General features: G+C 35.5%; 8 protein-coding genes across 10 annotated transcripts in view; 4 read left to right on the forward strand and 4 right to left on the reverse strand.

Annotated features, from left to right (window-relative positions):
* Positions 1 to 425: 425 nt before the first annotated feature.
* LOC140827711 (uncharacterized) lies at positions 426 to 4,363 on the reverse strand. The gene is made up of 5 exons (XM_073190493.1): positions 4,193 to 4,363; positions 1,911 to 2,052; positions 1,342 to 1,435; positions 792 to 872; positions 426 to 678 (listed from the first exon to the last, which is right to left on the reverse strand). Exons 1-5 carry the CDS (start codon positions 4,233 to 4,235, stop codon positions 544 to 546), a joined length of 495 nt encoding a protein of 164 aa, XP_073046594.1. The 5' UTR covers positions 4,236 to 4,363; the 3' UTR covers positions 426 to 543.
* Positions 4,364 to 18,371: 14,008 nt separating this feature from the next.
* Positions 18,372 to 26,257, reverse strand: LOC140827712 (uncharacterized). Of its 3 annotated transcripts, none has more exons than XM_073190496.1 (9): positions 26,165 to 26,257; positions 25,398 to 25,486; positions 24,511 to 24,563; positions 24,336 to 24,430; positions 23,682 to 23,790; positions 20,226 to 20,239; positions 19,067 to 19,168; positions 18,766 to 18,989; positions 18,372 to 18,634 (listed from the first exon to the last, which is right to left on the reverse strand). In XM_073190496.1, exons 1-8 carry the CDS (start codon positions 26,213 to 26,215, stop codon positions 18,834 to 18,836), a joined length of 669 nt encoding a protein of 222 aa, XP_073046597.1. In that variant the 5' UTR covers positions 26,216 to 26,257; the 3' UTR covers positions 18,372 to 18,634; positions 18,766 to 18,833. The 3 variants fall into 3 exon arrangements, with proteins under 3 accessions (XP_073046597.1, XP_073046596.1, XP_073046595.1); XM_073190495.1 differs by having other exon boundaries at positions 24,511 to 24,581; XM_073190494.1 differs by having other exon boundaries at positions 24,511 to 24,587.
* A 5,286-nt stretch (positions 26,258 to 31,543) lies between these two features.
* Positions 31,544 to 36,727, forward strand: LOC140827713 (probable transcription factor PosF21). Its single transcript, XM_073190497.1, has 5 exons — positions 31,544 to 31,749; positions 32,115 to 32,825; positions 35,361 to 35,493; positions 35,925 to 36,009; positions 36,158 to 36,727. Exons 2-5 carry the CDS (start codon positions 32,134 to 32,136, stop codon positions 36,505 to 36,507), a joined length of 1,260 nt encoding a protein of 419 aa, XP_073046598.1. The 5' UTR covers positions 31,544 to 31,749; positions 32,115 to 32,133; the 3' UTR covers positions 36,508 to 36,727.
* A 1,125-nt stretch (positions 36,728 to 37,852) lies between these two features.
* Positions 37,853 to 39,460, forward strand: LOC140827714 (F-box protein At2g35280-like). The gene is made up of 3 exons (XM_073190498.1): positions 37,853 to 38,304; positions 38,729 to 38,894; positions 39,027 to 39,460. The coding sequence occupies exons 1-3, from the start codon at positions 38,147 to 38,149 to the stop codon at positions 39,417 to 39,419; spliced, it is 717 nt and encodes a 238-aa protein (XP_073046599.1). The 5' UTR covers positions 37,853 to 38,146; the 3' UTR covers positions 39,420 to 39,460.
* Positions 39,461 to 42,466: 3,006 nt separating this feature from the next.
* On the forward strand, positions 42,467 to 43,865 carry LOC140827404 (probable transcription factor PosF21; the record flags this gene model as incomplete). The annotated part of the gene is made up of 3 exons (XM_073190066.1): positions 42,467 to 42,631; positions 43,063 to 43,147; positions 43,296 to 43,865. Coding segments are annotated over 3 exons (600 nt in total), but the record flags the coding sequence as incomplete, so codon positions are not given.
* A 1,118-nt stretch (positions 43,866 to 44,983) lies between these two features.
* LOC140827715 (F-box protein At2g35280-like) lies at positions 44,984 to 46,558 on the forward strand. The gene is made up of 3 exons (XM_073190499.1): positions 44,984 to 45,440; positions 45,868 to 46,033; positions 46,166 to 46,558. The coding sequence occupies exons 1-3, from the start codon at positions 45,283 to 45,285 to the stop codon at positions 46,556 to 46,558; spliced, it is 717 nt and encodes a 238-aa protein (XP_073046600.1). The 5' UTR covers positions 44,984 to 45,282.
* A 2,407-nt stretch (positions 46,559 to 48,965) lies between these two features.
* On the reverse strand, positions 48,966 to 52,708 carry LOC140827716 (probable aldo-keto reductase 2). Its single transcript, XM_073190500.1, has 5 exons — positions 52,393 to 52,708; positions 51,651 to 51,851; positions 50,964 to 51,136; positions 50,773 to 50,875; positions 48,966 to 49,584 (listed from the first exon to the last, which is right to left on the reverse strand). The coding sequence occupies exons 1-5, from the start codon at positions 52,606 to 52,608 to the stop codon at positions 49,246 to 49,248; spliced, it is 1,032 nt and encodes a 343-aa protein (XP_073046601.1). The 5' UTR covers positions 52,609 to 52,708; the 3' UTR covers positions 48,966 to 49,245.
* A 17,764-nt stretch (positions 52,709 to 70,472) lies between these two features.
* LOC140827717 (putative late blight resistance protein homolog R1A-3) overlaps positions 70,473 to 71,219 on the reverse strand; it is a 3,284-nt gene continuing 2,537 nt past the window's right edge. Inside the window, exon 2 of the mRNA XM_073190501.1 lies at positions 70,473 to 71,219. This exon is cut by the window's right edge and continues 1,054 nt beyond it. Coding sequence (XP_073046602.1) covers positions 70,862 to 71,219 — 358 coding nt within the window. The 3' untranslated portion in view covers positions 70,473 to 70,861.

Raw genomic sequence — 71,219 nt, forward strand, 5'->3', positions numbered from 1 at the left:
TTGGAATCCGAAGTTTGATTACTCAGATTCTGGTTATTATTGCTTTTCATGGATACAAATGTAAAAAAAAAAAAAGAACAGAAAAAATCTTGGAATCCAGGAGTGTTTTTTAAATAAATTTTTGGTCGACTTTTAAAATAAATTCATGCAAAAGATTTTTTTTCTTCATATTTATGTTTTTAGTTTATGTTTTTAGTACTTTAACATTACAATTTTGAATCTTGTAGATATAAGTATTGCAAGAATCAGAATTTAACCTAAATGGTCTCTGGAGTCATCAACTTAGATATATAATATGGTCGGATAGAGAAATCTCAAGCAGGAGTTCATAAATTACTGTAAACAAAGGCATTTGAGTTCAGAAGGAGAGTAATTTTGTTATTTGTCGAATAAAGCAGATCAACAAGACAGACAGAAAACACAGATTTGTTTCAAGCATTTCATTTATGCAAGTAACTTTATATTCCATCACCCAACCAACTGGTAAAAACTGGAAAATTATACATCTCGCAACCATTTAGATTTAACAAAAAAGAAGAGTTTTTACAAGGCTGCTTCTTCAGCGTCAGTCTCAGCCGGCACTGGAGGTAAATTATTGCCACCTCTCAAACGGGTAGAAACATTGTCGATTGCAGAGTTGAGCTGACTTATTTTTTCATTCAAGGTCTGCCTGGTTTTCTGAAGGACCATAGTAAGGACAGTCAATGAAGGGGTGAAGAAAAAAGAGACAAAAGTGAAAAACTTCTTATTTGGTCAAAAGAAGCACAAAACTTTGACGTGTCATAACCAACCTCTAAGCCTTCATCATAGTAAACTGGTCGCTTGGCCCTCTTAAAGCCATACTCATCTTCATTTAGCAGTGATCGTCGTATCTAACAATACAAAAAGGGAAAAAAGAGAGTGTATAAATACCGCAGAAAACTGAAACAATGGAAAAACTGCGGCCATAAGCATTTCTTGGATACGTCAGCACCATCTAATCTGTTCTCTCTTAACCACTGTGCCTGCCATGGTAACTCTCTGAAATGATAAGATAATCTGGTACATTTGGTAGGCAATCAGCGATCAGACTTCCCTAGTTTAACATTATCCACGTCATGTTATGTTCGTAATATAGCACATGACGTCAGGCTTCCTATTCTGCTAGTCAGGTTACCCTCAGTTTAACATCGCAGGTTATCAGCAGACCTTGTAATGCGATCTGATGCCTCAGAATAACTGAATTACGCCAATCACTTTATCCAATAAATGTAGACGAAACATCAACCAGAGCATGAGGGAGCATCTAACATAAATATTGACATAAGACAGAAATTGAAGTATAAAGTGAACATATATTACCTGTGGAGCAAAAATATAAGCAAGTGTTCCAAAGACTGCACCTCCAAGAAGAAAACCAGCAACAAAATCAGCATCACTACCACCCTTACGATCACTGCAGGAGGAACAAAAGTGACAAAAAATCTATCACAGAGAAGCATACAACTTGTAATAAATGATTATTTTCAGAATGATCCCCGGATATGGTACACACTCCACTAGCACAACAGCGTACACAAAATTCATTTGTGATAACAATGGAACGAAAATAAATAAAAGAAGTCACGACATGCAAATAAAAGATGAAATCACAATAATTCTTTAACAAAATGTGACCAACTGCGTAAATGATTGGCAAAAACGATCACCAGAAAACCCAAACACACATGCCATCTCAGACTTACTTTCCAATTCTTTTTAACAGCATCATGCATCACTTTAGCAAGACAGATAAATTTTACAAAAATTTTGTCCCCATGTTGATGTCAATCCAATATGTGCAGATCGGAAAACTTGTCACGCTTGTTAAGATGTAAAAAAACAAACAAATAATCCAATAATGATAAAAAAATAAATAAATAACTGCTTACTTGTACTCCGCTCGAACAGACAAGTTGCGCTTGGTCGGGAAATGAAACATCTTTTTCTCTGTTGTAAATACTGGCAGCGCTGTCTTAGTAAAGACACCTGATTTTGATGATAAACGATTGCAGGTCTTACGATAATTCCCTCCTGCAATACAGCTCAAACAATCTAGAATAACCCAACGGAATCAACTATATTGCCACAATTGAGCTGAAAAATCTAGCAATGGACATGAAACTGAAAGCTTAAAGCCATAAATTCTCAACAGCCCAGCTTTCTTGACGTGCAATCGAGTTCAAAGATTTTAGCTTGAAAAGTATCATCGCATAAATTCACTCAACTTGTTATGATGATATTGAGGCAATGTTAATTTACATTTCATAAAATAATTTCCTACCTTTGGAAACAAAAAAATCTACATTATCAATTTTTATTTCCTTTACCAAAAACTCATTTCTACATCTCCAAACATAATAATTTCATATAATCCGAATTTGCACCCATCCCGAAAGCACTAAACTGTTCCAACACAGTACACTACATCTAATTTTTTTAAATACCCCACGTTGTCTTATGATATTAATCACCAAAGAAAAACTTAAACTATTAGCGCTACATTAAATTCTGTGTTTTTCCTAAAACAAAAAAAGTAAATTCATTCCCCAAAACATTTTCATTCAAAACAAACGTCAGGAAACACCTTAAACAGAAACAAACCCTCCCTTCTTAGGGCAACTCCAACGCTGCGCCAAAATAGTGTAAAACACCATTTTGGCGCAGCTTTTGGAGCTCCAACGGGGCTGCGCTATTTTGGTGAAATAGCGCAGCCCCTCTCTCCCTGCGCCAAATTTGGCGCAAGGAGAGACCCCTGCGCCAAATTGGCGCAGGGGTCATTTTTTTTTTAATTTTTTTAATTTTTTTAATGTGTATTTATTCTTAATTTTGTGTTTTAAAAATTGTAAATGTTATATTAAAAATTGTAAATATTATAAAATAAAAGTATAATATTTATTTTAATAATTAGATATTTAATCTTAAAAAAATTAAAAAATATAATTGTTGATTTTTAAAATATTTATTTATTTATATTAATTATTAATATTTAAAAACTAATTTGATTTAATGATTTTTAATTAAAATAATTTAATACAAATACAAAAAATTAATATAACAAGAATTTCTCGCTCGATATAAAAAGATAAAAGACAAAGATGCTCACTAGGCACTACGAAATGCTTTAATTGATCATTTGTGGGAGGAATATAGTTGTTCAGATGTTTGAATTTGGATTCATATTAAGTTCTAAAAATAAATTATCTGTATTAAAATTATGTCAATTTTAATAATGAAGCATTTATATTAATTTGTATTATAAATATTAGAGTTAATATATATAAGAATCAAATAAATTAATTTAACTATTAATAAAAAAATATTATAATTATAATACTAATATTAACATTAATTATAATTATATTGTTAAATTTATAATTAAATAGTAAACAAAAAGAATATTCTAGGAATATACTTTTTAGTTTAAGATTTGAAGTAAATGGGTTGGAGATGAATGTTATATTTGGTGCAGAAACTGCACTATTTTGGTGCAGTAAATAGATTTATGGGTTGGAGATGGCCTTATGATATTAATCACCAAAGAAAAACTTAAACGATTAGCGCTACATTAAATTCTGTGTTTTTCCTAAAACAAAAAAAGTAAATTCATTCCCCAAAACATTTTCATTCAAAACAAACGTCAGGAAACACCTTAAACAGAAACAAACCCTCCCTGACTTTCTACGTATACCAAAATCTTTAGCTACATTTTTAAGCCACTTCTCCAGTCATGCGTAATACACAAAATTGGAGTATTTTGAAATTCAAATCTCCAAATCTATTTTTCAAACCAAACTCTTTCCTCCAAATACAATCTTGAAAATCAACATGTTAGGAGGTTAAGTGATTCATCCCTTCTGATTCGCTGCAAACTCGCGATACTTCCTATTAACTTAAAATAATAGATTTTAAAGGATGGGAACTCAAATGCTTAACCAAAACCTTCCATCCAAACACCAATCAAGATTCACCAAACCGAAGTAGATTGAAGACTAAAATCAAATATTCAAACTATTCACATGAGCATCAGAGTATGAAAACTGCTAGATTTCATCAATTACGCAGAAAAATAAACACGAGAATCACAACTTCAGTTAACTTTATCATTTTTTGTTGATTTTTATAATTACTAGTATTATACAATATCTGATTGAACGGGAGTGCGAATCATTACCGGAAACCGCAGCAAGAATTACGCCGGTGGCAGCCATCGCCATGGGGTTGAGATTTTGAGAAACTTGTAGGGTTTGCGGATGGTTAAATGAACGAGTTTGTGAGGAGCCGGCGTGCGCACCCCAGCGGCTCAATTTAGCGACAAAATTCACGTGTTTTCCTGGAAAATATTGGAACAGACGGAATAAATTAAATTGTTTTGTTTTATATAATTTATATTAGGCAAAAATTTGTATGGGACGATCTTATCGGTCGTATTTTTCGAGACAGATATTTTATTTGGGTTATCTATAGAAAAGAATTACTTTTTATGCTAAGAGTATTACTTTTTTATTTTAAATATCGATAAGATTGACTCGTCTCATCGAATATTTTAAAAAACTCGTCTCATAAAGTAGATATGTGAAATAATTTTATCTAAGTTTTTGTGTAAAATATAATATTATTTTTGGTTATTCCTTACAAAAGCTTACATATTTTCCATCTTAGAAATATTTAAAAACATATTTATTTATTTTTATCCATATTTTTAAATTTTTAAGATGATTATATCACTTTTTTTTAAAAAAATTATGAAATAGTTATCTAAATATATTTATTTAGTTTTTTTCTTTGTAAAAACAAAATTTTTTCTTCAATATCTCAAATTTTTTAATTATATTTTAGCTTACGCAGGTGAAACTGAGTTTATTTAAGGGGGACTTGTCAAAAAATCCCTATATCAATTCTTAACTTTCTCTTTACTCCCTACCTCACTAAAACTTTGATGTAATGTCCGAGAATTAATCACTGTTAATCAAGGATTATTGACTTATAATTTAACGTGATTACAAAAGGACCAACTGAGACACGATTTAAGAGAATGTGCGGCTATTTATTTTGAATTTCAGCATGTGTTGCCGAAGCAACACCGCACCCGCGCTCAGGAAGACACTGCACCCGCGGTGCATGTCCAGTAGGGTAGCAATTTTTGAAAAACTGATACCGCACCCGCGGTGAGAACAAGACCACACCCGCGGTGCGAACAAGACCGCACCCGCGGTCGTGCAATTTCAGCAAATAGATAAGAATGCTGAAGCATGAGCGCACCCGCGGTCTTACATCTACCGCACCCGCGGTGCGACGTGTTGTGCGAAAAATGAAGACACCTCTTAGCATGCATGCACGAGTATATATATGTACGAAATCCTTCGAAAATCAGTAAGGAAAGTCGAGAAAAGGGTCTGAGAAATTGTATCGAAAATCCTTACGCCTTTTGTGAGAAATCCATCCGTCTGATTTTGAATCCGACTTCGGTACTGTGTTCCTATCAACGCAGGCTACAACTGGACGTAAGTTTTACTAAGTTTTGACATGCTTTGAAATTATGATATTGTCAGAATTGAATGTAACTCATATATGTTGTTCTTGACATGTTAGACATCATAGAGATTAAGAAACGGACTGATTATGGAATTGTTGTGATTTTCTGAAGTTAATTGATTGAGATATGATATCAGATTGTGTTGGTATCGATTATGAATTGAGAGAGTTGTTATCTGGTGACGTGGTATTGACGGGGATACTGAGTTGTACCGTTGATTTTGAATTAAATCCAGACTGATCAGATTGTTATTGATTAGAATATTGATACAAAATATTGATATTGTCATTGCCAGATTGAACAGTGACAGACTTTGAATCAAGACTTTGATTGTATCAGATCGACAGCAAGAAAGGTATAAATAAATGTTGATTCGGGATTGTACAACTCGAGTTAGGTTTGACTTGAGTTTCCCTAAATCACATACTTTATTTTATTGCATTGATATTTGCAGATTATCAGATTGATATGTTAATCTATTGACTTAGAACAAAGTCAGAGTCCGAGTCTAGGGCAGATCAGCTTAGCTAGGGCAGAACCGCCGAGTCTTTCTCAGAACCGATAAGACTCTAGACTTACGGTGTATCGAAGAGCCTTAGATGTAGATCGACGTCTATCTCAGACACTCGATACAGCATACCAAAGTCTAAATTAGATTGGGATCCCTAGATTTGAGATAAGATAAGATTAGATCACGAGTCATTGATTCATGTAGTCAGACTAGATACATGTTTTGATGTTTGTTTATGCTTTTATATATGTTTTATATGATTGCATTTAATACATTGTTTATACTGGGATATTTATATCTCACCGGAGTTATCCGGCTATTGTCTTGTTTGTATGTGTGCATGACAACAGGTGGGACAGGTACAGGGTCACAGAGGTGAAGACGGATCGAGATTAGAGTGGTGATTCCGGACTTGGACTAGAGATAGGGTTTAAACACTTGATAGTTAGGTGTTGAACCTGAGATGTAAATTATTGTATGATGTTTGAGATTTATACTTTTATACCGATATGTATAGGAGTTTGATTCCATTACCTTCCGTATTTTAAAAAAAAAATTTAGACCCTGTTTATTATAATTGATTAATTAGTCCCAATTATGATTAAGAACTTGATTAGCGTCCGGGTCCCCACAGTTTCAACTCCCCATTTCTTTTAAATTTCCAAATTTACCCTTATATCTTTATTTTGAATAATTGATTTTTCTTTTGTAAATAATGGCCCATCATGCTTCCGAAAAATGAATTAAATCTTTTACTTCTTTGACCGGAGTACCACCGGGTTATATCCACTGTATTTTACGAACTGCTCCTCACAGTCCAACCACACGATCGCAACCGATGGTTACTGATGCAGATTCCTTCAGCAGCACTTGGCACAACCCTAATTCGTTTCCTACCTTAGGGTGTACGATAAAAGATAAAATTTTGAAAATAATACATGAGAGGGGCTAGAGCAAAGATTTCTTTGATTCAAACACAAATATTTTATTATTACATAGTAACCTCCTGTAGAGGAAGAGAGACTTGTTTAGCTATTAATAGTAGCTGAACTTACTACACACATAAACTTGAAATAGAAAACATTACAAATGTTTTGAAGAAAAATGAAGAGGTTGATCGATGCCTTCATCTTCCTTCTGCTTCTTTATTTATAGAAGGCTCCTTCGGATTTGAAACTCGGACTTCAAATCTTCATAAGCCTTTACAACTTGCTTGCGGACCCTATAGTGGTTGAGTGGTCCCTCCATGACCTGTCTTTTTCTAGATTATTAATCTAGAAATTAACTTCTCATCTTCTTTTATCTCCCTGAGATACCATTGACGATGAGTATACAAGATATCTGCGGTAATTTCGTCTCCTTTTTCCTGGAAACGTAGGACTACACATTTAAGCGCTGTAATGCCCGAGAATTATAGAAGTGATCAACCAAGATTATTAATCTTCGTTAACGTGAGACTCGGAAGATATAAGAATGCATGACATGCATTGAGAGAAGAAAAGACAAGATTATAAAGTGTTGCAAAGATCAAAAATTAGAAATTTAGAAGTTTGCAAGACCGCACCCGCGGTGCCAGCACGACCGCACCCGCGGTGCATGTGAAGAAAATGAAGTGCAATTTCCGTAGCCACACCGCACCCGCGGTAATGATAACACCGCACCCGCGGTCTCAGCTTTTGCAAAATGGATAGGGATCAGAGCACGGAGCGCACCCGCGGTGCAGCAAGGACCGCACCCGCGGTGCGACGTGCCGTGCAAGAACTATGCCACGTTTTCAATTATGCATGTAGTATATATATATAGGTGTCAAACGAAATCCCCTTCATTCTTCAGAAAGAAATCGAGAGATTGGGGAGGAACTTGATATTCTTGAGCTTAGAATTTAAGTTGCGAAGAATCCGTGTATCAGAATTTAAATCTGAACGCAGCATCGTATTCCTCTCGACTAGAGCTACACAAGGACGTAAGTTTTATTACGTTGTGAGATATTTTGGAAATATCATATTGTCAGAACTGTATGTGATTCAGATATGGCGTTTATACTACCGTAGATGTTGTAAAATCGAAGTCAGATTTCAGAATAGACTATTTCTGTGATTGTTATGAATTGTGAAAGATATTGATTGAGATTTTGATATCAGAATTGTGTATTACTGATTTTGAATATACCGATATTCAGATTATGAGTTCTGGTAGTATATATGTGATGTTCAGATTGATGGGGTATTCAGATTGTATGGTTATACCGTCGAAACATCAGTTGATTTAGATTGATCAGATTCAGTATTGATTGAAATTGATCAGACTCCGTAATTATTTCGATTATATCGTGATATCATTGATATGAATCAGATTGTAGTTTTTCAGATATTGATCAGATTATGTAATGGGTTGTGTATTGATCAGAACAGATTGTAACTTGAGCTACACATTGATACAGGGTATTTGAGATTGTCATTTCAGATTGGAGATGGACAGACAGGACTTCGAGACTTCGTCTTCCTCAGACGGGACGACAAATGTATAATTCATGTGATATTCGGGAAGCATAACTCAAATTAGATTAATTTGAGTTTCCCAATAAAATCACATACTAGATTATTGTTATATTGTTATCTGATTATGCATTGATTATAGAATTGTATTCAAGCATGTAAGATAATTGTGATATTCAGTTATGAATATGATTATGCTTTGTTTACAGATGGTTATTCATTGCATCTAAGATAGGAAAGTCTTGATAGTCATTGTCAGACTTCTAGACGTTCGGTGTATCTCAACTTAGGAGTAGCCATTACTCCTATTGTCAGCCGTCGATACAGCTCGGACCGAAGTCTAGGAATAAGACGTACAGTCGCCCCGAGTGGTTGGGTAGGTGACAGCCAGTGACGTCTTATTTACACCGGGATCACTAGAGGTATAGTGGAGTCGAGTCTAGACATGATTTGACTAGAACTGCATGTGTTTAGAGATGTGGTTTCATAGACTATGAAACCCATGTTTATTGCTTTCAGTCATGACAGCATGTTTCATGATTTAGATTGTTTTATGCATGCTTATCTGATTTGAGTTGCATGTTCAGTTAGATTAGATTTCATAGATGATGAACTCTATTACTATTGTTATCGCTTTTATTCATGACAGCATGTTTCATGAAGTATTATGTGTATATGCATATTTACCATGTCTTATACTGGGATTTATTCTCACCGGAGTTATCCGGCTGTTGTCTTGTTTTGTATGTGTGCATGACAACAGGTGGGGCAAGATCAGGGTCAAGAAAACGACGAGAGAAGACGAGTTTAGCGTGGTGATTCCGGACTTACTGTAGATTTGATTTTAATACTTGAAATTAGTATTTGAACCTTAGATTTAGGTTGTACAGTGTTGTACCTTTATACTGAAATGTAGTTTTATACCGACATGTATATTATTTAAATTCCATTACCTTCCGCATTTACATTTTAAAAAGAAAAATTTTTAGACCCTGTTTATCAGAACCGATAATTAAATCCCAACGATGATTAAGAAACAGATCAGCGTCCGGGTCCCCACAAAGCGCATCCGCCTGCTTTCTCTTGTAATTGATCCTTCTTTTCAAAACTTTCAGATATACACGGTACATTTTTAAGTTTTGATTTCGGTGTGTTTAACTGGTTCCATTTACCCTTATTTATAGTGTAAAGTTTAGGTCCAGTTTATTTGTTTTTCTTTATTGGATTCGTTTTTAAATAAAGTATCCAATGTTCTTTCGTCTTTTACCACTCATTAGTGGTTTTCTGTGTCATCTACCACCTATTATTGGTGGTCATTGTCCTTCCACTCACATTATTTTTCACATGGTGGTCCTTCTTTTCTTGGTGGGATGCTCACATGTTCCTTTTAACTTTGTCGAGGAATCTTTGGCTTTCGGTTTCCTCGAGGAAAACGTGAATGTGGTCCATCCCCACTTGTACTTGTATCGGTAAAGTGTTTTCGATCAGATATCGGCTTGAATCCTTTACCGAATTCCGGTTCCTTCTGGTTTTGGCATTCTGGACAGATGTTTTCAGACCATCTTCCTACATGTGCCATGTTACAGAATTTCCGACGAGTTTCTTTACTTGCCGATAGCTTGCTATTCCACAAAAAATTTCTCTTTTTCTCAAATAAATCTTCTGCAAAACTTGTTGTTTTTCCTGTCATGGTATTTAACAGGAATGATCCGTTCACTGAATGATTATAAAATTTGAACGGGAACTTGACTTTGTCCATTTCAGTGAGACAGACCCAAAAACCCCATGCTCTTCGTGTAGAAATATCGTCTTCAGTAATTGAAGCAACCAGGAGTGTTTCTTCTGTTGGAGGATCCTTGATAAATTTTTGAATATTTGAATCTGGCCTCCGTAACTTGATAAAATGAAAGGCTTCGTGAGAACCCTTCCCTGCTGGTTCTGGTGCTGTACTGAAAAAGTATAGCTCCAAAACATCTTCTCTGGACAAATAATCATTATTCGCCCAAGTCTCGTGAACAGCTTCCTGGATCCACTTTGGTAGACCTGAGATTTCCGGAAAGCTAGCTGATGTAGTATAAACTGAGGCAAGAGCCCCGAATTCATACCATGATTTAACCTCCTTTGGATATGAATTTGGTTTCATCCATACCCTTGGATATTTCCCTGAGACATCAACCCTATGGGTGGCTGGATTAATGCCAATTCTTGTTTTTAATTTCTCCCAGTTCTGTTGGTAAACCTGAAATGGAGAAATTGTTGCTTCGTTAGTACCAACCTTAGTTTTGCCTTTGTCAATACGAGGCCTAAGGTTGATCTCTCCCTCTTCAATCCCCGAGGTGAAGGGTTGACTTGAAGACTCAAGATAAGGATCAGGAGTCTCAATTTTTGTTTCAGCCGACTCATCTGGTGATGATCCCGACTTAACACTTGTGCAAGGGGTATTTGAATCCCTCGCTACAGGTATAGAGTCCTGTACTCGAAAACTCTCCATTTGGGAAACCAATGACTTCTCAATGCCCTGGAGGATATGCCTTTGTGTTACAGACCATAACTGAGTATATGCCTGTAAGCATCCTTTAATGCGATCAGAGACAACTCTCTTATCTGCTTGTTGTAGTCTTCCCGCAACTTCTGCGTTTAAGACCAACCTGTTGAACTCGTTTTGAAGCATTTCAAGGTGTTCTCTCAAATGCCTCTGCATCTTGATAATAGCATCAATGTCAATGTTTTTCATCTCTTGTTAAAAAATCTGCAAGAATATTTTCATGAGATTTTATTATCATAATATCAAAAATATAATTCTGACATAATGCTTGCCACCGTAATAATCTAGCCTTCTCAGGTTTAGACTCAATTCTATTCCGTAAAAAAGCTTTAACTTGTGTGTTATCAATTTTTAAAGTGAATTTCTTTGCAAGTAGAAACAATGGCCATTTTTCAAAAACCTTTTTTACTGCATAAAATTCTTTTTCGTTGATATGCCATCTTATGGTTTCTGCATCTCAGAATAACCCACTACAATATCTGCATGATTGTTGTCCATCTGATGTGAGCTTTGTAAGAACTGCTGCCCACCAATGATCACTGGCATTGGTATATAATACCAGATCATCTTCGTCTTGAGGAATAGCCATTTTCGGAAGATTTTTACAAACCTCCTTTAAATGGATAAGTCCTTCTGTGTGTTCTTTTGTCCATATAAATCTTGCATCTTTTTTCAATAATGGACTGAAAACCTTTCTGTGTTTTGCTAGGTTTTTGATAAACATCCCGGCAAAATTTACAACTCCTAAGAAACTTTGAAGTTGCTTCTTGTCTTTGAGATTTTCTGGAAAATTCTGTACCTTTTCTACTATGTGTTCTTGCAGAATTATTCATGACTCATCGATTTCAATTCCGAGGAATTCAATCTTCCTTGTGGCAATGACTGCTTTCTTTTCAGACAAAACCATTCCTTCTTTCTTACAAACATTAGAGAAAATCTCCAAATGTTTAACATGTTCATTCATATCTTTGGATGCTATTAAAACATCATCAACATAAACAAACATAAACTTAAAATAATCTTTAAAAAGATTATCCATTTTTTTTTGAAATATCTGGGGTGAATTAGCCAATCTCATTGGTAATACTTCCCAAATATAATGTCCTTGAGGTGTAGAGAAAGCTGTGAATTTCTTGCTTTCTTCCTGCATCCGAATCTGATAAAATCCAGACTTGCAATCAAACTTAGAGAATATCTTGGCATTGCGTATGCAACTAATCAAGTGTTTTCTACTAGGTATAAAGTACTCATCAAACTCCAGAATCTTATTAATTTCTTGATAATTAATAACTAATCTGGGTTTATCTCGTTTAATTTCACCATGATTTCTTACCAGAAAACCTGGACTGCTATATGGTGACATACCTGCTTTGATCAAACCAAGGTCCAAATGTTCCTTGGTTATACTCTGCATATCCCTTTGATCAATGATGTTCATTGGGATGGGTTTGCAACGGACAAATTCATACTCTTTTCCTTCCTTAATCTTAAGGCAAGCCCTGAGTTGATTTCTGTCCCACCATGCCAAGGGATCCTCATTATAATTTTCTCTGATCCTTTCTTGACATCTTCCAATGATACCTTAGCTTCAAACTCTACTTCATATGTATGTAGAGTTATCTTAAGGCATTCTATATCTTCTGGTTGGAGTTATTTATCAGCTCTCAACTGGAGCATTGTTTCTCCAAACCGTCTTGAATCCTTCATTTTTGGGTTCAGTAGTTTTCCTGAATCACCACGCTTGCTGCGAAACTGGATTGGCGGTTTTCTGTAAAATGCCTCTCGTAGTCTCTGGACTATGATTTTGTGATCACAGGGTGTTGTGAACACTAATTTTCTAGTCTCATTTTCTTGAGTATAGGACTTGAACATTTGTAGGAAATTATTTCCTAACAATATATCAGCTCCTGTATCATGAAAATAAATTGGTGGTGTTTTTACCTTATACCAAGGTGTTTGTCCCGCCCCGCCAATCATAATTTCAGTCATCTTAATCCCTTTACATAAGATTAAGATTCTTCTGAAAAAATCTCTTCCAGAAATATTTGGTAACTCTTCTTCCAAATTATTTGGAAAAATTCCTCTTTTTGTTGTGCAGATTCCAGCACCTGAATCAATATATGCAGCAAAGTATTCTGCCTTATATTGTTCATACAACATTCCTACTGGAATGTATATGGAGAATGGACTTGTGGTCATTGGATTTTCCACATTTTATCCTCTGCCATAAACTTCATTCCATACTCTAGACGTTTCCAAGGTTTGTGTTCCTCAAGAAACTCTAGTCCAAGAATCAGTCGATCTGATTCTTTCCCTGGAATTCCTTGAATGTGAATCTCCAATTCTCCGATATTAATCAGTCCTTGATAAGTTCCTATCATCGGTTGTTCTAAATAGTATATTGAATTACAAGGAAATTGATTCCTTTGTTTTGTAATATCAAATACAATTTCTACTTTCTTCCAGCCTTCTGGGAATCTAAGTTTTCCCATTGTAGAAAAACTTTTTGGCTCATGTTGGGTTTCTATGACAGGCGTTTTTCCCCACCTGTAACTTGTTATTCTATCTCCCCGAAAAGATAGTCTTCTTGATTCCAATCTAAGACTTTGATTCCTTTGTAGAATCGGTTTGTCTTGTATTTGGATATCTGTTTCCTGTATTAATGGAAACTCTACTCGTTCTGGATAAACTGCCTGAGCAACTTTTCCGAATATTTCAGGGATTTCAATAAACTCATTTCTAATAAACAGTTCAGAATGATGTGTATTAGACAGAGCATATGAAATTCGATAGGTAATAGAATATGGCCTATTACATTCTTTCATCAGCCTTTTTTCCTTGAAGTTCTGATGCAATGTCAAGGCTCGGCTGAAATCTCGATCTGCCAGGTTGTAGGCTATCCTTGGATAGATTGTTCCCAGTACTGAATCTTGTAGATTTCCATTCTTTTATCGCATATAGCAATATCAATTGGTGAATCTATCCCTTCTTTGAAAGTAGCCTTTATCATAATTTGGATTGCTCCGATATGAATCCAGGACATAGTCCTTGCTACTTATATCTTAAGTTTTTGTAATTCCTCCTTAATTTCTTCGGAAAGAATTAACTGCATCTCCATTCTATTTCCTGTAAGTTCCATCGGAATTTCCATTTCCCTTCTAGAAACTTTATAGATTAGATGATGCTTTCTGTTTCTTAGGCCAAGATTTCCTAAGAACTTTTCTACATGTCCTCCAGAGAAACCTTGATATCTCCGTAGACTCGGATTTTCTCTCATGATTCTTTGAACCATGTTATGAGATATTGTTGTCTGGCTGAAGAACCCAGACTGATCTTCATGTGTTTCGTGTCGAAACACCTCGTCTTCAGTCAGATTCCGATTTTGTTCCATCAGATTCTTCCTGACTTAAGACTTCTTCTTCATATATACTTTCACCTGAGGCGATGTTCTCAAATCGGTATACTTGAATAAGATCTTGGTAATAAACTGCTTCTTCAATATCTGGGGTAGGATCAAAGCATTTAATACCTTTTTTTTCATTCTCTGGACAGTTGGTCGAGATATGACCTCTTGCTCCACATGTCCAGCAATTACAGTCCTTGAAACTTTCATTGGCCCGAGTATGAGCTCTTCTAAAAGTTTTCTTGGTAGGTGTTCTTCCTGTGCTTCGAGATGTACTCGATGCTTGGGATGATATCCTACTTCTCGATGGTCCACTTCTTTGTCCAGATTTATAAGATCTGGATTTCTGTCTAGACCATACAGTTTTTGGTTTCCAAGAACTTCTTCCACTTCGTGCATAAGGATGAGTCCTAAAAATTTTCCTTTTATGCTTCTGTGGTTTACTTCCAATAATTGTTGGAAGATCATTTTCCTTACAACACAAAGGAGTTCTTTTGTTGATATCCCTTAAGCGTTTATAATTCTTTTGTAATGCTGTCATATGGCACCATTCTGCCAACTTTCCTTTGAGGAAAGAGGCTCTTCGTGCCAACGTATCTGAATTTCCAGGTACGTATTCTCTAATGAGCATTTCTCTCCAGGGACTCGGCATTTTTGCGAAGAAAAGCTGCATAGCTATATCTTCTTCAACTCCTGAATTCTATCTATATTTAGTGAATAACATAATGTATTCATCCACCAAACATATATCATGTAATTCCAGACTATACAGAGCTTGAGTATATTTCTTCTTCTTCTCTGTATCTTGACTATTGAAATAGTCTACCCCTATAAAGTGTGCTTTAAATATGGTAGCCATTTTTCCATCGATCTCACTAAGAGATTCACCAGCTAGGACTGACTCCTTCATGTCTAATGAGGTCATGTCCCAGGCAATTTTCACTGATCCCATAAGACTCATTTCCAAAATTTTAATGAATCCTTCTTTGTTGAGATCGAGTGTACCTGCTGCAATTCTCATAGCAGATGTCCAATCATCTACGAGATCTTCTCTATTTTTGAAGTCTAATACATCAAGGTTAAGCATAACCCCGTAAGGATGTATAGGATCCAAAACAGTTTTCCCATAGGGTGTTTGGTGCAAAAGAATTTGATTTCTCCTTGCCCTTGTCCCTGCTGGGTGTGATCCTCCACCAGTATGGAAATCAGATTGAGATTCTCTCATGTTTACATTTTGAGATCCCACACTTTCCCTAGGTTGCTCTTGAGAAGATGACCAGGTTATAGCAGGTGGTGTTTCACCTACTGATGTGTTCATCTTTAGATCTACTACTTTGAGATTTGCGAAGGATTCCGCAAGCTCTTGTAGATCCTCTAAACCAATCCTTTCTAAAGTTGTCATTAGATAAATTTCTTTTCTGAGACAGACTTGATTAGATTGATCATCTTTTCTTCTTCAGTCAAAGGTTTTGACACCACTCTGGCCTTCCCTTGTTGATGTGACAAATGTTCAGTACCAAAGGATGTTGGTAACCAACCTCCTGAAGTTCGTCTACTGGAATTAGGTTGTTGTTCCAGTTTCTGAATTTTTGTTTGAATATCCTTTAATATTCCAAGAATTTCTTCCTGGGTTTCAATAATTTTCTCAACTCGTTGTGGTACAAAATATAGCATATTGCCATAATTTTGTACTGTCTTCTGAATTTCTCTAAGATCTGAAGAGAGCTTAGAGGAATCTGGAACTATCTCTAGAAACTTATTTGTTTGAATCATAAGTTTACCTGAGGTTTTACCTAAGGGTATTGATGCTTCCCTTCTGGCTTATGAGCTCTAACAATAGTCAGATGCACTTGTTTATATTCCAAAATATTGAAATATTCCTTGTAAATTATTTTTCTCGAACAGAAGTTCGAATTCATAATTTTTTCAAAATTCTCCTTCTCATACAATTAGTTACTAGTAATAATAAAATTTGTGTTTGAAATAAATCCACCTAAAGCTCTGATACCATTTTTAAAACGTGAGGATCAATTAAACTTAAAATAGGAATAAGTGTATTTTTGTCCATTTCAAGGTATTAGGGAGTTAGAAGAAAGGTTTTGAGGTGTAGGAAATTTGGGTAAAGATGAGTTTGGGTTTGGAGATTTATGAGCAATTTACCCTTTATTTAATGTTGATAAATTAAATATTTTATTAATTACTTGAACTAAATTATTTATTTTATTTAATTCATAAATTTAATTTTAGTAACTTGTTTTGAATTAATAAATTTATTAGATTAAATTAATTTCTAATTAAATGCTCCCAAAAATAAAATAATTTTAATTAAAATTTAATTGTTAGATTTTCTTCAATCTAATTAATTTATAAATAAATAATTTATAGATTAAAATAATTATTTTAAATAAAATTACAAGAGATATTTTAAGAATATTCTTTTTAGAGTTGATGGTATATTATCGAACATTTGTTGATTTATCAAAAGTTATCATTTATCAATGCAACTCTCATCTTTTAAGTCATACAATAATTCAAGAGTCACGTTTTGATTGATTTACCAACCAGATACAATTGTTGTATCTCAACATTCTCTATTTCAATAATCGCATTCATGCACATCAATAGAAATCGAACTCGTGACATTGACTCTGATAACAATTGTAGAATCGAACATTTGTCGTTTTACCAAAAAGTTATAGCTTGTCTAATATTTTAAATCGTGCAAGTTAATAATCATGTTTCGATTGATATACCAAATAGAGATAATTATTGCACAGGTATATATGGGTTGGAGAACAACTTTACATTTTATGTAGAAATTGTGTTATTTTGAAGTTAAAACTGTAACAAAATAATGGAATGAGTTGAAGATGACATATGTAACATATTGAAAATGGACACCGAAATCAACTCGAAACAAAGTTTTAAACATAAATTAAATGTTTTGGATACCATTAATGCTTTGATTCAATAGTAGGTCTCTTGCGATTTTAGTGAAACGAATATATTGTCTGAGCAAACCTTATAAACTATCCGACAGGTTTTGTGACAGAATTTTTCAAATAGATCATTTTGACTACAACTACCCCATTAAGGCTTTGATTCAATAGTAGGTCTCTTGCGATACTAGTGGAACGAATATATTGTCTGAGCAAACCTTATAAATTATCTGACAGGTTTTGTGACAGAATTTTTCAAATAGATCATTTTGACTACAACTACCCCATTTTTTATTTTAGTTTTCTAGTTGAATTTGATTCTTTTGATTTTCGAATCAAAGTTTTTGAATTTGCAATGAAAATATTGAATACTAGTTCACAGTCTAATCAATTAATAGTAAATTTGATGGTTTTTTCTATTACATATTAGTAACGCACAATTAAATAATTTTGAGCACCAATCAAATTACACGTCAAAATTAAATTACACATTTCGAACAATTTTAGCTCTAATATGTTGGAATATAACAATTCTGAGAGCAAGTTTCAAATAAAATATTGATAATACCAATTAAAACATTTTTATTGATAAATAGATTAAGTTAGGAAAAAGTTTTTTGGGTTATTCCAAAAAAAAAAAACATTTGGACTTTTCTTTAATATGAAACTTAATCTCATTCAACTATATTTTTTTCAACACTCATCATAATATTTGATTTCTATATGTGTATAAGTATGTAGGGTATATCAAAACAAATTATTTTCCCATTAGATATCCCTAGTTAGGCCAACACTTAAAAAGAGAAAAGTAAAATTTTTTGGAAAAAATAATATTTCTCATGAATCAAATAGGATTGAAGATTCGTTATGCAAAATTAATCAATCGAACCGTTCCACATGAGTTTTTGTGTTGATTAAATACAAAAAAATTAAAACCTCGAACAGATTTAGTACAATTGAGTATAACAATGATGAATCATACAATACCCATATAATCAACCTAAATATCACGTGAAACATATCGATTGTAGCATAGCATAGAATGAATTTCACAACAGCTAAATTCAAATTGAGTAATACCTACTTTCTTCATAAGAGATGCTTTAATAAAACTTCACCTTTGGATGTTATGGATGAAAAAGCCATGACTACACCATAATGGGAGACGAATCCAACCACGAACTCACCTGCAAGAATTTTCCAGCTCAATTCATCTAAGAGAGCGTAGATTGACAAGACTGGAGCGGTGCTTACCCAGTGTTATGGAGCAACTGCCAAACAATACCCACAAAGAAAACAAAATCTTATTACCACTAACCTTGCTGGGCAACTAGAATTCCGGTGGATGTAATGCAGATGGTTCACTTTGAAACCTGTCCCGACAATTTAAACGGACAATTCTACTTCAGCCAAACTTTCTGCAGAATTCTCAAGCTCTAATGTAGCATTGAATCCGAAATTGTCCCCTGGGACAAATAGAGCCTTCAGCTCTTCAGCAGTCTGTATGGTATTAATCTTGTTGTCTTTAACAGTTAGATTTTCCTGTCCAGTAACTGGATTTAAGAAAACTAGTTGAGCTCCATCAAGAAAGCAGTAAAGAGTAATATCAAGGGGCTTGCCTTCTTTACGTAATCAGCCAATGTTGAGGTAACGATTTCTTGAATTACAAACTTGGTAACTCGATCTTCACCAAGAATTTGTAGAAGGAAGTCTCTTGGGACCTGCAATAAATGGCGATATAGATTTAAGACATTTCCGGAGGAAGACAAGAACTGAACTTTAGGGAGAAATAGAAATGAGAGGAAGGATACAAGTCCATTTCTACGTTCATTATTCATTTATTCATATACCTTTTTATCAAAGAAGAGAAAAACTGCTTTATTGCATGGAATCTCACATCCTATTCAAACTCTGACAAGATTCATCCCTTGAACTAAGTAAGAATTATAGTAATGAGGAGGAGCGGTTGTCATGGGAAGAAGACATCCCAATAACCAAAAAGTATCAGAGTAAAACGCGTAACAATAAATGATTTTTCAAATCAAATTATTTCAAATACTTAATTATTTGAGTCATTTACTAGCATTCTTCCAAATCAATTTTTCAATCATAAGTTCCAATCCAGAGACAACCCGAAAAGATTTATTTTGAAGGTGAAATATGTAACTGTCATTGGGCTACAAATACTTGACTACAAGGGACTATGCTTATTTGAGAAATAACATCTGATCGGAGCCTATCAATGCATCCCTGTGATACACGAATTTTCTTTGGGTAACCCAAAAAATACCTAGTATTCACAAGTTGGCTCAAGGTTGCATCACTAGGTACATGATGAGAGGGAGCACAATCATCTTAACTCTTACCAACACATACACTCCGAACAACCTTCTCATCCATATAAGCGACCAGCTTATGAAAGTGGGAGATTTTTCATCAGGTCAATCACAATTATAGATCCATAAGAAAAGAAAAGTTATGGCTGACTTGGTTATTTCTCTTCTTTCCAGTTAACCTGTTCACTGAGATCGTTCATAAAAGTACACAAGGGAAGTAATTGGTGTAGCTTCACAAGACTTATGCTTCAGGCTAATTGTTATCATGTTAAACTAACATCCACAGATGCAATCCCCTTAAAGAGACATCGGAGTGGAATTGTGATCAACGATGAACCATAAATATTTCACAAGTTGCAACATAATAACAGAAATAGGTTTTCGAAATAAACGTGCATTTGATGGCAAAAAATAGAAGGCAACAGAACCATAAAGAATTTACCTTTGATGTCTTCCCTGCAGAATCCAACAGGCACATGAAAAGATCAACGAATAAGAAAATCAATATTAGCAAGTTCCTGGAATTTTAAGAAAAATATTATAAATATTTACGATGGTGTCTGGCAAGAAGCCACTTGCTGAAATAGCCGAGAAAATGAAACAACTAATTATTTGGCATTTGGAAACTTTTAAGGGACATCAAAATAACCACGGACCATCTGATAGAGAGCAAATGGATTAGTTTAAGCACTTTCAGTAAAAGTTGTGGATATGTAAAAGAAAGCCTCAACTCGTGCCCAAACATTTGATATCAATACATAAAATAACATATGGATAATCCAACAATCGTGCAACAGAGGTCATCCAAATTTCCATTGAAGAGCCCGTGATTTGCAGCAGTATTTTGCACATCTGACTGCCTTAAGGGTAAAAAGAATGAAAGCAAATTGGACTTACAGCAAAAGTTAACATAGGCTGAGAAAGATATTACATTTTATTTTAAATACTTTTTGCCAGTTCTCCCACCATCCCTTCTCATAATATATGCACAAGCATGAAATATCATTTTGAAGAAAATAAAAAATAGTATATTCTCAAATAAAAAGAACTGTGCAAGAAAAAAAATGACATATAAAGTAAATCGCATATTAAATGCATCCATAAGGTACATCTACACATTTTCAACCATCTCATAGAGAGCTAATGGATAGTTTAAGTACTTTCAGTAAAAGATGTGAATATGTAAAAGAAAGCCTCAACTCGTGCCCAAAAATGTTTCAAAATTGAGATATCATAGTGAAATGATAAGCCTCCCACATGTTCTTACTTGATGGTGTTTTCCATCTCCAAGAAAATACTCGTGTTTCTTATAGAACCATTATTTGTATAATAAGTAGCAGTATACTATCCTAATCATCATACAAAACTTCTGTAGCTCAAACTATTTAGAAAAGCATTAAAATTGTAACATCCGAAAAACTTAAGAAAAATCCACCTAGACCGCACAAAAATGATTTGGAGGCTGGATATTAAATAATGAATTAATTGACTGTCGAATTAATATTTTTAATGATATTTTTTATTTAGCAATGATTTTTCAGGTGTGATGGTTTCGAGATGGTTTCTGGAAGAAGATGCCAGGGCACAAAAAAAAATTAATTGTGTAAATTTACAAGGAAATTTTTGAGGTAAATTGGCCCTTTAAATATTTTGGGGAGAGGAAAAAAAATATTTTTTTAAAGGGTATCAGGTATGTATTTTTTAAAATTTTATTTCATTTAACTTTCAGCATTTTTATTTAAAACTTGCCAGTTTATTTTTAAATAAAAAGGATGAGTTTAGCACATTAAATAAATGACCAAAAAACACTTTTAATAAAATAACTATCAACTTTAAAACCTGAAAAAATAAATAATGGAGAGCCCAAAACCCTAATCCCACAATCACGTTAATCATGAAGTAGAAGTTAATCATGAAGTAGAAAAAAAAGGGCGGTGGCTAGGGTTCTTGGACAAGTTTTGGTCGTTCTCGAGGCATCTTCCAACAACCGGGGTCATCTACGAACCATCTTCGATCCAAGCGAGGTAAGTTTTAACCGTTCGTTTGACGTATCGATGAAAACATATTATGTCTTTGATCGATCCATGTTTTTATTTAAAAATTGGTGCAATTTACGGGTTTCTAAAGCAAGTTGATTCGATCGTTTCACGTGATGAAACAATTTTAATAGTTGACTGTTAATGTATCAATCTCCAATATACAGTTGCCATCTATGGCTTCATGGAAAGGTTATGTGATATTTATAGAAGAAATAAAAAAATAATAAAAATAATTGTGCAATATAAACGTTGTTCGAGTGGCATGAGTGCCCCTGCAAGTGAAGCGTGGCCTCACACATGTGTTTTATATTTATGCATTTTTAAATGAACCTTTAACTTATCCTGGTATTTCAAATTGCATTTTTCTATATAGCCATGTATGTACGTGTGCTGTGAGTTACCAAATCCTTTGTGAAGACCTCTTATTTGTAGCCATATCACAAATAAGATGTATTCGACATTTTTACGGTAGAAAGTAAAATGATTTCTAAGTCTTCTCGAGGTTACAGAACCAAATAACCATGTTACCGATACTTGTGGATACAAGTATGGCTACCTTTAGTGTTCTATAGTTTATTGCGTGAACCAGTTCACTTTTGTGGATACCGTTGAATATGTGTGTGTGTTCAAGTGTATATATCTATATATGTAGCCTTGCGTGGTTTCTTGAAGAAAAAGTGGAAGAGAGAATTTTCTTTTGAAAATAATGGTTGCACGTATCTGGGTGCATGAGTAGGGATGTGAAAATTTTAGGAAAATGGAAGTATGTGAGTTCTCGAAGAGGAGTGAAGGAAAGAAAGAAAAATTTTAAAAAAGAAATTGGTTGAACATGCGCTTTTAAGTTTTCAAGCAAGGGGATCTTCATTTCTTTTCACCCTCGGGTTCATAAATTATTTATGAATTTTTTTAGAGTTTTGGACGTGCTGCTTAGCCACCATTATGGGCTTCGGGTGTCGGCTTTCGGGTCCGTGCTGCCTTGCCACCATTACGGGCGTTGGCTTTCGCGTCGTTGCTGTTCTGCTAAACCTAGATCCTTGTATGCTTGATCAAGCGACTATGACTGTTGACTGGAGGAAATTTTGAGGCACACTTCATAAAATCTGTTTTTTGTTTTTTTAGGATTTTAATTTGAGGATATGAGGTTGAAGGAATACTGTTGATTGTTTGACTGTAATATTGGTTTATAAAAAATATGAGGTGAAAAAAAAAGGAAGGTATTTTCATATGTTAAAGTTTGGGGAAAAATATTTAATGCATGTCTGATTTTATTGTATGATACTTGCTATTTCCGGAAGGACTTTCTGGGCCTCTAGGCTCACTAGTTTTCGTCGATGCAGTTGAGGATGACTGAGTTGGTGCTGGCTGGCGAGGATGGGCGGTTCATGGTAGAAAGCACTAATCCGAGCCATTCTAGTATTTCCGCATTAAATAAATTTAACTTCATGAATTTTTAAATTTTTGAAAATATTGTTTTTAAGTTAAAGACTATTTTAGTATGGGATGGAGATGTCAGATGGTTAACTGCTAGGTATTTGTTTTTATTATTTGAAATGACGACAATAGAAAATTTTATTTTATGGTTTAGGAGGTTATTTTATATCCTAAAGATTACGGAGTTTTAAATTGCTAGTTTTACTCAGCATTCTTCAAAAAAAAAAACATCAGGAACAGGAACCAATTCACAAAGAACTGAGAGACTTTAAATTGACCATAGTTAATCATACCAAAATTCATGTCCCCATTACCAGAGAGAAAGATCAGCTCGAGTAATACTTATTTATAGAAGAAACACAGAGCAATTCAAGACATTGATTAAGTTAAGAAATGTCTCAAAATTGAAAAAGAGTACAGATAATTACCTCCTTTTTCCCTACGAAAACCAGGAACTGGTGGTGCTGTGCGAGCTAAATTTCTAAGAACTTTTTCAAACACTATATCTGTCTCCTTTCCTGTCAAATCAACCCTCACCTGACCACCAAACATTTTGTAAAGAATCGGTGCAGAATTGATATTTTCAATAGAGAAACATAACAGAAAACGAGGCAAAAAACTCACATTTGAAGGTGAATCTTCAAAATTAAAACGCATGGATAGCTCAAACTATACAAGTATTTTCTATGTAGGGTTTCATTTTCCCAATCCCACATTCAGGAATTAAGTTTCTAACAAAATGTAAGCTTTTAAAATTTTATCACAAACAAAGAATGTGATAAGAAAAATAGTCTCAACCATCAATTGACATTTTTTGTGCATATATGCTACTACAAATGCTTTTGAAAATTTATTCAGCATCAAAATTTCAGAATTGTAGGATTACACCCTCCCCTACCCCCCCGAGCATTCGCTGGTAGATTAAGACTCATATTCTCAGTGAAAAGTTAAGTCTTCTTCAGTAGGCAAAGCTGATGTTGAAATTATGGTACTCAGTGAAACTTAAGTATCTATTTGCACAAACATGAAAATTTGAACAGAAGTTAAAAGGTGAGGAACCAGAAAGACAAATTCATTCTCACCTGCATCTTATTTTCATCTTTAGACTCCACAGTTATCTCGGCATTTTTTATTCTCACGTCGTTGTTGGAAGGATCTGTAATTGTTGCCTCTAATCCTGTATCGGTGCACATAATTATTCTCACACAAGGAAAAACTAGAAGTTGCTTGTATCTCTAAGTGAGCTGTTGATATTACCAGAGTCTACAGCAGATAATGGCTTCATATATCTCACACCTGACTTTGTGGACCTGCAGAAAATTAGTGACCTGAAACTTGATAGTGCAGAATCAGTAAAGCATAGGTACATCCTCTTGGTGTAGTAAGAAGTGTATTAAAACAAGGTGAACTAAGTCATTTCTGAAAAAGTAACAAAATATTAAAAAACTGAAGAAATGAGACCGAGTAACAGAAATAACATCATTCACGAATCACGATGCACTAGTATGTGCTATCAAGCTGTAAAGTTACAGATGTAATATTCCATTCTGTTACAAAGTTTATAAAGGATTTTTGTTCTGTTGCCGAGACTGGTCAAAGTTTCCCAATTCAAATTATTCCTACTAGAGGTGGTTTTTAACACCCAAGAGTAGATACTAGAGAGGTAAGAAAATAATACGTATTTATACAATAAAATATAGGCGAAGCATACTAAGCAGTGCAAGACTGTCTTGTCTCAAAGTCCACCATTAATATTACTCTGGATGGTATAGGACATGTAATGGGCAGTGCATGTGAGTTCCTCCAGATTGGAGCAACCAGCACAGAGGAAACAGATTTATTAGAGAATGAAGCTAATTTGGTTTTAAAAAAGCAAAAAAATTAAAATAATTTTTCAACCTTTAACTATTTGCCTATTTAATCTTTAAGGATTGTTTCATAACAACGATTTGATGGATGCGATATCAAGTATTATATTCCAACAATAATTTGTTAGACGGGACTTCTAAAGATCTTGATTTGCTCGAATCAAACCACCGTATACAACATACACAAATTCAAGCATAAATTCATAATTGGATAACATGCCACACTACTAATGTATATAAATCACCTAAATTTCAAAAAATTAGCAAGTTATCTACCTTGGGCATGTTGTTTTGCTCCCCGGATAATATTTTCTAGGTTGTACACCACCACTGATTTTCACATCCTTCCAAAAGCCAGCAACATGCTATGGCCATGATAAAGCATGAAATGAGCCAAACCAACATTCAGAATAACCAAACCAGATTTTTCAAAAGTATTGAAAAAGGGCATGATAAAATATCAGAGCTTCATGTGCAGGGCAGCAGGGGTATTCTTTTTCTTTTTTTTAAACTGTGTTCATGGTATATTTTTCATAATCAGGATCGCAGCCACCTCATCAAAATGTTCCAATACCACAGAGTACGCCCACCAACCTCATTGAAGAAATTTCTCCGTGCACTTCTACTGTTCAATTTTCATTGTATCATGCTAAATACAATATTAAGTTTGTCATGATTTCGTTGTGTTAACATTTACAAGTCACAGATGGCGATAAAACCAAACATTGCAAACCGCATGGTAATATCTTTAAATCCAAACACAGCTTTATGGTCTCAAACTCTTGGATTTCTGAAAAAAAAAACATAAAAGCACGACTGGTATTCTATTCTATGAAGTTTATAGAAAAGAAAACATGACCATCCAGAGTCTAGACCCTGTTCAAATTCAAAAGACACCAAAAATATATGAAATTGAACATTGTATAGCACCTGAATCAACCGAAGTCCATAGAGACGCCGGGAAGTTAAGCATTTCTCTCTTTGAATTATTAAACAATGTTAAAGCGATGAAAATCGGAAATAAAAAGGTACAAAAGGTTTACTCGATGAGATTGCTCGAGGAATGATGACGTCAGAGGCGTCGCCATTGCCATGGATCTGTCTTTGTGAAGAGGAATGAGTATTCAATCCATCTGACCCTAATTTAATAATAATTTTTATTTATTTTTTGTAAAATTTATATTCCTAAATTTTGGAGTTGCACAACATAGGATAAAAGTTATTTGAATACACTAGCTATTAATAAATTGTTAGATTTGTATTAAAATAAATAAATTTTGTATGCATCAAAAATAAATTTAATATAATGAAAATTAATAATAAAATAAATATTTGTCACATGTGACGGAAGATACTGTGTTCGAATGATACTGTGTTCGAATGACTGAAACAAACCTAACAATCATTTTAATTTATCAAAATCTAAATATTGATATGTCGAAAAAAAATTAAAACTTTAAAGCTGTAGATCATAAAAATAAAATATTTTGTGTGACAATTGAAGCTTATAGTCGAAAATTTAGACACTTAGACTTTTTTGATTAATTAAAATATACAAAAATTATTTATTTTATTAATATATTGAAATTATATATCCATTTGTAATTTTTTTACATGTAATTAATTTTTATAATAATTTAATGTTATGATCAGTTTGAGACTTTTAAAAAAAAAAAAATTAAGATTCGATTAAGAACTGATGAAGCTATTCTTAATCAAAACTGATGCACTGAGTAACTTAAAATGTAAATTACGGAAATAATTTGGACTGATACAACAAATATTTTGTTCAAGCAGATAGCAAAGCAAAAAAACATATTATAGACAAGTATGTTATAATTGACCGTGTAAAAGTAGATAAATTAACACACGAGTTTGTTTCTGGAAGTATGATAACTAATTTTCTTTATGTCTATCTTTTCTGGAAGTTTCACTGTAAAACTTTAATTTATACAAGTATGTTGTACAAACTCGCTCAAACTAAAACTCACACTATCGGTTAAAACTAATAATATACTCAGTCGGCCAAGATGACAAGCCTCGACTAACCCAATACCGATCATCCAGACGAGAAGTCTGGTGACTCACTACCGATCAATCAGACGAGAAGCCTAGAGATCATCTATAGATTCTTCAATCATTCTTCTTTTTATTAGTATATTCGATCTTGAAGGTTGAGCTTGGGTGCATCAACAAGTTGTTGCAAGACAAACACACTAATCTTTGATGATTGTTTGATGTAGACATTGAAATCGTGCTCTGATTGTGGGGACCCGGACGCTAATCATTTTTTTAATCATCGTTGGGATTTAATTATCAGTTCTAATAAACAGGGTCTAAAAATTTTTTTTTTAAAATGCATCTGCGGAAGGTAATGGAATCTAAATAATATACATCTCTGTATAAAAACTACATTTCAGTATAAAAGTACAATATTGTACAAACTAGGTCTAAGGTTCAGTTACTAAATTCAAGTAAATAAACCAAATCTACAGTAAGTCCGGAATCACCACGCTAACTCGTCTTCTCTCATCATCTTCTTGACCCTGATCCAGCCCCACATGTTGTCATGCACACATACAAAACAAGACAACAGCCGGATAACTTCGGTGAGAATAAATCTCAGTATAAAACATGATAAACATGCATATACACAAAATAAATCATAATTTATTCTATCATGAATAAAACTAAAAGCAATAGGTTTCATAATCTATGAAATCAAATCAAATAAGCATGCAACTCGAATCTGATAAACATGCAGCTCAAATCAAATCATAAAAACATGCTATCATGACTGAAAGCAATAAAAACGGGTTTCATAGTCTATGAAACCACATTCATAAACATATGCAGTTCTAGTCAATTCATGTCTAGACTCAACTCAACTATAACTCTAGGGATCCCGAGGTGAATAAGACGTCACTGTCTGTCACCTACCCTCCCAATCGGGGTGACGTACGTCTTATTCCTAGACTTCTGTCATATCTGTATCGAATAATCTACAATAGGAGGGTGTCTGCTCCTATGTAACGATACACCGAACGTCTAGAAGTCTGACTATCTGTCAAACTTTCCTATCTCAAATGCAATGTATAACAATCTGTAAACAAAGCATAATCATATCATAAAATAAACACAATAATTCTAGTATGTGATTTTATTGGGAAACTCAAATGAGATCTGATTTGAGTTATATCTTCCCAAATATCACATGAATTATACCTTTGTCTTCCCTGTCTGACGAAGACAATGACCTGTATTCAACTCTGTCCATATCAAATCTGAAATGACAATATCGAATACAACGTATCAGTAAATAACTCAATACACCATCTGTTCTGATCAATACTCAATTCAGTATACAATCTGATCAATGTCTGAACAAGATACAATCTGAGTCATATCAATAATATCACAATCTAATCGAAATCATATCTGAATCTGATCAATCTAAATCAACTGATGTTTCGACGGCATAACAATACAATCTGAATAACCCCGTCAATCTGAACATCACAAATGTAATTCTAGAACCCATAATCTGTGTTAATACAATTCATAATCTGAATACTAACACAAGTCTGATATAGAATCTCAGTCAACATCTTTCAAAAATCATAACAATTATAGAAACAATCTGTTCTTTAATCTGACTTCAGTTGTACGATATCTACAGTAGCAGAAACACCATATTTGAATCATATTCAGTTCTGACAACATCATAAATTCAAAACATGTCTAAACGTAACAAAACTTACGTCCAGTTGTAGCCTGCGTTGATAGGAACACATACCGAAGTCGGATTTCAAAACAGATAGACGGTTTGCTCGGAAATCAATTCTTAAATTCAAGAACGAAGCTTTTCCCACGTTTCTCAATTCTTTCTTCCAGAAATTCTGAAGAAATTCGCATGTCTCTATATATATATATCCATCCCTCGGCATGCAGCAAGGCAAGTAGCAACGTGCATGTCTTGCACGTTGCGCGCATATGCGCGCACGAAGTCGCGCATATGCGCCAGTTACTCGAACTAGCAATTTTCTTCTCGCGCATATGCGCCAATTACTTCCGCGCATATGCGCCAACCATTCTGTGCCTCCCGCGCATATGCGCCATTTACGTCGCGCAAATGCGCCGATGCTTCTGGACATGCCGCGCATGTGCGCGCAGTGAAGTCGCGCATGTGCGCGCGGGCTTCTGTCCTCCTCGCGCATGTGCGCCGATACACATCGCGCATGTGCGCGGGGATGCTTTCTTGGCACATTTATCAATTCTATCGCGACTCTCCCGGTCCAATTTGTTCCGTCTATAATCATCTCGATTACTCAATAACTCATACCGAATTAATTATACACTACGGTAATCGTATCCAAATCATTTCAGATTACGATAATTAAATTCTCGGGCATTACACTGATACTCCTTGGTTGAGCAAATATGATAGTGAGACGTGATCATACATATGGATAATCCTCGAGAATTTGATGTATTTTGACAATGTTGATTAACCTTGTCTTCTGTTCTCGATCACACATTTTTGGTTTTAAGATTTTTTTTTTTTTTTTTTTTTTAATATAACATCTTTCAATGATTATGTTTTCAATGGACCTTTGTCCTTTAATTGTAGTCATATTAAATAATTTTTTTGTCATATGCGTTGAACTATTACATTGACTTGGCGAAGTTCATAGGTTCTGGCTTGTTTGTATTTTCAAAGCTTAAATCGAAGCTGGAACATAATCATTATATATCAATTAAATAATTTTCAAAATTTATGTATTAATTCAACAATTTAACAGAAGTAGAAAAAATAGAAAATGAAATATTTTTTAATGTAAAAATGAAAGTGATCAATATTTGAAATTAAAATAGTGGGAAATAAATTAAAAGAGAAATGTAGAATATAACATTAAATGGATAAAGTGTATTTTTTTTATTTGAAAAAAAATAGTTCTCAATTTCTAAACAAAATGCACCATACCTAATTTTATATATTTTTATTATTAAATAATAAATATACTAGTAAATCAGGCGATATGATTCTCTAATTTAGTATACTTCATTTTTTATTTTCATATATGCTATAAATATTTCTTAGTATTTTTCGTAATTTATTTAATATTTACCATATTAATGTAATCAAATTATTGGAATAAATGGCATGAGATTGTGATTTCCTATATTTCGTTAATATAATATTAATGTAGTAAATTAAATTTATTTTTTTATGATCGAATCTCAATCGTCCATTTGTTTGTGATTCCATAACGTGAGACATTTCCTATTATAGTATAAAATATGTATTTTTATCCTAACAATAAATAATAAAAAAATTATAAAAATTAGAGAAATAAACGAATTAATTTTGGGCTGCGTTTGGTACGAGAGATTAGGTGAGTTTATGGTTTTTTAATCCACCTAATCTTATGTTTGGTAGAGTTTTTATTTAATCAAGTCAATCTCTCCTATAAATGATTAAGTTATATTAACTTGGATAAAATAATCACTTATCACCCTCTAGGATTATTTATCCAACTCTTAATCCATCATATTTTTCTAATTTTTACCCTTCTCCTATATCCAAACTCACCTACCACTTCCCGCCATCGACCGCCGCCACCGAATGCCAGCCGAACGCCAGCAAACCACCGCCGCCGATAGGCCGGCCGACCGCCCGCCCGCCCGCCCGCCCGCCCGTCCGCCCTACGCCAGCCACCACACCACCGCCGTCGTCGAAGTGATGGACAATTTTGTCAATTTATCAAAAAATTCTTAATTATCCCATTCTTAACAATCATACAAACATAATATTATTTTATCATTATATGTTATATTTCTATTTCAATCAATTTTTTATCATTTATTTCTTAATCATTTCATAATTTTATCCTCCAACCAAACGTAGTTTTAGTGAAAAATAAATTTTTTTTGAGTCTGTTTTTTGATAAGAGATTTGTCTCATAAAATCTACTCATGAAACAATTTGGTAAAAGTTTTTTTATAATTATTTTAAGCCACAACAATCTATAAATAATTAACAATAAAATAATCAAAACTCTTGTAAAAACATTCAAAAAAAACCTTACTAAAAAGTCATTTAATTAATTATTAATAATAGATAATCTTATAAAAATATCACCTCTTAATTTTAACATAAATTTTCCTTTAATTTTAACATAAATTTTCCTTTTAATTTTAACATAAATTTTCAACAATTTATATTTAAATTGATTTAACTCAAAAAAATTGTAAAAAGAATTATTATTACTTTTAACAAACTAACTTTTTTGTTATACCAAATATTTAATTTTAGCTTAAATTTTCTACAATTTATATTTAAATTGATTTAACTCAAAAAAATAATACCAAATATTTGACGAAGAATATTTAAAATTCAAATTTTATAGTAAAAGAAAGTATATATTGCATTGCACAAATCTCAGTAATAATTCCTTCGAATCGAATCTCAGTAATCTTGTGCGTGAAGCTTCAAAATGTCTCCGACCATCCATCTGACCAAATGTGAGATGTGATTCGCTCGTGAAATAGCTGTAAAATTCTTTCAATTTCCTCCATTCTAGATCTCAATTCTGGGCAGTTGTAAAAGATTCTTACTTTTGTGCTGGTATGCTTTCTTCATCGATTTTTTAATGGGTTTTTGTGTTTTTGAAATTTTAATCATTTGCTCTGTTTCTACTTTCAATCTTGAATTCGTGTTATGTATGTGGTGTGGATGCTGTATTTTGAGATTTGGATTAGGGTTTTGTTTGCTATTTCTCTATTTATGCGTCACTCATTGGCAGATTCTAAATTTTGTGTCTGATCCTATTCTTAATCAAATACCCATTTGGTTAATTTGTAGAAAACGAGGAATCATTTGTAGATGGTTTCAATTTTTTGGGATTGATTTTTAGATTCCTCTTTATAGTTTTGGTTGTACGTGAATGTGTTTAAGCGGTCTTGTTTTCATCTGTTTTTTGGAGCTTGTAGGTTTTGGAGTTTCTGACAGATGGATAAGGATAAGCCTCACCATGGTAGTGGCAGTTTACTACCTCCGTCAGGGAGGCATTCTGTCTTCTCACCACCGGTGGGCAGTTCTAATGTGAAGTCGGAGATATCTGGATCATCAAATTTGCCTCCGCTGGGCCCGGGTGGTTTATCAGACCAGGGCCATTTTGGTCTCGGCATGGGATCTGATTCGAAAAGATTCAGTCAAGATATAAGCAGGATGCCTGACAACCCACCTAAGAATCTGGGCCACCGACGAGCTCATTCAGAGATTCTTACCCTTCCAGATGATATAAGTTTTGACAGTGATTTAGGAATCGTGGGTGGATTTGATGGACCATCATTTTCTGATGACACCGAGGAGGACTTGCTCTCCATGTATCTTGATATGGATAAGTTTAATTCGACCTCCGCTACTTCTGAATTCCAAATGGGTGAATCGTCTGTTTCGTCAGCTGCGGAATCTGGTGCGCTATCTGCGACCGCAACATTAACTGATAATCTGGCTCCATCTTTCACTGATAAGCCAAGAATTAGGCATCAACATAGCCAGTCCATGGATGGTTCAACAACTATCAAGCCAGAGATGCTCGTGTCAGGTTCCGATGATCCATCTTCTGTTGAGACTAAGAAATCCTTGTCTGCTGCTAAACTTGCTGAGCTTGCTCTTATTGACCCTAAGCGTGCTAAGAGGTAACATTTTAAACTTACTATTATGTTTACGGAACTCTGATAGTTCTTCTGGTCTTTGTTTCTATATCGACCAATTACTTTTAACAGTTAAGCATTTAATTCTTCAGTTTGCTGTTGACTTCCACGAGTCCTCTTGATGTAATTAAGAGTCCTAAAACAAATTATGAACTTGATATCTTGCAATACTGATCTGCAGGGTGAAATCTGGTTTTATTTAATTTTTTTTTCATTTAATTCTAATCTATTGTTACGGGCCATTGACATTGGTTTATGCGGTTTTTTGACAATATTTGTCGCTTTGTAGCCACGGTATTGAATGAGTTTCCTCCTTAACAACCATGTTTTATGGCTATTAAAATTTAATCCGAATTATTGTTTACATATTTTGGTCTTTTGACTTTTTTCTCAACCGTATTTGTATATAGATTATCCTGTTTATTTGTTGGTTTTACTTTCTTTTAATGTGAACAAATGTGTGTTATTATTCTGGATTATGTTTCTGTAACGTGTAATCTTCTTCGCTTAGTTCAGTAGTCATGTTTATGTTCCTTTAGGATAGTTTTTGGACATTATGCTTGCTTTGCATATGTTTTTCATTGCGAATATTTTTGTTCAATCTTTGTCACACTGGTGGTATGGGCATGTTTATCATCAAAGCTTAAGGTTATCTAATGGAAATAGGTGCATTTATGATAGCTGTCCAAAACATATCATGGTATTAAAATATACCTTTGTAACCACGAAGTGGCCTTTTTCCCCCGTTAAAAATATACACTTTTTACGAGTCTAGCTGGTCGTAGACACTTGGATGCTTTATCCAATCTTCACACCTGCACCCCTGTATGTTTTAACACTTGCATAACATATCTCTAATTCACTATAATTCATGTATTGGTTATCTCCATAAAAATCTGGACTACTTTGTTTGTACCAAGTTTGGAGGTCTAACTGCACATTACAAAAATTGAAGAGAAATTCCGGGTTAGGGCTTTTTAAGGGGGCATAGCTTGGCAAATCATTATGCATCAAGTCATCAACATGGAAACCTTTTAAAATAAATGAAAAACATGGGAATGAGACAAATTTTTCTTCTTAAAAACCATCAGGTTACCAATTTTAGAATTCCCCACCACGAAGATGGGCCCCACTTTAGGTGCTTCTAAATGACTTCAAATGCCAATTATAAGTTAGTTGCCATAGGCATGTCGGCATACAGGTGAAACAGAAACTGGAAATGGTGCTTATCAGGAGTCTCCATCCATAGTTTGAAAAGTAGAAATCACATATATATGATTTATGCTATGTTTTTTACTTATTATTTGTTACTTTATATTTTTTTTTATCTTGCAGGGGTGCATAATATAACAAGTACGATAGTCTTCTCATGCATGTTGTGAATTTCACCAATTCGTGTCTATTTTCACATTCTTCTTATTTTCATTTATGCACGAACACAACTAATCTTGGTACAAGCCTGCAATTTGTTACGTTATAAATTGAAAATTGCTATTTTATTTTTTATATTTTTGTTTCTTTTTTTATCATGTGTACGGTTAGATGATTAGCTAGCACTGCAGTCTTGACTCTTGTCATGCAAATTACAAGTTTCACCGATGCTCTGTTTGCTCCTCGATTTTGTATTGCTCAACTGAAATGGTCAACGAGCACCACAGTGTAGAATATAAATGGAATCACATTCTTTTGATGTTATTTTGGGTTCTAATGTTCTGATTTTTAGACAGTTGAGATTTTAATGAAAGGAATCATCATTCAATTATTTTTGCGTAGTTATTAGTTCCCTAGTTCCGACAAATACGTGGTGTATTTTCTTGCCACAACCACTTCTGTTTTGTTATGCCATGATATCTTTAGATCTTTTTCTTGCGAAAATTTTTTATCCACTGAATTTACGGCTATAGTTTAGACTACCTTTCGATGTGCGCTTTCAGTATTTTTATTATTGATTTTCTTTTGACACAATTCTTACAAATTTTTTAGTTAAGGGCCATGCCTTAGGTTTGGTGCGAAATTTTGTGCTTAATGATAGCTATTGTTTCGCATTTTTATTGATTTACCAATGTTGAATTTTGTTTCGTAAATCTCTATCATATGATTACATGAGATGAAACATTTTTATCACTTTTCTGTCTGCACCTGCATATTCTGGGTTGCTAATGTTGTTTGTCCTTTGGGCCTGACACATGACATGTCATTCTAGCCCTTCTCGTGTGAATAGATTAAGAAGTGCCATCTATCAGATTACTTTAGATCCCTTGTATTCAACAAAGTATTATTTCTCTATCAATGTCTAAATTTGTTAGATTGCCAAAGAAAGATAAATGAAATTGATTTGAAATTATGGTGCTGCGTGTCAATTCCTTCCGGGTAACCAAAAGTACCAATTTATATTTCCCAAAACTGTTACGTTGTAAATCTAGTATATAGGCATTTACTTCAAATATTTTCTTTAAAAAAAGAAAATTTAATTTAATTTAATTGTTTTTTAACTTCCGTCTCTTTTGTGGCTCCTGATAGGATTTGGGCAAATAGGCAGTCAGCAGCGAGGTCAAAGGAACGGAAGATGAGATATATTGCTGAGCTTGAAAGGAAAGTCCAAACTTTGCAAACTGAAGCAACTTCCTTGTCTGCTCAGTTGACCTTATTGCAGGTGATTTTTACGTTTCCTTTTTATTCCAACTGCAGATTCCTCCCATGAAATGGAAAGCAAGTAAATGTATCGGAATTAAAATATGGGTGAATTTAAACATTAGAGCTGCTGACATCCAAGAATCGTTTGTTGTGTTAAGCCTAGCATTGGCATTCTTAAATTTATTGTAGTGTAGCAAACATACGCACCTGGAGCTATGTCTGTTCTTTATGGTGAAAAACTTTTAACTTCCACTCACGCAACAAACATGTACGTATTTGACATTCTTCATGAGCAGGTTTCTTGTTTATTTCCCTCGTCTAAGAAAAGGGGAGAAAGGCCGATGCTTCTCTGTTCTTGTTTTATCGCCTTTATGTTTTTCTCACTCTTGTTATCTATTTTATACCCAAGATCAGTACGCATCATGTTCACTTCTAATTTTTAATCTACAGAGAGATACACATGGTCTTACTGTAGAAAACAATGAGCTCAAACTGCGGTTACAAACTATGGAACAACAAGTGCAGTTGCAAGATGGTATGTTTCAGAACCTCTTAACTACTTACTCAATTAGGAACTTTAATTTGAGTTGCATTTTAAAAACTCCTATACATGCTCAAATCTATTTACTCTCCAGAATTTGTTGTTTGATGCTGATTAATGTCTTTTATATCCATTAAACCAGCATTAAATGATGCCCTGAAGGAGGAGGTTCAGCATTTTAAGGTGCTGACAGGACAGACGATTCCAAACGGTGGACCTATGCTGAATTTTCCTGCATCAACCTATGGAACCGAAAAGCCTTACTATAGCAACAACCAAGCTATGCATGCATTATTAACAGCTCAACAATTACAGCAGCTCCAATTACATTCCCAGAAGCAACAGAATCAGTTTCAACAGCACCAGATGCATCAATTTCAGCAGCAGCAGCAGTCGCCACAACCCTCTATGCAGCTGCATCAACAAGCTGGGGACGTGAAGGCATCATCCATTCAAAAAGACATTGATCCAGATGCGTCATCAAAGGATTAGAAATGGAAGCTGGGACATGTACCCGATGATGACGGAGGTTTGTACATCCCTAGAATTCCCGACGATGGTTTGTTTCATATCTCAGTAAACCTTTGTTTTAGTATGTTTTGTAATGTATATCTACATGATCTGGGATTTGTCTAGGCAGTGCAGTGAACTTTAGTTGCATATCGAAGTTACTATGTTCGAGCTCGAGGATGAAATTCTTTGTGGGATATAATGTTTGTTATTTTTGTTTTTGAAATATACATTTATATGTCAACATGGCCAAATTTATCTCCTCTCGTCCCCATTGTCTGGTATATCTCAGTGCAATTCTTGTTATCATTAGTAGGCGTTATTTGGTTCTTGAGATTGGATGAGCGAGAGGATGTACAATAGGATAAAAAAAATAAACTGATACATAGAAATAAATAAGATTGTAGGACTAATATTTATGTTTGGTATGATTTTAAAATAGTGGATTGAATTTGTTTGTTGGATTGTAACAATGAAATCATCCATATCATATATCCATCTATGCTATTTATATTATTGTGTGTCCCAGTGGTATAACATGGTTACAGTAATTAAATTTGACAAAAATACCCTTCTCGAATTATATATATATTTTTTCATTTAATGCAAAGTATCTTAACAACTTTTCTAAATAAATACCTAACATTTATGATATTTTTTTTGGCACGTGATGCCTATATACATGTTAAACATATATTTTTTTTAATGTTATGTTTGTGTGATAAGTATATAGAGTATTATTAAATTGAAAATAGTTGAGTTTAAAAATATTTTTTAAATTTTAAAAAATATTTATTTATATTAGAAATGATATGATTATTTAAAAACTGAAAATATAAATGAATATTTTATTAAAATATGATAGTTATATATTCTATAAATTTATTAAAATTATTTTTATGATATTGTTTTAATTAAAAGAAGTTCGATTATTTTTGTATTTTTATTGGGTTATTTTTTTATTTATCATCAACTATATTGTGAAATAAAAATAGTTATTCATTTATATTATATTATATTATTAAATTTAAGCATATTATACTAACTAATTTTGGTACGTTGATATGACATCAAAGTTTCTTCACATTATGTGAGTATATTAGTAATTTTTGTATATCTATCTTTTTTCGATTTTTTCTTCAAGTTATCAATAATTAATCTAAAAGTTCAAACTATCTCAATAAATCTTATCAGAATCTATGTATATCATATCTTAATAAAATAATATTTATTTTTTACACAAAGATTATATAAAAAAAGTGTCTACTTTTCTAAATTGTTAAAACTGGTGTATATTGATCTATATTTCTTATTCAATGAAATTTATGAAAAACGAAAAATACATATATGGAAATAAAATCAAGAGCCAACAGATCTTGTCACATTAGAAAAATCTGAAAAGGATCAATTTCTTCGCCTTTCTAACTCAAATAAGATTCCATGCAGAATCCTTGAAGGACTAGGACACATGAAATTATTGATTACTATAAATAACAATCATCTTTATTATATTTTTTCCATCCAATTCTTGTTCTTATTTCTTCTGAGCAAACTCCCTGCATCTCTCAAGATTACGACGTGGAAATAAGCATAAAACAAGAAAAACTTGAAACCTGCAATCATGCCAAGAATTAAGAAGAGAATATCCAGACAATATTCCTGCAATGAAACTCGACGTGAGGTTTCAAGAATCGAAACTTTTCCGAATGAATTGGTTAGTGAAGTTTTGGCTCGAGTAGCAGCATCTTCGGTTATCGATATAATCAACGCCAAGTCGAGGTATGGCTACATGCACACGATCCTATGGTTTTTTTATATATATATATATCATAAGTCTAAAAAAGAGTTTTAAAGATAATGTAGTTTTTCTTCATTAAATTAATTATTAGGATCCACGTAAATAATATACGTATCCCACTCGCACTTGACAGGTAAGAACGAGTAATATAGGTATATATTCTGTCATTTGTAATACAGATTTTCTTTTTATTTTCACTTGTAGCAATATGTTCTTCAATGGAAGTTATCTTTTCTTCTTCAATGGCTTCCGCCATATCTGCTAATATTAATATATATGACATTCGTATCATGGAAATAGACCAATAACCCTTACGGGTTTTGAAATTTTTGTCTCATGTTGTAGTTTCTTTAATTAAATTCGCTTTGATTTTTCAATTTTTTTTTTGGGGTATGGAACATACAGTTGTAAAACATTCAAAGAAATTGGCGAAGATTCGTATGTCTACCATCATGTGTCTCTGGACAAGCTGTGTACAGATTCCTGGACGCCTCTGAGTGAAGAACAACAGGCTTTCTTGAACAAGTGCTGGAAATCGGAAAATCCCGAATTGTTGTATCGACAAGCAGTGGTAAGTTTGTTTAATTTAGTTCAATGATTGGATAATTGTTGGATTCTATGAGATAAAGATCATGTATGTATACTATATATGTTGAATGATGCAGATTAATTAATTAATATATATTCAAATTTCTTGATTCAGGTGGACTACTTTAATGGGGTGGATCTTGAATCGGCTTGCAACCAACTACACAAGGCTATGAAGTCAAGTCACATTGGGGCACTTTATGTCACTTGCATAATACTAATTTTGAACGATGATGACAAGTTTAAAGACAAGGGTATTGAAATCATTAGTAACATGCAGAAGTCCGCATCGATGAGACGAAAACTGATTTCGCACCGGAAAAATTTGATGGAATCTCTGAGGCGAATGTGGGTGAAGAATCCCATCTTAAACCAGAAGCCCATCTTCTGCAAAACGCCACATCGAAATCGCTGGAGATCTGGGTGGAGGGATATGGATGCAAAGTTGCAGTGCCAAGCTTGTTGTGTTGATAGGGAGATCAGTGCTATTTGTGGATTTTTCAGTTGAGGATTTGGCAAGACTTTAATGTAAGCAATGTGATACATAGCTTTATTGATCAGTTTTTGGTGATTGGTTAGCTTTAGTCATTTTTTGATTGGTTAGATGTATTGATATGATAGATCGTAAAGCACAGACAACAAAAGAACCAGACAAATATTTCCACATGATGCCATGGAACTGGAACTTGAGAGTGATGAGCCTGAATTCATCCAAGATACCAAAACATAGCTCATACAAAATATCCAGGTTGATTAGATATTTCAAAAGCTTCCTCACTATAGAGCAAGTCATGGTAAAGTTCAGCTGAGAACATAGCATACAAGATATCGATGTTAGGTAGATTTCAGAAGCCTCCTCCCTAGAACAAGTCTTGCTTCTTGCTGAAGGATGAAGAAGAGAGCCATTTTGTTTGGTTTTTCCACCAACTTCTCAGCTGCAATGACTCTTTCTTCCGCAGTGAGATTTGGAAGCAGCCCCAATTCACCAAACACTTGCTTGATCATGTTTGATATATATATCCTCATCGCGGCTGCCAATGTTTCTAACCAGGTCTGACGTTGCAGCTCTCATCATATCAGTAAACTCGTTAATTTCCTCCACAAATGGGAGATCATCCCACGCCTGGTACTTCTTCCGTGCTACTACATACCTGGTAAAATAACATGTCACAATTGTTAAAAACACAAACGAGCTGGTCATCAGTTGGTGTATCACTAGGAGTAGTAGGATGTCTTTATCTGCTTTCCCCATAGAAGAAACATTTCTGGCACAACTTGAACTGATGGGGGACGAAACAAATATAAATCAATGGGAGCCAAAACAACACAAATTCCTACACAGAATTTTAATGATGTTCTTTTTTCTTCTTTTTTTTTCCTTCTGAGAATCACGAGTAACAATATTACAGTAACTTACATTTCAGGCTAGACAATCGGAAAATCACAAGAAAATTCAATGGTACTTGATTGATTAGTCACAAATATTAAACCATCACATTCTTCAGTCAACATTGGTTTTGCTAATCATATTTCAGGGTTCCATAGGCAACACAATCATCGCCTTCCTGATGAAAGAAATGATACATAGACATACAGATAACATAAATAAGATAACTAAACTTTAAACAAATTGTAATAAATCCCAAAAGAACTTCAAACTTTTGTGAATGTATACATAGGAATCAATGCCTGATATGTTAAAACATCAGACCGCTGTATAAATTCAGCCAAAATAGAGCTCGCCGGACTTCTTGGCCTTACGATTCTCTATCTCATCAAGATTTTGATATGGTGTCGGCGCTGTCAGCTGAACCTTCGCATTTCTAGCAGATAAAAAGCTGCAAAATGCTATATATAAAAGTTAACATTATTCTAACAAGATGGTAATGCCACCACCATGGTTCCACGCATTATTAATCAGATTTCACCATTCCATCTGTTGTAAATGATCCACCCCACTCCATAACTCACCATGTTTATATGTATAGAATCTTGAAACTTTTAAACCCCTCAAAATTTGTCAGATTTCTCATGAACAAACTGCAAAATACAGTAAGAAACTGAAACGTCTCAAATTTCTAAGGTTTCTACGAAACCTTTTAAAATAAATGAAAAACATGGGAATGAGACAAATTTTTCTTCTTAAAAACCATCAGGTTACCAATTTTAGAATTCCCCACCACGAAGATGGGCCCCACTTTAGGTGCTTCTAAATGACTTCAAATGCCAATTATAAGTTAGTTGCCATAGGCATGTCGGCATACAGGTGAAACAGAAACTGGAAATGGTGCTTATCAGGAGTCTCCATCCATAGTTTGAAAAGTAGAAATCACATATATATGATTTATGCTATGTTTTTTACTTATTATTTGTTACTTTATATTTTTTTTTAATCTTGCAGGGGTGCATAATATAACAAGTACGATAGTCTTCTCATGCATGTTGTGAATTTCACCAATTCGTGTCTATTTTCACATTCTTCTTATTTTCATTTATGCACGAACACAACTAATCTTGGTAACAAGCCTGCAATTTGTTACGTTATAAATTGAAAATTGCTATTTTATTTTTTATATTTTTGTTTCTTTTTTTATCATGTGTACGGTTAGATGATTAGCTAGCACTGCAGTCTTGACTCTTGTCATGCAAATTACAAGTTTCACCGATGCTCTGTTTGCTCCTCGATTTTGTATTGCTCAACTGAAATGGTCAACGAGCACCACAGTGTAGAATATAAATGGAATCACATTCTTTTGATGTTATTTTGGGTTCTAATGTTCTGATTTTTAGACAGTTGAGATTTTAATGAAAGGAATCATCATTCAATTATTTTTGCGTAGTTATTAGTTCCCTAGTTCCGACAAATACATGGTGTATTTTCTTGCCACAACCACTTCTGTTTTGTTATGCCATGATATCTTTAGATCTTTTTCTTGCGAAAATTTTTTATCCACTGAATTTACGGCTATAGTTTAGACTACCTTTCGATGTGCGCTTTCAGTATTTTTATTATTGATTTTCTTTTGACACAATTCTTACAAATTTTTTAGTTAAGGGCCATGCCTTAGGTTTGGTGCGAAATTTTGTGCATAATGATAGCTATTGTTTCGCATTTTTATTGATTTACCCATGTTGAATTTTGTTTCGTAAATCTCTATCATATGATTACATGAGATGAAACATTTTTATCACTTTTCTGTCTGCACCTGCATATTCTGGGTTGCTAATGTTGTTTGTCCTTTGGGCCTGACACATGACATGTCATTCTAGCCCTTCTCGTGTGAATAGATTAAGAAGTGCCATCTATCAGATTACTTTAGATCCCTTGTATTCAACAAAGTATTATTTCTCTATCAATGTCTAAATTTGTTAGATTGCCAAAGAAAGATAGATGAAATTGATTTGAAATTATGGTGCTGCGTGTCAATTCCTTCCGGGTAACCAAAAGTACCAATTTATATTTCCCAAAACTGTTACGTTGTAAATCTAGTATATAGGCATTTACTTCAAATATTTTCTTAAAAAAAGGAAAATTTAATTTAATTTAATTGTTTTTTAACTTCCGTCTCTTTTGTGGCTCCTGATAGGATTTGGGCAAATAGGCAGTCAGCAGCGAGGTCAAAGGAACGGAAGATGAGATATATTGCTGAGCTTGAAAGGAAAGTCCAAACTTTGCAAACTGAAGCAACTTCCTTGTCTGCTCAGTTGACCTTATTGCAGGTGATTTTTACGTTTCCTTTTTATTCCAACTGCAGATTCCTCCCATGAAATGGAAAGCAAGTAAATGTATCGGAATTAAAATATGGGTGAATTTAAACATTAGAGCTGCTGACATCCAAGAATCGTTTGTTGTGTTAAGCCTAGCATTGGCATTCTTAAATTTATTGTAGTGTAGCAAACATACGCACCTGGAGCTATGTCTGTTCTTTATGGTGAAAAACTTTTAACTTCCACTCACGCAACAAACATGTACGTATTTGACATTCTTCATGAGCAGGTTTCTTGTTTATTTCCCTCGTCTAAGAAAAGGGGAGAAAGGCCGATGCTTCTCTGTTCTTGTTTTATCGCCTTTATGTTTTTCTCACTCTTGTTATCTATTTTATACCCAAGATCAGTACGCATCATGTTCACTTCTAATTTTTAATCTACAGAGAGATACACATGGTCTTACTGTAGAAAACAATGAGCTCAAACTGCGGTTACAAACTATGGAACAACAAGTGCAGTTGCAAGATGGTATGTTTCAGAACCTCTTAACTACTTACTCAATTAGGAACTTTAATTTGAGTTGCATTTTAAAAACTCCTATACATGCTCAAATCTATTTACTCTCCAGAATTTGTTGTTTGATGCTGATTAATGTCTTTTATATCCATTAAACCAGCATTAAATGATGCCCTGAAGGAGGAGGTTCAGCATTTTAAGGTGCTGACAGGACAGACGATTCCAAACGGTGGACCTATGCTGAATTTTCCTGCATCAACCTATGGAACCGAAAAGCCTTACTATAGCAACAACCAAGCTATGCATGCATTATTAACAGCTCAACAATTACAGCAGCTCCAATTACATTCCCAGAAGCAACAGAATCAGTTTCAACAGCACCAGATGCATCAATTTCAGCAGCAGCAGCAGTCGCCACAACCCTCTATGCAGCTGCATCAACAAGCTGGGGACGTGAAGGCATCATCCATTCAAAAAGACATTGATCCAGATGCGTCATCAAAGGATTAGAAATGGAAGCTGGGACATGTACCCGATGATGACGGAGGTTTGTACATCCCTAGAATTCCCGACGATGGTTTGTTTCATATCTCAGTAAACCTTTGTTTTAGTATGTTTTGTAATGTATATCTACATGATCTGGGATTTGTCTAGGCAGTGCAGTGAACTTTAGTTGCATATCGAAGTTACTATGTTCGAGCTCGAGGATGAAATTCTTTGTGGGATATAATGTTTGTTATTTTTGTTTTTGAAATATACATTTATATGTCAACATGGCCAAATTTATCTCCTCTCGTCCCCATTGTCTGGTATATCTCAGTGCAATTCTTGTTATCATTAGTAGGCGTTATTTGGTTCTTGAGATTGGATGAGCGAGAGGATGTACAATAGGATAAAAAAAATAAACTGATACATAGAAATAAATAAGATTGTAGGACTAATATTTATGTTTGGTATGATTTTAAAATAGTGGATTGAATTTGTTTGTTGGATTGTAACAATGAAATCATCCATATCATATATCCATCTATGCTATTTATATTATTGTGTGTCCCAGTGGTATAACATGGTTACAGTAATTAAATTTGACAAAAATACCCTTCTCGAATTATATATATATTTTTTCATTTAATGCAAAGTATCTTAACAACTTTTCTAAATAAATACCTAACATTTATGATATTTTTTTTGGCACGTGATGCCTATATACATGTTAAACATATATTTTTTTTAATGTTATGTTTGTGTGATAAGTATATAGAGTATTATTAAATTGAAAATAGTTGAGTTTAAAAATATTTTTTAAATTTTAAAAAATATTTTTTATATTAGAAATGATATGATTATTTAAAAACTGAAAATATAAATGAATATTTTATTAAAATATGATAGTTATATATTCTATAAATTTATTAAAATTATTTTTATGATATTGTTTTAATTAAAAGAAGTTCGATTATTTTTGTATTTTTATTGGGTTATTTTTTTATTTATCATCAACTATATTGTGAAATAAAATAGTTATTCATTTATATTATATTATATTATTAAATTTAAGCATATTATACTAACTAATTTTGGTACGTTGATATGACATCAAAGTTTCTTCACATTATGTGAGTATATTAGTAATTTTTGTATATCTATCTTTTTTCGATTTTTTCTTCAAGTTATCAATAATTAATCTAAAAGTTCAAACTATCTCAATAAATCTTATCAGAATCTATGTATATCATATCTTAATAAAATAATATTTATTTTTTACACAAAGATTATATAAAAAAAGTGTCTACTTTTCTAAATTGTTAAAACTGGTGTATATTGATCTATATTTCTTATTCAATGAAATTTATGAAAAACGAAAAATACATATATGGAAATAAAATCAAGAGCCAACAGATCTTGTCACATTAGAAAAATCTGAAAAGGATCAATTTCTTCGCCTTTCTAACTCAAATAAGATTCCATGCAGAATCCTTGAAGGACTAGGACACATGAAATTATTGATTACTATAAATAACAATCATCTTTATTATATTTTTTCCATCCAATTCTTGTTCTTATTTCTTCTGAGCAAACTCCCTGCATCTCTCAAGATTACGACGTGGAAATAAGCATAAAACAAGAAAAACTTGAAACCTGCAATCATGCCAAGAATTAAGAAGAGAATATCCAGACAATATTCCTGCAATGAAACTCGACGTGAGGTTTCAAGAATCGAAACTTTTCCGAATGAATTGGTTAGTGAAGTTTTGGCTCGAGTAGCAGCATCTTCGGTTATCGATATAATCAACGCCAAGTCGAGGTATGGCTACATGCACACGATCCTATGGTTTTTTTATATATATATATATATCATAAGTCTAAAAAAGAGTTTTAAAGATAATGTAGTTTTTCTTCATTAAATTAATTATTAGGATCCACGTAAATAATATACGTATCCCACTCGCACTTGACAGGTAAGAACGAGTAATATAGGTATATATTCTGTCATTTGTAATACAGATTTTCTTTTTATTTTCACTTGTAGCAATATGTTCTTCAATGGAAGTTATCTTTTCTTCTTCAATGGCTTCCGCCATATCTGCTAATATTAATATATATGACATTCGTATCATGGAAATAGACCAATAACCCTTACGGGTTTTGAAATTTTTTGTCTCATGTTGTAGTTTCTTTAATTAAATTCGCTTTGATTTTTCAATTTTTTTTTTGGGGTATGGAACATACAGTTGTAAAACATTCAAAGAAATTGGCGAAGATTCGTATGTCTACCATCATGTGTCTCTGGACAAGCTGTGTACAGATTCCTGGACGCCTCTGAGTGAAGAACAACAGGCTTTCTTGAACAAGTGCTGGAAATCGGAAAATCCCGAATTGTTGTATCGACAAGCAGTGGTAAGTTTGTTTAATTTAGTTCAATGATTGGATAATTGTTGGATTCTATGAGATAAAGATCATGTATGTATACTATATATGTTGAATGATGCAGATTAATTAATTAATATATATTCAAATTTCTTGATTCAGGTGGACTACTTTAATGGGGTGGATCTTGAATCGGCTTGCAACCAACTACACAAGGCTATGAAGTCAAGTCACATTGGGGCACTTTATGTCACTTGCATAATACTAATTTTGAACGATGATGACAAGTTTAAAGACAAGGGTATTGAAATCATTAGTAACATGCAGAAGTCCGCATCGATGAGACGAAAACTGATTTCGCACCGGAAAAATTTGATGGAATCTCTGAGGCGAATGTGGGTGAAGAATCCCATCTTAAACCAGAAGCCCATCTTCTGCAAAACGCCACATCGAAATCGCTGGAGATCTGGGTGGAGGGATATGGATGCAAAGTTGCAGTGCCAAGCTTGTTGTGTTGATAGGGAGATCAGTGCTATTTGTGGATTTTTCAGTTGAGGATTTGGCAAGACTTTAATGTAAGCAATGTGATACATAGCTTTATTGATCAGTTTTTGGTGATTGGTTAGCTTTAGTCATTTTTTGATTGGTTAGATGTATTGATATGATAGATCGTAAAGCACAGACAACAAAAGAACCAGACAAATATTTCCACATGATGCCATGGAACTGGAACTTGAGAGTGATGAGCCTGAATTCATCCAAGATACCAAAACATAGCTCATACAAAATATCCAGGTTGATTAGATATTTCAAAAGCTTCCTCACTATAGAGCAAGTCATGGTAAAGTTCAGCTGAGAACATAGCATACAAGATATCGATGTTAGGTAGATTTCAGAAGCCTCCTCCCTAGAACAAGTCTTGCTTCTTGCTGAAGGATGAAGAAGAGAGCCATTTTGTTTGGTTTTTCCACCAACTTCTCAGCTGCAATGACTCTTTCTTCCGCAGTGAGATTTGGAAGCAGCCCCAATTCACCAAACACTTGCTTGATCATGTTTGATATATATATCCTCATCGCGGCTGCCAATGTTTCTAACCAGGTCTGACGTTGCAGCTCTCATCATATCAGTAAACTCGTTAATTTCCTCCACAAATGGGAGATCATCCCACGCCTGGTACTTCTTCCGTGCTACTACATACCTGGTAAAATAACATGTCACAATTGTTAAAAACACAAACGAGCTGGTCATCAGTTGGTGTATCACTAGGAGTAGTAGGATGTCTTTATCTGCTTTCCCCATAGAAGAAACATTTCTGGCACAACTTGAACTGATGGGGGACGAAACAAATATAAATCAATGGGAGCCAAAACAACACAAATTCCTACACAGAATTTTAATGATGTTCTTTTTTCTTCTTTTTTTTTCCTTCTGAGAATCACGAGTAACAATATTACAGTAACTTACATTTCAGGCTAGACAATCGGAAAATCACAAGAAAATTCAATGGTACTTGATTGATTAGTCACAAATATTAAACCATCACATTCTTCAGTCAACATTGGTTTTGCTAATCATATTTCAGGGTTCCATAGGCAACACAATCATCGCCTTCCTGATGAAAGAAATGATACATAGACATACAGATAACATAAATAAGATAACTAAACTTTAAACAAATTGTAATAAATCCCAAAAGAACTTCAAACTTTTGTGAATGTATACATAGGAATCAATGCCTGATATGTTAAAACATCAGACCGCTGTATAAATTCAGCCAAAATAGAGCTCGCCGGACTTCTTGGCCTTACGATTCTCTATCTCATCAAGATTTTGATATGGTGTCGGCGCTGTCAGCTGAACCTTCGCATTTCTAGCAGATAAAAAGCTGCAAAATGCTATATATAAAAGTTAACATTATTCTAACAAGATGGTAATGCCACCACCATGGTTCCACGCATTATTAATCAGATTTCACCATTCCATCTGTTGTAAATGATCCACCCCACTCCATAACTCACCATGTTTATATGTATAGAATCTTGAAACTTTTAAACCCCTCAAAATTTGTCAGATTTCTCATGAACAAACTGCAAAATACAGTAAGAAACTGAAACGTCTCAAATTTCTAAGGTTTCTACGAGATTCGGCTCTGGTATACAGAAAAATGGGTGCAATAAATTGAAGAAACATGTACAGAAGATATCTCTACAACAAGAACGCACAAAAATCCACATCAAATATTGAGGAAGAAGTACCAAATCAGATGATTCACAGATTCGCACTAAATTTTTACACGCTATCCATTACTTCCGAAGCTAAATTTGTACACACTATCCATTCTACGCGGGAGTTCAGCAAACTTTAATTTAAAATAATTGGTTTGAATTTGATCAAATCAAGATATTCCCTCATCGTTTATTTTTATTTGAAAAAGTAAAAGAAAAATGAGTGGGTCTCATATGAGACCGTCTCACGGATCATAATCTGTGAAACGGGTCAACCCTACCCATATTCACAATAAAAAGTATTACTCTTAGCATAAAAAGTAATACTTTTCCATGGATGACCCAAATAAGAGACCCGTCTCACATAAGTTTTTGCCAAGAAAAATATATATATACTAAAAATTCTGATAATTAGTTAAAAAAAAAACTTAAATAGATAATAGAAAAACGTAACTTATAATAGCATTTAAAAAGAAAAAACAAATTTATTATTGGACACGAGAACCAAAGTGAGCAAATTTAGACTGAGCTTAACTCGTAAAATGAGATGATGAAGTTCTATCGTAAAATAATACGATAGAATATAAAATAATATAAATATAACATAATTATTTTAAATTTCAATTATGGTAATACTAATCGAGAGAACATGACATATAACTCAAGAAACACCTAAAATAACGCATCTTCATAAACATGACACAACAATATGCGATGTATTTCAATCACATAACACGAGACAGTAATATGTGTATATTTCATTCACATAACACAAACTTGATTTATATCGAGGAATTTCGCGTCGGGGCGAAACTGAAACTTGGAAAAACGGGGATCGAAACCATATTTTTCGGTCTATCTGGCACACACAAAAACCCAAGTCCATACGAAAACTTAAAATTTAAAGGAGATGACAGTCCCTGCAGGGAACTTCTAGATCCGCCACTGATTGAAAGGATAATTATACTAGAGATTTAGATGCACAAGAGCGGACTACTTTTGCTGCGCAGTCACACACTATTCAGCTTTCCAAAAGGAAAGTGGAAGGGTCTCTGAATTGGTCCATGTGTTGGACATGAAAGCATGCCTTTCTCCCTTGACCACATCTGCTGAAGCATAGGATTCAAGTTCACTCATCTCTTCGGGAGTTAATTTCACAGAGAGTGCTTCGATATTTTGATTGAAGTTCTCAATCTTGGTAGTGCCTGGTATGGGGACAACGTCGTCTCCTTGATGTAGAACCCAGGCGAGTGCAAGTTGAGATGAAGTGCATCCTTTTCTTGATGCCATTTCACTAACTCGCTCGAATATCAACTTGTTGTTTTCAAGATTTTCTACCTGGAGCCTGGGAAATTTCTACAGAGTATGATTCTTGAATCAGTATATAAACGAAAAATCTTGGACCGAACAGATGAAGGTAGAGCCCGAAAGATTACTCTGACGAAGAATGCAATAAATCATGAACCAAAAACTGATATTCAAGATGAAATTGCTAAAGCATATAAATGCCATTCTGGATATGGTAATTCACTAAGTTGAGCCTTCCGTTGCCATCACCTTTTTTAATTGTTCAAGGTTTAAATATGCTGTGACAGAATAGTTTCTTTTATATAAAAAAGAACATCACTAAAGTTGAGATTATTATGAGAATCCCAAGAATGTAATGAAGGAATCCTATACAAATATTTCAACAAGTTCCACAGAAAATGTTCAATTGCATAAGAACATCAAGATAGGAAGGTAGGTTAGGTTTGATTTGGAAAACGAACCCAACATCATATAACAATTACAAACTGAATTTTAGCAAGGTAGAAACATGAAGATAAAAAGTTTTGAAAGCCACAAACAAATCTTTATAAGTTCGATTTATTTGCAAATATAGGAAAAAAGTTCACACATTTGAGAGAAAAATAATCAAATATTTACTGATGAAAAATGTCTAATTCTTGCTCAAGTTTTATGCCTTAACATTTACATGTGATAACACCTTAAAACAAGCATAATGTAATTAAAATATTACCTAAACTACCCCATCAAATCCTAATATAATCCAAAACTAACATAAAAACAAACTTAAGGCCCATAAGTAATAATTATGTTCTAACTAATAATAAATTATAAAATACTGTAGTAATTACTAAATCTGTGATCTTAGTATTCAATTTAATAGATCTATTCCTAAATTTCCAAGCACAGGATTTTCAATTTTGGCCTTGTCCAAACTCAAAAATATCTTCAGTTGGCATTGATTTTATCAAAATGATTAACATGAAAAGCCTTGATAGATTTGGTAATTTTTTTTGAGATTATACAGAAGATCACATCCCCTATTAATCCTCGATGAAATGCACATAGAACAAAGCCACTGCCTAATAAAATACTATCTCCTACCAGCACAAATCAGCGCATTTACTTTGTTCCAAAATTTTCATTCAGCATAATACTTCTATTTACAGATTAGATTAGCTTGTCAATAAGGCTACGTCTATTCTGCAAGAGCAACTGACTGTGTGATGATAATACACATGCCATTGACACACTAACCTTTCGCATGTCACCCTCGGACAAGTTCTCCATCAACTTGGGACCAGTCGAAAAGAAACCACGTCCAAGAGGACTATATGGGACAATTCCAATACCTAGATCTCTGAAATTCAAAGTCGAACAGTAAAGAAGATGGTATAATTGTCTAGCATACTAATATTATAGTGTGTGTACGTGTGTGAGAGAGTTACCTGCAAGTAGGAACTATTTCCTGTTCTAAATCCCTTGACCACAATGACCACTCATTCTGAACGGCGGTAATTGGATGAACAGAGTGAGCCCTTCTAATTGTTGAAGCACATGCCTCTGAGAGACCAATGTACTTTATTTTCCCTTCTTCAACAAGTTTCTTTAATTCTCTCATCTTGAAATACATGCAATAAAATAAAGATATTAGGAAAACTCCAATCCTACAATTCTCATTCCAACCACTATGTTCTTGCTCATCCCAAAGTTGAGTACAAAATGAATTACAGTTCTGATGAAAACAACCGAATGAAAGGAAAATTAAGATACAGTTACTAAGAAACTGAGTAGTATAGGACCACAAATACAATCTAAACGGGTAGAATATAACTTGAGATTTTACTGACGTACCTCAGAGAGAAATACTCTCCAGCATGATGATGGATAATAAAAATAGAGCCTAAGAACTGGGAATGAACATGTCATTCCATTTATATACATAATGCAATATTTTCACTCAACGAAACTAAAAGTTAAATTAACATACCATTAAGTTTCAAGAATCACAATGCAAAAGCAAGATTATAATCCTAATCTAAGTATCTGAATCTCAACACACAAGTGAACAGAACTAAACCAAGAATATAGCAATGATCAATTTATTCAGAAGGAACCTATGAAAGAGTGCTCACCGTGATTTCAATAGGGACACGGATATCAATCCTATGAACATAATAGAGATCAATGCAATCAATTTCAAGACGTTTCAAGCTCGCCTCACACGAGGCCCTCACATATGCCGGATCACCACGAACTTCCATTTTCCCATCTTTGTGCATTATACCAAACTTTGTGGCTATTTGAACTTTTTCTCTCATTCCACCCTTCAACGCCTACAACAATCCAGACAAAATAGTGAACCTACTACATACAGGCTTACTTAGAACAAATTTCAAGCCGAATTCGTCTCGTTCCAATTTGCATCCTATTTTTGCTGCTAGAAGTTGTAAACATCTCTACATACAGAAATGTTTGCACACACAAGTGAAAAACTGAGCTATATAATGATTTGCACTCACTCAATTGATTTTTCACCGAGATTTAAACAAATTTTAAATACACAGATTGTTATAACATATCGTCCTATATTTCTTCGCCTTCAAGAACATATTCCAAAAATTTTGTGCGTTCAGTCATCTACTTCAAGATTTTGTACTAATCTATTCTAATCCATTGATTCACTCAAATGGAGGACAGAATTGGCAATATTAAACTGGACAATTCCACAACCAAAGCATGTTTAAAAACTAAATCAAACAAAAACTCATCAAAGAAATAGTCCAAATAAAAACGTAGGACGAAATTTCACAATCAAATAAAATCAAACATAGAAAAACCAGAAACAAAACAAAGGGTCGAAGTGAAAAATCAGACCTTTCCGAGTAAAATCTCGTTGGTGTGGGGGCCATAGACGTCCGAAGTATCAAGAAACGTGACTCCAGAATCGATAGCATGGTGAATCAGAGAGATCATTTCGGGCACCGGCTTCGGTAACCCGTAATTGCCCGACATGCCCATGCATCCCAATCCTAGTTTCGACACCTCCAATCCCTGTGAACCCAGCTTGATTCTCTCCACTTTCACTGCCATTTCGCTTCACTTGGGCTTCGAGTGTGTCACCCGAAGTGGGATTTATACAAGCGTACGTGGGTGCTCTGAGAGTGAGAACTGGCAGCGAAATTGTGACGAGGGAGAGGGAAAATATCGAGTCATTGATGACGTCAAAGGCTCACAATCGCCAGCAATGACGTCACTTGAAGGGAAATAAATTCTTTTATGCCATGTGTATAAGATAATATACCAAATATGAATTTATACATTTTAATTATTTTCTTATGATCTAAACTAAATTGGAAAAAAAAAATCACTATCAACTAAAAATAAAATAAAATAATAAATTATGGGTTGTTTTAAATTTTTTTAAAATAATTATTAATTTATATTAATTTAAAATGAGTAGATCTCTTGTGAGACGGTCTCACGAATCTTTATCTGTGAGATGGATTAATCCTACCGATATTCACATTAAAAAATAATACTCTTAGCATAAAAAGTAATACTTTTTCATGGATGACCCAAATAAAAGATCCGTCTCACAAATATGACTAAGAAACTGTCTCACGCAAATTTTTGTCATTTAAAATAGGGAAAAAATTTAAAGATAATAAGAAGATATTAGGTAATTGAAAAAGACCTCAACAAAGTATTCAAAATTAATTACTAATCTAAGCTCTCCTTTTATTAATGATAATAGATCACAAAATTATTTTTCACATGTAAATGTTTTAAAATTTAATATACTGTCCTTAAATTAAAATCATCCTATAATATCACGGTTAATTATATCATTAAAATAAATTTAAGAACTAGTTGGTGATATTTTTCCAAAGTTATGGGGCTCAAAACATAATGATCCCTTGGATAGTCGATCCGATCCAAACTATGTATAGACCCCATGTTAAGATCTTAGACGTTTATTTTTTACGGTTCAAATGCTATCTTAAACTAAAACAAAGTGTTTTGGTCGGCATTGTCTCGATCCAAATACTTGGTTTAAAACTTCATACTTCTTTTAAACCGAAGAATAAGAGGTACTATTGATACCCTCATGTAGTCCATCATCTCGAATAGTCGATCCGACTCGGGTCCGACTTGAACTACCTATAGACCAAAGCACATCCATGAGATTGGGCTTGGCCCATCTGATACGAGTAAATGGGGGCAAGGACCGACACCCATCAGAGAATCCAAGTTGGTTGTCTCGGGAATTTTTATCTGTAAGATGAAGTAACTCTACCGATATTCACAATAAAAAATAATACTCCTAGCATAAAAAGTAATATTTTTTCATGGATGACCAAAATAAGATATTCGTCTCTCAAAATACGACATGTGAGATCGTCTCACACAAGTTTTTGCCTAAATATTTAGTAACCAGGAAAGAATTTCGAAGTTATCGAGATACATTTCAATTTACCGAAGATAAGGGAAATAAGCATAAATCTAACAACAAATCTCCTATTTTAAAGAATTTATTAGATTTCTTTTTATATAAGATATCTGAATGTTTATAACTCTATAAATATCAAGTATACCTCATGGTTTTATACATTCACTCATTATTATTACTTAATACTACTCTTGCACTCTTAACTTTTGTCACAATACTGACCTAAGCATCGTTTAACACCTTTTAACTTTTGCTCATCCGTGCAGATCTATATAGATGTCTTGCTCGACCTGCCCGACATCAAACAAAAGATTTAGCTCACCAACTCGAATCCTAGATAAATTTTTGGTTACATCACATAAGTTGAAATATAATGAACTAAAATGATGACTGGAGACAATTTTAAATTATTTATTTTATTACATTTTATAATTATATATAAACAAGATTGAATACAATAAAAAAAAAACTCATTAGTTTAATTCAAATTTACAAGTAAAAATTTATTGAATATATTATTTATCAAATACATAAACTACAACTATGGATTAAATAGTTTCTAAAACAATTCAACAAATTATTTTGTTGATTGATGTTTAAATTTCATCAATTTTCATAAACATAAATTTAATTTTGCTCAACATATCCACAAAAATATTAAAAATTTAAAATTATGAAGTAATCATGCATGTTTATTTTATTAAAGAATAACTTTTTAAAAATTGTATTTTGTTTATATAAATGAAAGAATTTTAAATGTAAAACATAAATTGGAAATTTAAGGATATATAATTTGGGACTCGACTCGAGATGTACTTGCTTATCCATTATCCGATACCACATTTCTTATGGATAATTATATAAGGATTTTGTTTATTTTTCAGAAATATCACAAACAACATCACTATTTAAGATTTTATATTGATTATATCATTGATTAAAGAGATGGATCTCACTAACATTCAATAAATCACATTTCCTAGCATATTCAAATAAGATAAAAATATACCATTTACGCGCTAAAAATGAACTAACATTTTTGGACCGAAGCCATGTTTTTTAGATGTGTTGTTTGGGGTATTCAAAAGTGAGAGAAATGCAAGAAGAAATCAAATAATAAAACTTTGTAGAGGCAAGTGTTGAACACTTTCTCCTTAAGAAGAATTTGCCCTCACAATGTGCTAGAGTTTGTGGCAATCTTCTCCCAAGATACAACTACAACACTTGAATAATGAGCACTCAAATATTCAAGTTCTATCACAAAGAAATGGATGAACTCTCTCTTGTTGAAGAAAGGAAGGAGGAGAATATGCTTATGCTTGTATGTGTTTGAATGTGTTTTTGATTTTCAAATAATCATGCATTTTATGTTTTTCATGCAAAAGACATGATCTTTCATTCATAGGGAGTGTCCCTTGGCCATTGTAACTGATCAAAACCATCAAACAATGCCAAGGAGATGAAAAAACATCAGAAAATTCGAAAAAACCCGAAGGGACGCGTCTGTGCGCGCAGGGGCGCACGCCCGCTCGCACGCTGCCGAGCGCGCTCGGCAGCGCCTGCCGAGAGCTCTCGGCAGCTCCTGCCGAGAGCACTCGGCAGGTGCGCGCACATGCGCGCTGCTCCGCGCGCATGTGCGCGCCAGGCACTGTCTGGCGCGGGCACATGCGCGCAGGCCCGCGCGCATGTGCGCGCATGACACTACCCGCGCGCAGGTGCGCGCCGGCTACTGTTCATGCCAATTTTTTTTTTTCTTTTTCGATTTTTGTCCCTTACATGTTCCGACTACTCGTTTTAAGTTCTTTCAACATTTGATGAACTTTTTTCGAGTTTAATTCAGAACCACCGAACTTAATATTCGTTCATTAAGTTTCGTTATTCGTTTCGAATTTTTCCAAATCAAACACATTGATTTATTTGCTTAATTTTCATTCATTAAGCACCAAAATTCCAACAATCCCACATGAATGAAATTAATGCATGAATGCTCGTGATGCATAAGAGAGAGTATATAGGAAAAATTATCACATCAGGAGAGGTAGCTTTTGGCTTTGAACCTGCCCTAGTGGAATACAATCGGATTTACTAGGCCACGAAGTGAACGTGATGTCTTGAACTTCTTGGCGGTTCATGTAAAACCAGACAACTGTACCCACATGATAACCTTTCTTCCATTTCCATTTTGTGTTATCGGTTGTGTCCGTTTTGGCCATGGAACACATCTTGGCTTTATACGTGTTTCATCGAGGCGGCCCGTCCTCACACGTACATAGGTGATCTCCTTGTAAAAGGGTATCCTACTTACCCCGCTTTTGCAAGCTACGGAATCATTAAAAGTACAATACTTAACCTCACTACCTTTGTAGGCAACTTCACTCATCGTCTTAGGAATCAGGAGTGATTCCTCAAGTTCTCATAATTTAGTTGTCCCATTGAACCAAGATCTTGGGATCTCCAATCTACAAGGTTGGGTTGCCACTATGAAAATTTTATTTGGTAGGTTTTAAACCCATTCCTCTTGACAGACAGTACATTTGATCTCTATTTAATGCTTTTGTAAGCGGATCCGCTAAGTTATCCTTTGATTTAATATAATCAACAGATATAACTCCATTAGAGATCAATTGTCGCACAGTATTATGTCTTCGACGAATGTGTCGAGACTTGCCATTGTACATACTGTTTTGTGCCCTTGCAATTGCCGACTGACTGTCGCAATGTATCATGATTGCTGGCACTGGACTTGTCCAACATGGAATGTCCTCTAGAAAGTTGCGAAGCCACTCAGCTTCTTCTGCAGCTTTATCTAGCGCTATGAACTCCGATTCCATAGTAGACCTCGCAATGCAAGTTTGTTTCGATGACCTTCAAGAGACTGCTCCTCCACCAATGCTAAATACATAGCCACTGGTGGATTTGGAGTCATTGGTGTCCGAAATCCAATTTGCATCACAGTATCCTTCAAGTACTGCTGGATACCTTGTGAAATGTAGTCCATATTCTGAGGTGTGCTTTAAATATCTAAGCACCCTTGTCAACGCCTTCCAATGTGCATCACTAGGATTACTTGTAAACCGACTTAACTTGTTAACCGCACAAGCGATGTCAGGTCTAGTACAATTAGTGATGTACATAAGGCTTCCAATAACTTTGGAGTATTCCAATTGGGAAACTGGTTCTCCACGATTCTTCGCCAAATGGACATTCACGTCTAAAGGCGTTTTTACTGGGGTAGAGTCATAAGCGTTAAACTTCTTTAACACTGTTTCTACATAATGAGATTGAGATAGGACTATTGCTTCTGGAGTTCTAAAGATTTTAATCCCTAGAATTACATCAGCAATACCCATATCTTTCATATCAAAATGTTTTGTCAACATTTTCTTTGTACCCTTAATCAACTCTTGGTTATTCCCCATTATTAGCATGTCATCCACATATAGACATACCATCACATAAGATTCTCGAGTGCCTTTAATGTAAACACATTTGTCACACTCATTAATCTTAAATCCATTTGACAATACCACTTTGTCAAATTTTTCGTGCCATTGCTTGGGCGCTTGTTTAAGTCCATATAGAGACTTAATTAAACGACATACCTTTCTTTCTTGTCCTTTAACAATGAAGCCTTCAGGTTGATCCATGTATATTTCTTCTTCAAGTTCACCATTTAAGAATGCCGTTTTGACATCCATTTGATGTATCTCAAGGTTATGCAAAGCTGCAATAGCAATGAGCACACGAATGGATGTTATTCTTGAAACTGGTGAATACGTGTCGAAGAAATCATGACCTTCTCTTTGTCTATAGCCTTTGGCCACAAGCCTGGCTTTGTATTTTTCAATACTTCCATCAACTCTCATTTTCTTTTTCAATATCCATTTGCATCCCAATGGCTTGGTACCTGGTGGAAGATCCACTAGTTCCCAAGTATGGTTTTGCAAAATGGAATCCATTTCAGAGTTGATGGCTTCTTTCCAATAAGGAGCGTCAGGGCTAGCAAGAGCATCTTGTATGTTCTTTGGTTCATTCTCCAACATAAAAGTATAGAAGTCTGGACCAAAGAACTTTGAGATTCTAGCCCTTTTGCTTCTTCTTGGCTTTTGCTCTTTTGAAGAGTCTTCCAATGGTATAGCATTTTCATTTAGAGTTGGATCATGTGTAGGTACTTGACCTTCATTCTCCGTCTCTAGTTTTCTTTTGCTAGAACCATTTTCTTTCCTCTCTTTACAAGGAAAAATATTTTCAAAAAATACTGCATTTCTTGACTCAATTGTCATGCCCGTATTCATTTCTGCATTTTCAGATTTGTGCACTATAAACCTATATGCACTACTATTATGTGCATATCCAATGAATATGCAGTCGACCGTCTTTGGTCCAATCCGCTCTTGTTTAGGCTTTGGTATTTCAACCTTAGCTAGACACCCCCACACTTTGAGGTACTTGTAAGAAGGTTTGTGACCTTTCCACAATTCATACGGTGACTTGTCATTTTTCTTGTGGGGTATCTTGTTCAGGAAGTAATTAGCCGATAGTATTGCTTCCCCCCACAAGTTTTGGGGTAGTCCTGAACTTATCAACATAGCATTCATCATATCTTTTAGAGTTCGATTCTTTCTTTCGGCAATGCCATTTGATTGAGGTGAATAAGGTGTAGTCGTTTCATGAATTATACCCACAGATGTGCAGAATTCATCAAACGGTGCTCCGTATTCGCCCCCTCTATCGCTTCGAACTCTCTTTATTTGTTTGCCTAGTTGATTCTCAACTTCGGTCTTATAACATTTGAATGTTTCAAGAGCTTCATCTTTCGACCTCAAAAGATATACGTAACAGTACCTTGTATTATCATCAATGAATGTCACGTAGTATCTTTTTCCTCCTCTAGTTTGTACAAACTTTAAATCACCAAGATCGGTGTGTATTAGTTCTAGAGGAGTTGTACATCTTTCAATCAAGTGGTAAGGCGCTTTGGTCATTTTTGCTTCAACACATATCTTGCATTTGTGTGTTGGATCGACGTTATGTTTAGGCAATAATTGAAGTTTCATTAAACGTTGCAAGGTATTAAAATTTACGTGTCCTAAACAAACATGCCATAAATGAGAACACTCAAGCAAGTAAATAGAACTCTTGTCTTTATTACTTTCAACAACATTTTGGCGTATAGCCATTACATTCAACTTGAAAAGGTTCTCATCGAGATATCCTTTTCCAATAAAATGACCATTCTTAGTCAATACAGCCTTGTTAGACTCAAATACTAGTCTAAACCCGTGTTTGACCAACAAAGACCCCGACACGAGGTTCTTTCTTATGTCCGGTACATGAAGTACATCAACAAGGGTTACTTTCAAACCCGATGTCATCTTCAGTATCACATTTCCGGTGCCCACCACCTCAGATGTAGCAGAGTTCCCCATGTATAGTTTTCTCCCGGTCGATGGAGTGTATGTAGAGAACATCCATTTGTCGGAGCATATGTGTCGAGTTGCTCCCGTATCAACCCACCACTCATTGGGGTTTTCCACCAAATTTGTTTCCAATATAACTGCAGACAAATTAAGTTCAGAAAAATCAAATGGTACCGACCTTTCTTGAACTACATTGGCTTGAGGATTTCCCTTCTTTGGCTTCCTACAATCCTTCGCCATGTGATTCGGTTTTCCGCAGTTATAACAAGTGCCTTTGAACTTCTTCTTGTTTGATAGTTGTTGGCCTTGTTGTGGTTGCTTTTCAAACTTTCTCTTCTTCCCTTTGAAACTTGTTTCAACAAGGTTCTCCTTTGCTGCCATTCCATTTGCCTTGGCTTCGGTGCTCTTGTTGTCCTCTTCTATCCTCAATCTCACAATGAGATCCTCCAATCCCATCTCCTTCCTTTTGTGCTTCAAATAATTCTTGAAATCCTTCCACAACGGAGGGAGTTTCTCGATCAACGCAGCAACTTGGAAGGACTCACTTAGACTCATTCCTTCCGCATGAATCTCGTGCAAGATAAGTTGTAGTTCTTGCACTTGACTCATCACAGATTTTGAGTCTATCATCTTGAAGTCTAGAAACCTCCCAACGATGAACTTCTTCAAGCCCGCATCCTCCGCCCTGTATTTCTTATCAAGCATGTCCCAAAGTTCCTTGGCGGTCTTGACTTGACAATACACATTGTACAATGCATTGTCAAGTCCATTGAGGATGTAGTTCTTGCATAGAAAATCGCTTTGGTTCCAAGCATCCAAAGCGGCCCTCATGTTGGTATCCGTCTCGTTTTCAGCAACTGTGGGAGGATCTTCCTTCAAGAACCTTGACAAACTCAAGGTTGTGAGATAGAAAAGCATCTTTTGTTGCCATCTTTTGAAGTCCGCACCAGAAAATTTTTCTGGTTTTTCTCCTTGTGCAATAGTTGGATGTGGTGTTGTAGATGAAGATGCCGTTGATCTTTGTAGTATCCCGATGCCTAATTTGAGTTAATTATTGGATTAATTATATTTCGGAGGGTTCGGAGCGTCCGAGCCAGGTGGCTGGACCCGTGGAAGGCATGCAGGATTCGGATCGTCCGATCAGGGTTCGGATCGTCCGAGCCAGGTGGCTGGACACGTAGAAGACATGCAGGGTTCGGATCGTCCGAAGTGTACCGGATCGGATCTTCCGAAGTGGATCGGATCGTCCGAACGTTGGCTATAAATAGAGGCGCGAGGCTTCACTTCTTCTCGCCAAGTCCGAGCGTTCCAGAGCATTTTTAGTCGTTTCCGTTTGGTTTCTAGTCTTTTCCCGAGGTTCAGGCACTAGCGGGGAGCTACTGGTTTTGTAGCGGAGCTGTGCTCTAGTTGGGAGTTAGCGACATCAGTGGGCTACGGACGCAGGCTTGATTCTAGGGCGGATTGTTAGGATCTGCTGGTTTGAGGTACGAAAGTACTATCCGAGATATCCTGGTCGAGTATACATTCTTATATGTGTTGCATAATTATTTGGTGCATTGATATATGTCATATGATGCATGCTATTATGTCACGTTTATTACTGCATGTTACATTTCATCTTGAGCCGTATCTCTTTCGAGATAGCCTTTATTGTTGAGCTGTATCTCTTTCGAGATAAGCTATATCTTGTGGGGCCGCTCAGCCCTGTCTTGTAGACGCATGGACACCGAGAGTACACAGTGGCCGACGGGTCCGGAGGGCTTCGGTGATCCGGGACATTTTAGGTCCACGTCTGATCTTGTAGTGGATGCAGTGACCCAGAGGAGTACCGCGCGGCACTATCCACTTGGCGCCTCTAGACTGAGCATATTGAGATCTTTTGTGACTCCTGTTTCTTGACTACCCTGGTATCATATCATAGCATGTGCATTTCATATAGGCTTGTATACTCATGCTTTTGTACTGGGCGTTCTTATCGCTCACGTCCTCGGTTTTGTTTATCTTGGACACCCCATTTCCCACGGGGCAGGCCTCAGGTTGGATGGCTCAGGAGGAGGATGAGGAGGACGTGGAGTAGCCGGTTGAGTTATTTCTTCAGTACCATTTGATTCGATATGGTTGTACCGCATATTTTATTTCTAAGTTGTTCTGGATATCTTTTGGGTTGTATAACTATCGTTGGTTGACCATTTTCCGCATTTATCTCTGATTGTTTTTAATTAAGTTAATTGCGTGCTTAGTTCTTGATTAGTAGGTGATTCTGAACGGGTCACTACATTTATGGTATCAGAGCATGCATATGATTTTGGGATATAGATTCTGTTTTGGGATTTTCGTTGACCATTTTACCATTTTTCCCCATTCTATCTTGTAGCAATGGCTGACCACTTTGGTGATGAGAGTAGTCAGGGGAGTGTAGGTCGTTGGGGTGACCAGGACGATCGTAGGCGTCATCGTGAACATCGTCATCGTCGTGATGGCCCTAGGCGTTTTGAGATGCACCGTTTCATTCAGATGGGGCCTAAGCCTTTAGTTGGTGGTGAGACTCCCGATGATGCTGAGGATTGGTTAGAGCGCATGGAGAGTTGTTTCCGTGCATTCCAGTGCACCGAAGAGCAGCAGATGGAGACCCTTAGTTTTCTTCTCGAGGGCCGTGCGCGTAAGTGGTGGCGATCGACTTCTGCGCCGATAGTCCAGTCTCAGGGTAGGGTGACTTGGGCCGATTTCCGTGCAGCTTTCATGCAGCTATATTTTCCTCCAGCCCTTCGTCAGGCAAAGACGATTGAACTTCTGAATCTTAAGCAGGGTAGTATGTCTGTTGATGAATATCAGCAGAAGTTCTTCGAGTTGTTACCCTTTGCTCCTCATATTAGTGGCAGTTCTGAGGCCAAGTATGACCATTTCCTTCAGGGTCTTAACCAGGAGATTTTTGATCGAGTCACTGTCTGCGATAATCCTACTTCTTATGATGGGTTAGTGAACCGGTGTCGCCAGGCAGAGATCAGTCTCCAGCGTGGTAGGTCTATTCTTTCTTCCAGACCTCCGAGTACTTTGAGCCCTCGATCTCAGTCTTTCAAGAAGTCAGGTTCTTCTTCTTCTGGATCTGGATCACGGTCTAGCGGTGTTTTTCGTTTTGGTAAGAAGAAGGTTTCTTGTGTGCATTGTGGGAAGAACCATCCATCGGAGCAGTGCCGATCAGCCGCGGGAGCTTGTTTTCAGTGTGGAGAGATGGGTCATCTTAAGAAGAATTGTCCTCAGTTGCGAGGTGGAGCAGGATCTGGTTCCGGATCTCATACGACTGTTCAGCAGAGGATGCAGGGTCAGGCAATGGGTAGTTCAAACCTTCGACCTCGTGCCCAAGGTCAGGTATTTGCGTTGAACCAGGATCAGGCTGCAGATGAGACAAGGAGAGTCATAGCAGGTACATTTTGTTTATGCGGTATTCCTGCTTTTGTTCTTATTGATACCGGAGCATCACATTCATTCATTTCTGCACGATTTGTTAAGCGTCATAAGTTACCGTATGTTTCTCTAGACGTCATTCTTTCCGTTTCTACTCCGATGGGTCATTCGGTGTTAGCAAAGCGTCTAGTGATGGATTGTCCCTTAGATTTTGAGGGTAACGAATTGATTGCGAATCTTATGATCCTAGAGATGGAAGATTTTGATTGTATTGTGGGTATAGACCTATTGACTACCTACCGAGCTACTGTGGATTGTTACCAGAAGCTTGTTCAGTTTCGTACAACTGAGAGCTCTAGTTGGTTTTTCTATGGTGAGGGAGCGCGACCTCCGATGCCAGTGGTATCTGCTCTGAAAGCCTGTCGTGCTTTAGAGTCGGGCGGGGAAGGCTACCTCATCTATGCGATTGATTCATCCACAGGTAGTGTTGGTATAGATGATATTCCAGTGGTTTGTGAGTTTCCTGATGTTTTTCCAAATGAGATTCCTGGTTTTCCTCCGATTAGAGAGGTGGAATTTGGCATCGAGTTAATGCCAGGGACTACACCGATTTCTCGTGCCCCCTATCGTCTTGCTCCGTCAGAGATGAGAGAATTGAAGCAGCAATTGCAGGATCTTCTTGATAAAGGTTATATTCGCCCGAGTGTTTCACCTTGGGGAGCTCCAGTCTTGTTTGTCAAGAAGAAGGATGGATCGATGCGATTGTGCATTGATTATCGCCAGCTGAATCGTGTGACGATCAAAAACAAGTATCCATTACCTCGTATTGATGACTTGTTCGATCAGCTTCAGGGTACCTCTATTTACTCCAAGATTGACTTGCGATCGGGTTATCATCAGTTGAGAGTCAGAGATGATGATATTTCCAAGACTGCATTTCGTACTCGATATGGGCATTACGAGTTTCTAGTTATGCCATTCGGATTGACAAATGCGCCAGCAGTGTTCATGGATCTGATGAACCGAGTCTTTCGGGATTTTCTAGATCAGTTTGTTGTGGTTTTCATCGACGATATCTTGATTTATTCTCACAGTGTGGAAGAGCATATCCATCACTTGAGGATTGTGTTGCAGATTCTTCGCGAGAAACAATTGTATGCTAAGCTGAGTAAGTGCGAGTTCTGGATTAATCGTGTAGTATTCCTTGGTCATGTAATTTCCAAGGAAGGAGTTTCTGTGGATCCTAGCAAGATTGAGGCAGTGCTGAATTGGTCACGTCCGACGACAGTGGCTGAGATCCGTAGTTTTCTAGGTCTGACGGGGTATTATCGTCGCTTCATCGTGAATTTCTCTCAAGTAGCTAGACCATTGACGCAACTTACTCGGAAGAATGTTCCATTTGAGTGGTCATCTGAGTGCGAAGATAGTTTCAGAGAGCTTCGTCGACTTCTGACTTCTGCACCTGTTTTGGCGTTACCGTCAGGATCTGATGGTTTCAGTGTTTACACCGATGCCTCTTTTCAAGGCTTAGGGTGTGTGTTGACGCAGAATGGTCATGTGATCGCTTATGCTTCCAGGCAGTTAAAATCTCACGAGGAGAAGTACCCTATTCATGATCTAGAATTAGCTGCTATTGTGTTTGCGCTAAAGATCTGGCGTCATTATTTGTACGGTGTTCAGTTTGAAATCTTTACTGATCATAAGAGTCTGAAGTATCTGTTCACTCAGGCTGAGTTGAACATGAGACAACGTCGTTGGATGGATCTACTTAAAGATTATGACTGTGTGATCAAGTACCATCCAGGTTCTGCGAATCTCACAGCCGATGCTCTTAGTCGCAAGGTGAGAGCCTCTGCACTTCAGACCAGTGCTATGTCTAGTACTGTCCAGGATTGTTGTTCGTTGGGGTTTAAGTTCAAACATCGGAAAGGTATGGAGAGCATTCGTGTTGCTACCATTTTATCTGAGCCAATTTTATTCACTCGGATTCGAGATGCTCAGATGTCTGATCTCAAGACTCAGAGATTAGCTCGGTTGGTTGGTGGAGATAGTAATTTCCATTATCAGTCTAATGGTCTTCTGTGTTTGTCTAATCGGGTTGTAGTACCAGAGGATGATACTTTGAGAGAAGAGGTCTTGTCTCAGGCTCATCGAAGCAAGTTGAGTATTCATCCGGGAAGCAACAAGATGTATAAAGATTTGAGGACACGATTTTGGTGGAAAGGGATGAAGCGCAGCATTTATCAGTTTGTCTCCAAGTGTCTAGTTTGTCAGCAGGTTAAGGCAGAGCACCGTCGACCGGGAGGATTATTGTTGAACTTACCTATTCCTGAATGGAAGTGGGAGCATATCGCGATGGACTTCATTACTCACTTGCCATTGTCTTCGAAGAACAGTGATGCTATTTGGGTAGTGGTGGATCGACTCACCAAGTCTGCTCATTTTCTGCCATATAACCGTGATTTCACTTTCGATCGTATGGCTCGATTGTATATTCAAGAGATTTTACGGTTGCATGGAGTACCAGTCAGTATTGTTAGTGACTGAGATCCTCGTTTTACCTCACGATTTTGGGGTAGTTTCCAGTCAGCATTGGGTACTTCACTAAGTTTGAGTACGGCTTATCATCCAGAGACCGACGGTCAGTCAGAGAGGACTATCCGTACACTTGAGGATATGTTGCGAGCTTGTGTTATGGATTTCGGAATCGCTTGGCAGGATCATTTGCCTTTGATTGAGTTCGCGTACAACAACAGCTATCATCGTAGTATTGGTATGGCACCATTTGAGGCGTTGTATGGGCGACGTTGTCGTACTCCATTATTCTGGGACGAAGTTGGGGAACGACATGTTGAGGGACCGGAGTTAGTCCAGCAGGCTATTGATAAGGTTGCAGTAATCAAGAAACGGATTAAGATTGCTCAGGATCGACAGGCTAGTTATGCAAACACCAAGCGTCGACCTCTTTATTTTCAGCCAGGTGAGAAAGTGTTTCTCCGAGTTTCGCCTTTTCGCAGGATTTTGAGATTTGGTCTCAAGGGTAAGCTGTCTCCGAGATTTATTGGTCCATTTGAAATATTGGAAAGCGTGGGAGATTTGGCTTACAGACTTGCATTGCCGCCGTACCTATCAAGTATTCATGATGTGTTCCACGTATCTTTATTGAGACGATACGTAGCAGATGAGTCTCACATCTTGCATCCCTCTGAAGTTCAACTTGATTCGGATTTGTCTTACGTGGAACGACCAGTTCGGATTCTAGATCGCAAAGACAAGGTGTTGCGCAATAAGATCATTCCTCTTGTCTTAGTGCAGTGGCAGCGCCGAGGTACTGAAGAAGCCACTTGGGAACTAGAGAGTTGTATGCGGTCAGAGCATCCAGAGTTGTTCTAGTTGTAGTATTTTCAGTTATGATTGTAATTGCAGTTGTACTTTCGGTTGTAATTCATTCTTAAGTTGAATGTATTGTTATTCAGAATTATCATTCTTCAGACACGATTTCGCGGACGAAATCCTTTTTAGGGGGGAAGAATGTAGTATCCCGATGCCTAATTTGAGTTAATTATTGGATTAATTATATTTCGGAGGGTTCGGAGCGTCCGAACAGGATTCGGATCGTCCGAGCCAGGTGGCTGGACCCGTGGAAGGCATGCAGGATTCGGATCGTCCGATCAGGGTTCGGATCGTCCGAGCCAGGTGGCTGGACACGTAGAAGACATGCAGGGTTCGGATCGTCCGAAGTGTACCGGATCGGATCTTCCGAAGTGGATCGGATCGATCGAACGTTGGCTATAAATAGAGGCGCGAGGCTTCACTTCTTCACGCCAAGTCCGAGCGTTCCAGAGCATTTTTAGTCGTTTCCGTTTGGTTTCTAGTCTTTTCCCGAGGTTCAGGCACTAGCGGGGAGCTACTGGTTTTGTAGCGGAGCTGTGCTCTAGTTGGGAGTTAGCGACATCAGTGGGCTACGGACGCAGGCTTGATTCTAGGGCGGATTGTTAGGATCTGCTGGTTTGAGGTACGAAAGTACTATCCGAGATATCCTGGTCGAGTTTACATTCTTATATGTGTTGCATAATTATTTGGTGCATTGATATATGTCATATGATGCATGCTATTATGTCACGTTTATTACTGCATGTTACATTTCATCTTGAGCCGTATCTCTTTCGAGATAGCCTTTATTGTTGAGCTGTATCTCTTTCGAGATAAGCTATATCTTGTGGGGCCGCTCAGCCCTGTCTTGTGGACGCATGGACACCGAGAGTACACAGTGGCCGACGGGTCCGGAGGGCTTCGGTGATCCGGGACATTTTAGGTCCACGTCTGATCTTGTAGTGGATGCAGTGACCCAGAGGAGTACCGCGCGGCACTATCCACTTGGCGCCTCTAGACTGAGCATATTGAGATCTTTTGTGACTCCTGTTTCTTGACTACCCTGGTATCATATCATAGCATGTGCATTTCATATAGGCTTGTATACTCATGCTTTTGTACTGGGCGTTCTTATCGCTCACGTCCTCGGTTTTGTTTATCTTGGACACCCCATTTCCCACGGGGCAGGCCTCAGGTTGGATGGCTCAGGAGGAGGATGAGGAGGACGTGGAGTAGCCGGTTGAGTTATTTCTTCAGTACCATTTGATTCGATATGGTTGTACCGCATATTTTATTTCTAAGTTGTTCTGGATATCTTTTGGGTTGTATAACTATCGTTGGTTGACCATTTTCCGCATTTATCTCTGATTGTTTTTAATTAAGTTAATTGCGTGCTTAGTTCTTGATTAGTAGGTGATTCTGGAACGGGTCACTACAATCTTCTTCTTGCAAATGATCAAAAATCCGAAATTCTTCTTAAGCTTGTTGTTTGGGGTATTCAAAAGTGAGAGAAATGCAAGAAGAAATCAAGTAATAAAACTTTGTAGAGGCAAGTGTTGAACACTTTCTCCTTAAGAAGAATTTGCCCTCACAATGTGCTAGAGTTTGTGGCAATCTTCTCCCAAGATACAACTACAACACTTGAATAATGAGCACTCAAATATTCAAGTTCTATCACAAAGAAATGGATGAACTCTCTCTTGTTGAAGAAAGGAAGAAGGAGAATATGCTTATGCTTGTATGTGTTTGAATGTGTTTTTGATTTTCAAATAATCATGTATTTTATGTTTTTCATGCAAAAGACATGATCTTTCATTCATAGGGAGTGTCCCTTGGCCATTGTAACTGATCAAAACCATCAAACAATGCCAAGGAGATGAAAAAACATCAGAAAATTCGAAAAAACCCGAAGGGACGCGTCTGTGCGCGCAGGGGCGCACGCCCGCTCGCACGCTGCCGAGCAGCGCTCGGCAGCCCCTGCAGAGCGCGCTCGGCAGCGCCTGCCGAGAGCTCTCGGCAGCTCCTGCCGAGAGCACTCGGCAGGTGCGCGCACATGCGCGCTGCTCCGCGCGCATGTGCGCGCCAGGCACTGTCTGGCGCGCGCGCATGCGCGCAGGCCCGCGCGCATGTGCGCGCATGACACTGCCATACACGCGCACATGCGCGCAGACCCGCGCGCAGGTGCGCGCCGGCTACTGTTCATGCCAATTTTTTTATTTTTTATTTTTTTTTCTTTTTCGATTTTTGTCCCTTACATGTTCCGACTACTCGTTTTAAGTTCTTTTAACATTTGATGAACTTTTTTCGAGTTTAATTGAGAACCACCGAACTTAATATTCGTTCATTAAGTTTCGTTATTCGTTTCGAATTTTTCCAAATCAAACACATTGATTTATTTGCTTAATTTTCATTCATTAAGCACCAAAATTCCAACAAGATGAACCGTATAATTGAATTGATAACTTGTTGTTCATTTGTCCCATTTTCCGGGCTGGAGTAGCGTTGTCTAATGGACAAGAAATCTGGTACATTGATCTTTGTCCATAGCTCAAATTATTCATTTTCTTTCGTTCAGTCAATCATAATAGTCGATCATTAACTAGTCGTGAACTAATAATATTCCAGAAAATTACATATGCACAACAATATGAACAATATAGTGAGAAACACACAATATGATGCAATATAAATTAACAAAATAATATTTGGTAGTTAATAATAAACCAAATATAAAAATTTTTATATCGTATTTTTTCATCAATCATATTAAAAATAATATTTGTATTGTTACAAAATTAAGAGTGAGTTTCATGTGAGACCGTCTCACGGATCTTAATCCGTGAGACGGGTCAACCCTATCCATATTCACAATAAAAAGTAATACTCTTAGCATAAAAAGTAATACATTTCATGGATTACCCAAATAAGAGATCCGTCTCACAAATACGACCCGTGAGACCGTCTCACACAAGTTTTTGCTAAAAATTAAATAGTATACATATTTTTTAGTCATAAATTAGATAATTTCGAATCTTAATATGGCAATCACTAAAAAAATAGTATAATCTTTTGCTAATAAATATAATTGTAAAATTCCACTAAATAAATTTATTAATTTTTTTGACTTAAAAAGAATCTAATTTGTTTTCGTAAAAATAATTGTAAAAATATAACAAAATAAATTTATTAATGTTGGCTAATTTTTTATACATGAATTTCTATGAGTTTTAAATAATCTAGAATTTGGATTCTATAATTATATGATTATCTTAATTTATATATGAGTAGGTCTCATGTGAGACCGTCTCACGGATCTTAATCCGTGAGACGGGTCAACCCTACCCATATTCACAATAAAAAGTAATACTCTTAGCATAAAAAGTAATACTTTTTCATGGATGACCCAAATAAAAGATCTGTCTCACAAATATGACCCGTGAGACCGTCTCACACAAGTTTTTGCCTAAAAGTTTTTGTCATTCACAGAAGAGTAAGTCAAAAAATTGAACGTATACGTGACATTATCCATTCAAATAATTTCGTTATACAATTTTTTATTTTAATAACTAGCGGCTAATTTGTTTATTTTTTTATATTTATATATTTTTAGTTTATTCAAGATATTAAAATAAAAAATTGTATAACGAAATTATTTGAATGGATAATGTCACGTATACGTTCAATTTTTTGACTTACTCTTCTGTGAATGACAAAAACTTTTAGGCAAAACCTTGTGTGAGACGGTCTCACGGGTCATATTTGTGAGACGGATCTCTTATTTGAGTCACCCATGAAAAAGTATTACCTTTTATGCTAAGAGTATTACTTTTTATTGTGAATATGGGTAGGGTTGACCCGTCTCACGGATTATGACCCGTGAGACCGTCTCAAATGAGACTCACTCAAACTTTTATGTGACGGTGTCATGGATCGTATTTGTGAGACGAATATCTTATTTGGATCATCCATGAAAAAATATTACTTTTTATACTAAGAGTTTTACTTTTTATTGTGAATATGGGTAGGGTTGACCCGTCTCACAGATTAGGATCCGTGAGATGACGTCACATAATACTCACTTTTTGCGAATTAATTTAAAAAGTTCATAATATATGATAATTATCATGTATCTAAATACATTAAATTCTTGCGAATATTTTTTTCAATAAAAAATGTTACTGATTTTTAAAATTTATCTCGTTCATATTATACAAAATATAATAAAAAAATTTAAAAATAACTTAAAAAATATTTAAATTTTATTGTCCAGCCCCACAATATTTAGAAATTCTGGCAACAACAATACCTAGTGTGTTGGTGAGACCACTATTACACTACATCGAAACAATACGAGGGGTGAATATCAAGAGTCAACCTGTAACATGAACCAACATTGATCCAAGATCTCTTCGTCAGTTGGGTGAATAATCCGCACGAATCGGATTTTTTGAGGAACATATCAACTTTTTTGATAAACCTCTTAGAGAATTTAGAAGACCTATTTTATTGCGATATGTTATTTGATCAAAATTTTGATTTTATAGATTCAGAATGAGAAGCTGTCATCCCAAGTTTGGCAAGAGTAACATGAAGCTCGGAATTAGGGGAGCACTTTCACAAATAATCTCTCGTAGATTTATTGGTGCTGCACTCTTTTTATAGAATACGTCTCGTCTATTTTGACGAAATGAGTGGAATATTAACGGGGTTTTTTTTGGATGCCCGCTCCAGGCTGGGCCTGAGCCAACGGCCTCTTGTGCGTCGCCTCAGGTCCTGTCTTGAGAACCAGAGGCATGATCCGAACTTGAAGAGCATCGTTTCCCAGGTTCTCTTGTTCCTCTATTATTTGACTCACGGAATCCTTGGCTTTCATGTGGGAAACTTGCACTCTTAAGTTCTGAAGCGTGGGTATATCCCCCACGCTCGATGGAACCTCTTTCAGCTTGTAACACCAGAGGATCAGCGTCTCCAGACATGGAAAGTGGGTACTGCTTTCGACCCTCCATTCCATCAGGTCTATATTTCTTATCTGCAGGTATTTTAGTACAAGAAACTCC

The sequence above is a fragment of the Primulina eburnea genome, chromosome 3 (assembly GCF_022965805.1).
Source record: "Primulina eburnea isolate SZY01 chromosome 3, ASM2296580v1, whole genome shotgun sequence".
In the NCBI taxonomy this organism is placed as follows: Eukaryota; Viridiplantae; Streptophyta; class Magnoliopsida; order Lamiales; family Gesneriaceae; genus Primulina; species Primulina eburnea.

What these genes read in the sequence shown, in the direction of transcription:
- LOC140827711 (XM_073190493.1), bottom strand. Translation starts at nt 4,235, where the DNA reads ATGGCGATGGCTGCCACCGGCGTAATTCTTGCTGCGGTTTCCG. An exon ending in TCTGTTCGAGCGGAGTACAA is followed by an intron (nt 1,436 to 1,910) that starts GTAAGCAGTTAT and finishes TTCCTCCTGCAG; the next exon opens with TGATCGTAAGGGTGGTAGTG. An exon ending in CTTATATTTTTGCTCCACAG is followed by an intron (nt 873 to 1,341) that starts GTAATATATGTT and finishes TTGTATTGTTAG; the next exon opens with ATACGACGATCACTGCTAAA.
- LOC140827712 (XM_073190494.1), bottom strand. Translation starts at nt 26,215, where the DNA reads ATGGCAATGGCGACGCCTCTGACGTCATCATTCCTCGAGCAATCTCAT. An exon ending in TCCTCGAGCAATCTCATCGA is followed by an intron (nt 25,487 to 26,164) that starts GTAAACCTTTTG and finishes TCATGGCCATAG; the next exon opens with CATGTTGCTGGCTTTTGGAA. An exon ending in TGGCTGATTACGTAAAGAAG is followed by an intron (nt 18,990 to 19,066) that starts GCAAGCCCCTTG and finishes GTTACTGGACAG; the next exon opens with GAAAATCTAACTGTTAAAGA.
- LOC140827713 (XM_073190497.1), top strand. Translation starts at nt 32,134, where the DNA reads ATGGATAAGGATAAGCCTCACCATGGTAGTGGCAGTTTACTACCTCCG. An exon ending in CTCAGTTGACCTTATTGCAG is followed by an intron (nt 35,494 to 35,924) that starts GTGATTTTTACG and finishes TTTAATCTACAG; the next exon opens with AGAGATACACATGGTCTTAC. An exon ending in ACAAGTGCAGTTGCAAGATG is followed by an intron (nt 36,010 to 36,157) that starts GTATGTTTCAGA and finishes CCATTAAACCAG; the next exon opens with CATTAAATGATGCCCTGAAG.
- LOC140827714 (XM_073190498.1), top strand. Translation starts at nt 38,147, where the DNA reads ATGCCAAGAATTAAGAAGAGAATATCCAGACAATATTCCTGCAATGAA. An exon ending in ATAATCAACGCCAAGTCGAG is followed by an intron (nt 38,305 to 38,728) that starts GTATGGCTACAT and finishes TGGAACATACAG; the next exon opens with TTGTAAAACATTCAAAGAAA. An exon ending in TGTTGTATCGACAAGCAGTG is followed by an intron (nt 38,895 to 39,026) that starts GTAAGTTTGTTT and finishes TTCTTGATTCAG; the next exon opens with GTGGACTACTTTAATGGGGT.
- LOC140827715 (XM_073190499.1), top strand. Translation starts at nt 45,283, where the DNA reads ATGCCAAGAATTAAGAAGAGAATATCCAGACAATATTCCTGCAATGAA. An exon ending in ATAATCAACGCCAAGTCGAG is followed by an intron (nt 45,441 to 45,867) that starts GTATGGCTACAT and finishes TGGAACATACAG; the next exon opens with TTGTAAAACATTCAAAGAAA. An exon ending in TGTTGTATCGACAAGCAGTG is followed by an intron (nt 46,034 to 46,165) that starts GTAAGTTTGTTT and finishes TTCTTGATTCAG; the next exon opens with GTGGACTACTTTAATGGGGT.
- LOC140827716 (XM_073190500.1), bottom strand. Translation starts at nt 52,608, where the DNA reads ATGGCAGTGAAAGTGGAGAGAATCAAGCTGGGTTCACAGGGATTGGAG. An exon ending in GAAATAGTTCCTACTTGCAG is followed by an intron (nt 50,876 to 50,963) that starts GTAACTCTCTCA and finishes TTTGAATTTCAG; the next exon opens with AGATCTAGGTATTGGAATTG. An exon ending in CCGAGGGTGACATGCGAAAG is followed by an intron (nt 49,585 to 50,772) that starts GTTAGTGTGTCA and finishes CATACTCTGTAG; the next exon opens with AAATTTCCCAGGCTCCAGGT.